The sequence below is a fragment of the Meriones unguiculatus genome, chromosome 19, assembly GCF_030254825.1.
Source record: "Meriones unguiculatus strain TT.TT164.6M chromosome 19, Bangor_MerUng_6.1, whole genome shotgun sequence".
Classification (NCBI taxonomy): Eukaryota; Metazoa; Chordata; class Mammalia; order Rodentia; family Muridae; genus Meriones; species Meriones unguiculatus.
In genome coordinates this window covers 40,214,717-40,266,964 of record NC_083366.1, presented here as the reverse complement: position 1 = coordinate 40,266,964, position 52,248 = coordinate 40,214,717, and the positions used below count along the sequence as shown (strand labels likewise).

General features: G+C 42.5%; 2 protein-coding genes, 3 non-coding genes and 1 pseudogene across 5 annotated transcripts; 1 reads left to right on the top strand and 5 right to left on the bottom strand.

The window, feature by feature from the left end:
* Nucleotides 1-5,000: 5,000 nt before the first annotated feature.
* On the bottom strand, nucleotides 5,001-5,073 carry Trnav-cac (transfer RNA valine (anticodon CAC)). The gene has a single exon. It is a non-coding gene; the product is annotated as a tRNA-Val (tRNA).
* Nucleotides 5,074-6,286: 1,213 nt separating this feature from the next.
* On the bottom strand, nucleotides 6,287-6,359 carry Trnav-aac (transfer RNA valine (anticodon AAC)). The gene has a single exon. It is a non-coding gene; the product is annotated as a tRNA-Val (tRNA).
* Nucleotides 6,360-12,555: 6,196 nt separating this feature from the next.
* Trnai-uau (transfer RNA isoleucine (anticodon UAU)) lies at nucleotides 12,556-12,651 on the top strand. Its single transcript has 2 exons — nucleotides 12,556-12,593; nucleotides 12,616-12,651. It is a non-coding gene; the product is annotated as a tRNA-Ile (tRNA).
* Nucleotides 12,652-21,622: 8,971 nt separating this feature from the next.
* Nucleotides 21,623-22,571, bottom strand: LOC110539693 (vomeronasal type-1 receptor 4-like; annotated as a pseudogene).
* A 12,694-nt stretch (nucleotides 22,572-35,265) lies between these two features.
* On the bottom strand, nucleotides 35,266-36,153 carry LOC110543597 (vomeronasal type-1 receptor 4-like). The gene has a single exon (XM_021629875.1). The coding sequence runs from the start codon at nucleotides 36,151-36,153 to the stop codon at nucleotides 35,266-35,268; it is 888 nt and encodes a 295-aa protein (XP_021485550.1).
* Nucleotides 36,154-48,410: 12,257 nt separating this feature from the next.
* Nucleotides 48,411-49,313, bottom strand: LOC110562765 (putative vomeronasal receptor-like protein 4). The gene has a single exon (XM_021659643.1). The coding sequence runs from the start codon at nucleotides 49,311-49,313 to the stop codon at nucleotides 48,411-48,413; it is 903 nt and encodes a 300-aa protein (XP_021515318.1).
* Nucleotides 49,314-52,248: the final 2,935 nt, after the last annotated feature.

Below are 52,248 nucleotides of genomic sequence, written 5' to 3'. Positions count from 1 at the left end.
CTTCGTGATGAAAGTCCTAGAGAGCTTAGGGATGCAAAGGACATATCTCAATATGATAATGGAAATTTGCAGCAAGTTCATAGCTAACATCAGCCTAAACTGAAGCTCTAAGCATTTACACTAATATCAAGAGCAAGGCAAGAATGTCTTCTTTTTTCAGTCTATTGAATATAGTATTTGGAGTCTTATAAGAACATTGAGAAGACTAAAGGGGCTACAAATAGAAAAGGAATAAATCAAAGTTCCTAAGTGATGTTATTCACAAAAGACCCTAAAGATTGTACCAGGAAACTTCTATAGCTGATAAACTCTTTCAGCAGAATATCAGGATACAAAATTAACACATAAAAGTCAGTAGTCCTCCTACATCTAATGACAAACAATGGAGAAAGAAATCAGGGAAACAGTACCTTTTACAATATCCTCAAAAAATATCTTCAAAAAATTTCACAATATCTAGTCAAAGAATTGAAACATGTGCAATAAAAACTTTAAGACATTGAAGAAAGAAAATGTAAAAGATAATAGAAGATGGAAAGATCCTCCATGCTCATGGTATGATAGAACAAATATTGTGAAAAAGGGGCATTTACAAATTTGTACAAATTACAATTTACAAATTCAATGCAATTCCCACCCAAATTCCAGCACAATTCTTCCTAGAAACTGAAAAAAAATCTTCAGAATTGTTAAAACTCAGGATAGTTAAGACAATCCTGAATGATAAAAGAACTGCTGAAGATATTACCATTCCAGATTTCATGATGTGTTATAGAGCCATGATGATATCCATATAAAATCAGACATGTTGAGCAATCAAACTGAAGACCCACCTGTAAGTTAACACACCTATGGACAATTGATTGTTGACGAATAAGCCTAGAATACAAACTGGAGAAAAGACAGCTTCTCCCACAAATGGTGCTGGTCTAACTGGACGGCTGAGTATTCAAGAATAAAAATAGATACACATCTATAATCCTGAATAAAACTCAACTCCAAGTAAATAAAGGACATTAACATAAGACCAAATACCCTGAATCTGATTGGAACCTCGTGGAGCTGAAAAACCTCTACACATCAAAAGACACCACCATTCGGACAAAATGGGAGACTATAGGATAGGGAAAATTCTTTGCAAATTATACATCTGATAGAGAGTTAATATCTAATATATATAAAGAACTAAAAAAAACCCCTCAAACATCAAAAGAATAACACATTTAAAAATAGGCTACATTACTATGCAGAGAATTCCCAAAAGATGAAATACAAATGACCAAGAAACAAAGAAATGCTTAACGTCCTTAACCACCAGGGAAACACAAATCAAAACTACTTTGGGATTTCATCTTACTTGAGTCAGAATGGCCAAGATCAATACAGCAAATGACAGCACATGCTTTTAAGGATGTGGAGAAAGAAGAACATGAATTCATTTCCAGTGGGAATCCAAACTTATGCAGCCACTATGAAAACTGGCATGGTGGTTCCAGTAAGCTGGAAATGGATCTACCTCAAAATCCAGCCAAAATTGGAGTTTCAGTCTTAGAACTTGGGAGGCATCGGCAGGCAGAGAGCTCTGTGTGTTCGAAGGCAGTCCTGTGGTCTACATGAGTTCCAGGATAGCCAGACTATACAGAGAAAGCCCTCTCAAACAAACAAACAAACAAACAAACAAACAAAGCTAATAAGATACAGCCATTCCACTTGGGGACATACACTCAGAGGAATCTACATCCTAAGACCAAGATACTAGCTCATTCACATCCTTTGCTGCTTTATTTATAATAACCAAAAATTAGAAACAGCCTAGATTTCCATTAACTGATGAATGATTAATGAAAATGTGGTGCATTTATACGATGGAATATTATTCAGCTGTTTAGAGAAATGATATTCTGAAATTTGCAGGTCAGTGGTGTGCTACAACCTGAATAACCACAGAGGGTTATGTAAAGAATACAGCAGAGGAGATCATCTCCGGAGGAAGGGAAAATAGAAGATAGTGTATGGAGGGACAAAAAGAAAACGAGAACAGACAGAGTAGAAGAACTCTGTTCAGTGGAAGGGATGGGTGAAGGAGGGAATATGGAGAGGGACAGCTAAGAGTAAAGGCCATTTGAACAACCATAGGGAAACCTACTGTAGAAGCTTCCTAAAAACGTTCATATGTGAAAGGAATCTAAACGGAGTTACCAATAATAATGAGACAGCGCCCTGAGTAGACCTCTAAGCACACCAAGTGAAACCAAGGGTCAGGAGTGGGTTGCTTCTTGTTGAAACATTGGCCTAAGAGACTCCATGGAAACCTTCAAACATCTCAGGCTATTGCCAAGGCTACTGGTTACTCCCCACAGTCTGATAACCCTTTTGTCATTAAACACGGAGAAGGTGAGGTAGTTTTGAGAAGGAGCTATGCTCCTCCTCCACACATCACGGCATCAGGGAAAGCCTCAGTTGATCAGCCCAGCTCTCAACATTCCTAAGTTTTGTTTACTTTTGAAACATTACAACAGCTGTTGCACAATGGAGAGGCAAGAGGAGTAAATGAGTGAATGACTGCACATCCCTCTTTGTGCTTTAACGGCAGCCAGGCCCCCTCAGAGCACCAAGCTAAGAAGGAATTTGCCTTGGTTCCTCCATAACACGATAGGGAGTAAGAGCAAATATATACTTTTGGTGTCCAGTGTGGCCCGAATCTCCTCTTTATCCATCTCATCAAAACATTGGAAACTGAGTTCAGTGTGATCAGTAACCATCAACAGTTGTAATTTTTTTCTTTCAGATGTGACTTGGAATTCTCCTTAGCTCTTCCTTGTTATATCCACTGTCAATCTGATACACAAACAACTAATAGATCCTGGGTAAGGAGTCCCTCCTTCCTTGCCCTCTTTGAGGTTGGGCAGACCTGCAGCTGCACTGAGATGGCCTCTCCCATCAGCAAATTCACGTTAGAAATGTTGTCCCTTTGTCTCCAAGCCTGCATCCACCTGCAGACCGTAGAGTATAAAGAGCATCGCTTGGAAATTGCACCATATCAGCTGGTGCTGCATCTGAAGCATTTCACATCCAGGATGATGGCATCCACTCCCCTCTGGGATTCATCTAAACAAGACCCTCCAAGCTGAGGGAGCAGGTTCACTTACAACTGTTCTTTGCCACTGTTTTTCCTCTTGTTTCACACTCTGGCACTCTTGCTCAGAAGCCTTTCTGAGAACGCAGGAGGTTGTCCATTCCTTGAGTGTGTGAACAAGCAAATACATAGTCCTCAAGCTCATTTTCTGTCTATACTGTTCTTTTGTATCTTCTGCTTCCGTCTGAGTCTACATGAGATGGTTCATCTTTGTCTTCAACTTCACTGTATCTGAAAACAAAACAAAAACCAAACAAGTCAAACAAACAAAAAACCCTCAAATAACGGGGCTAACCTGAGAGACATTTTTGTTTAGTTAGATCATTTGAAGAGGACCTCTAATCTGGCTCTTTGAGTTATGCAGATCTTCTGAGGTGGGAAGACTCACCTCTAACCTGGGCCCACCTTCTGCTTGTGGCCTATATAAAGAACACGAAAGAAGGAAGTTTTGCTCTTTGCCTGCCTGCTCTTGCTTTGAGAGCATGTCTATTCCTTCCCTGGCACCAGAGCCCACATATCAGGCATTCTGGCATTTACCAAAGACCCAGCTGAGACATCCATCCTTGTGGACTCAACTACTGGATTCTTTGACCTTCCATTCATAGGCAGCCATGGTTGGATTAGCTGGACCACAGCCTGTAAGTCATTCTAATAAATCCACTTTCTATTTATACAGATTCATTCTATAAGTTCTGTTACTCTAGGAAACCCTGACTGATAGACTAAAGAAGTGGAGACGGCCCCCCATAATCCACAAACTATCCTGTGTTTTTTAGTTTTATATGTCTTTAACTACTCTAAAAGATTTGTTGAGTTTATTCCACACAGTTCAGTTGGATTTGGGAGCCAAAGCACCTGTGCACATCTGCCCTTTCCGGATGCAACAAAGGCTCAGGTAAATTGAATATTTTCCACAGGGTTTCAGAGTTGGGAAGTGGCAAAGCCTGAACTGGAAAGCAGAGGTTGAATATCAAATAATGAGTTCTTCCTCTGCCCCAACTCACCTGTCACTGCCTGTTCTCCACAATAACTCACCCATTAACACTCCAAATATCTAATCTCCCAAGGTCCAACGCCTTGAATATAGACTGGGCTCCTGGTAATAGTCCCTTGCCCCAGAGCTGGGCTCTGTCACTCAGGGACAGAGTGCAGAGAAAATGTAACTGAGTATGTTCTTGCTTTCACAGCTTCTGGAGGCCAGAAAGCAAATTTTTCAGCTACAGACCCAACATCAGCAGGCCCTTCCGTGGAATGGAGCATGTGTGTTCCAGCACTTCACCAGAGTGAAAATGCTCTGTGTTCAGATCCTTTTTTTTTTTTTTTTCCCTTACTTCTGTAGGTTGGAAGACTCCTCACCCGAGAGACTAAGGTGTCAAGATAAATCTGCAGATTGAATCTCAACCAGAACCTGGGGCTTCTCCCTCGTTGGCTGGCGTCTATTCTTCTCACCCAGCTACAGGTCACTGTCCTTAGTAGGCTCTTCTAGGGCCTTGGACCTGGCTCTCAGCTCCTAGGCTCTGCTAACTAGGGCTAGGCTTCTACCGAAGAGCCAGGCAGGGTTGCCTGCTGTTTCAACGTTCCGGGAAGGCACAACTGGCCAATCTCAACGTTTAGGTTCTGAAGCAGAGGAAAACTATTCCGAGATTTGGGTGCTTCACAGGGAACGTCCCGGGTTAGGTAGTCCTAACGCAAGACAAATGGGTTCAAGAGGGTCCACTTAGGATGTTCCAGCCGCCTTCAATGGCCGGTGCTTAGACTAGCAATGTCAGGGGAGAGAGAGAGCACGACAGCCACATGTGGCAGGAGGCAGGCAGAAAGCAGGGCTACTGTACAGTCTTTGGAGAGTGCAGACAAAAAAAACCTATGTTTCCGCCCGGTTTCGAACCGAGGACCTCTCGCGTGTGAGGCGAGCGTGATAACCACTACACTACGGAAACACCCACCTGCTCTCCTACTTGTCATTTTACAATCCAATCCAAACACTGTCCTTGCTCTATGTAGTCGCAAAGTTACAGATTCACATCAGCAGAGAGAATGCTAAGGAATGCATGCTACCAGACCAGAGATGAAAACCGTAACGGAAAGGAGAGATCCTGGCACAGGGAAGGAATGAGAGATGGGGCTTCGGCGGCGCAGCGGAGGGGAGAGTTCAGAGGAGGAAGCTCAGGGGAACTCCCGTGTTGAGAAGTAGCGGTTCATCGCAGGGGAGTCCCGCGCGTGTAGAACTCACGCAGGAGGTTGGAAGAGCCTGATCACCCCGAGGGGCCGGAGGAGAACGTTGTAGACGCTGGAGAGCTTCTGAGAGAACCCGGGGCAGGAGGCTCAGATTCTCCCAGGAACGCAGTGAGGAAAGGGTCTCAGCTTCTCAGTGCCTAGAAGTGGAAAACTGAGAATAGCGCGGAGGGAACCACATCCCGGCCAGGCCAGGGGAGGCCGGTCCGGGCGATGCTGTCGGCGGCCGCGCAGGGCGGTGCGCAGCTCCCGCGAGGAGCAGAGCAACCCTGCTCTGCCGCGGTGGAGCGAGCAAAGAGAGGGACGAAGAAAAGACAGACCTCAGAGAGGGGACGGAGTGCCTCCAGCGCAGCACGATGTGGAGGTTTAGGGGAGCGGTCCTGTACCTGCTTGCAAGGAAGAGGGTCTGACCAGGTGTCTGGAGAATGAAGGAAAAAAGAAACGTAGAGGCCTAGATGTATTTGTCAAACGTGTGGGCGGGAGAAGCTACCTGTGTGCTCAAGCTCATGCTTATGGCGTTACCGTTAGGAAGCATAAAGCTAACGTAGTGAAATTAATTTTGATTTTTAGTGAGGTGGAGTTTGTCAGTTTGCAGAAGCGGCGGTTTGTCAGGCTGCGTCTGGAAGGCGACATAATAATTGGAGGATGTGGGCATCGATCCCACTACCTCTCGCTTAGCATCTACCATTTGAGCTAATCCCCCGGTGAGAGCGTGACCTTCTTGTACTTCCTTTGCTGGCTATTTTGTCCACTGGTAGTCACAGTTACGGGCTCTGGGTAGAGCACAAGGAAGGATGAGAGTCACAGGCAAAAGGGGTAACCGAGATTCCTATCTCCTAACTGGTGAAAAGCGTAGGGAGTGAGCGGAGAGCCTGAAAACACATGGGGAAGGGAAGAAAAACAAAAGAACCAAATAGCTGTTTCCGCCCGGTTTCGAACCGGGGACCTCTTGCGTGTTAGGCAAGCGTGATGACCACTACACTACGGAAACGCCGCACAGAAGGATTGCTTCCTAGTTTCCCCCCATAAAATTAAAACCTGCTTAGTAAACGGTTTGATGATGGCATTTTTTATATTTAGGTATCACGGAGTAGCTAAGTCAAAGTAACTGCGGAGGCTGTTCCCAGCCCTTGGTGACCTCCCTCTACTATACCCCTCCGGGGGGCAGACCTCCCTTACACTGGTGATCCTCTCAATCCTCTCAAGGTGTGGCTCCCCGCCTAAGGTCAGGTCCAGAGAGTCCCCCCAATGATGGGATCGCGGAAAGCAGGCTCGGCGCGTGGGCATAGGAGAATAGTGGTGGGAAAGCCAAAGAAAAGTACAGCTCATCCTGTCAGGAACTCACACGGGGAGGCCCCAGACCTCAGGGACTACTGCAGTTCTGGAGTAGTGTTCACGCCTGTCTGACCAGATGCACCCCGCTTCCCTGCTAAAGCCGCTCTCCGTTGGCTATGACGCCATGGCAGCTGGTTTCTATGTGGACTGCAACAGTCGTTTATTAAAGAAAACTGGTGAGCTGCCCTTTTCGTGTTCACTCTCAGGAGGTTTAAAAAAAAGTGGCGTGGTTGGTTGGTGTAGGAGACGATGCTGGTGGACCAGGGCCAGTTTCTTTTTTCCTTCGGAAACTTTCTGCACCTCCCCGCAGACCTTCCCAGTGTAACTCAAGTTATAGCTGAGTTAAAAAAATAAGCTTTTCAGAAAAAAAGCTTTCTAAAGCTTTTCTTGCTGTGGGTGGATTACAGTTAGATACTTTCTCATGATCAACTCTCTTAATGTCGTTGACGTCTACTGGCCTTCCTGACATTCCTTTATCCTCCCGCTTCGCAGGTTAGCAGACGTGGACAGCCTTTTGCTTTTAATTCTTTTACATATATTTATGAGGTGGTAGGGGAGGAGTGGGTGCCAGCACTCCCGTGTGGAAATCAGGATTCAGGCAGGAGTTGGCTCTCTCCTTCTAGCACGTGGGTTCCAGAGAACAAACAGGTCATCAGGCTTCTCCCCAAGACTCTTACCTGCTGAGTCCTCTCACTGGTCCATTTCTCTGACAGATTCAAATCCTTAACTTCGCTAGGAAGAACCTGGAACTAGCTTAGTGAAAGATTGTTCTGCGTCTGATTTCCAAACAGGAACCCAGGAGTCTGAAATTGATAGGAACAATGTGCCTCAGCGCTTGGAGGTGAGACTGAGCGTTCATCCTCTCTAGGCAGGCACATGCCAGCCAGGCCTACATACGGAGGCCCTACTTTTTTTTTTTAAGTCTTTCTTTTTATTAATTACACTTTATTCACTTTGTATCCCCCCTGTGGTTCCCTCCCTCTTCCTGTCCCAATCCCTCCCTTCCTCCCTCCTCTGCACGAATGCCCCTCCCCAAGTCCACTGATAGGGGAGGACTTCTTTTCCTTCCTTCTGATCCTAGTCAATTAGGTCTCCTCAGGAGTGGCTGCATTGTCTTCTTCTGTGGCCTGGTAATGCTGCTTCCCCCTCAGAGGGAGGTAATTAAAGAGCAGGCCAATCAGTTCATGTCAGAGACAGTCCCTGTTCCTATTACAATGGAACCCACTTGAACACTGAGCTGCCATGGGCTACATCTGTGCAGGGGTTCTAGGTTATCTTCATGCATGGTCCTTGGTTGGAGTATCAGTCTCAGGAAAGACCCCTGTGCTCAAATTTTTTTGATTCTGTTACTCTCCTTGTGGAGTTCCTGTCCTCTCCAGATCTTACTGTTTCCCACTTCTTTCATAAGATTCCCTGCACTCTGCTCAAAGGTTGCCCATAAGTCTCAGTATCTACATTGATAGTCTGCAGGGCAGAGCTTTTCAGAGGTCCTCTTGGCAGGCTTCTGACTTGTTCCCTCTTTTCTCCTTCTTCTGATATCCATCCTCTTTGAGGCCCTACTTTTCAGTAAGGAGATAAGCAACAGAAAAACGCCTCAGTCTGATCGAATTCATTTCCATTTGGTGTGGTTCTGTCCTCCCTGTCCTTCTAGGGAGGACAGCAAATGTCTCAACTGTGATTCTTGCTCAGCTGCCTGCCCTCCTCCTGGTCCATTCCTTGGAGCAGCACCGCCAGTGTCTATAGTAACTCACCTCAGACTGGCATCTGCTTGCATGAGGAAAGGGCTGAAGCAAAAATGTTAGCACCAGGAAAAAGGTTAACTCACAGTCTGGGTAGCTCCCAGGCCGATGATCTTGCGCTCTCCCAAGCCAGGTGTTTAAATGGAAGAAGAGAGGGCAACTACACACTACAGTAATGTTTTCATTCCTCAAATAAGGCTTTGCTTTTCTCTCTGGCTATCCTGCTGCTTGCCACAAAATTTCCATTTTGACTTTTTACCTTCAGGGTGTTCTTTTCCTTTTAAGCAGCCTTTTATCTCTGGGGGTAGAGCTGGTGCTGGGCAAGTGTCAATTAAGAATAAGGGCGTTGACAGTCAAACAGGTCTGGGCTGCAGTCAGTAGAGAAGAATGTCCGGAACAATAGTGTGTGTGGGGGGGGGTGCTGGGGTGTCTTACTGACTCCCAGCATACAGACAGCCTGTCACTGACTTGAACTTTTCATCAGGTAGTAGTTAGAGGAATTGGGACATAAGGTTCCAATGCTGGGTTATGAGAGCTAGCCTAGGATGCTTTCAGCAGCAAAGGGCTTAAACAAATTGTGGGTGGATTTACTATCACACCCACAACCCTGGAGACAGAAATGACAGAGGTTACTGCAGGGTCTCCTGATGTCATTGGGATCTATGCTGCTCCTGAGGATCTGCGTTCCCAACACTCACATACGCAATCATTCACAGCTGTCGGCACCCGGGGATGTATGCCCTCTGTGCACAGACATACACGAAAGCAATCACCCATACACATAAAATAATTTTTGAAAAAAAGATCAATTAAAAAAATAAGAGCACTATTCCTTATGTTTAACCCACATCAGACTGTAACTAATATCCAGGGACAACCATCATGGAGGCAAGCTAACCCACAGCCCATAGTGCCAGTGCCATTCAGCAAGTATGGGCACAATGGCCTCAGCTGCAGGGACTCCACACTGCCTTACAAGTCAGATCAACCAGCTTTGGCTGTCAGTAACTCCACACTGCAGATCCTACAGCCAGTAACAAAGTGACATGGCACTTTCTGAACCTGAAACGTCCCAGGGGACATGAAGATCACAGCAGAGTCCTTAAGCCAGATGAAGGAGCAGGCTCCACTGGCTGCCACAGGGCAGGAACCTTAAACACTGACATCTGGAAACTGGTAATTTGTCTACAAGACAGAAAATGCTCGTTACTTCTCAGTATCTCTAGTAACATCTGATTCTTTCTTTTTCTCTTTTGTTTTGGTTTTTGAGACAGGCTCTTTTTTCTTACCCCTGGCTGTCCTGGAACTTGTGTTGATTGCCATGAAGCACCTCTAAGGACAGGGTGAGAGCTGAAGGAAGAAGCAGAGGGAAAGAATGATGATATTGAAAATAAATACTTGAAACCTTCAATGATTATTGGTTCTGTCAATCTGGCACAACCTACAATTATCTTGGAAGGAGAGCATAAGTGAGGGATTATCCAGATAAGATGAGCCTGTGGACTTCTCTGTGTGGGATTATCTTCTTGTTTTGTTTGTTCGTTTGTTTGTTTGAGACAGGGTCTCACTATGTAGCTCTTGTTGTCCTGGAACTCACTATGTAGACCAGACTGGCCCAAACTCACAAAGATCCACTTGTCTCTGCCTTCCAAGTGTTGGGGTTAAAGGTGTGCTTCATTACCACTGGCTGGGTAAAATCTTCAATAGATAAGAGCAAACTGAATTAAAAAAATATATATATATATACACTGACCAGGTATGACTTAGCCCTAAGATTTACAACTCATTTAACATATTCAAATTGATGTGATATGTTAACAGAATGAAAGAGAGATTCTATGATCATCGATGCTGAAAAGAATCATTTAACAAAGTTCAGTATCCATTCATGACTAAAATACTCTTAACAAAATATGGAAAAATTATCTCAATGCATTAAAGTGCTTTTATGAAAAGGCACTGCCAACATTATAACTAATGGAAAATGTTAAAGGATTTTCCTTAAGACTTGGTACAAGGTGAATGTTCGTTCTTGCCAGTTCTTTTTAATCTAACACTAGAAGTACTAGTAAGCATAATTAGAAAGAAGAAGTGGAAGGTGTCCAGATTTGGGTGTGGGGAGAAAGAAAAACAAACCTGTTCCCTGATTACAGGTAGAAATCTGTGAAGGCTCCACTACAAAGATGTATGAAGAAACAACTTTAATAAACTTTCAGGATGCAAAAATAAATATCTTTGAGTTTTTATAGCAATGTGACTTATCAGAACAAGAAGACAATCCCATTTAAATGATAGAAGGAGGAGCAGAAAAGCCAGCTAGCTACCGGGGAGAATCAGAGTGAAACAGTGTCTTCTGGATGAAGAACTGCCGCAGCCATGTACTCACAGCTCCTGTACACGATTGATCAAGCCAACCAATATTCTATGTGGATAACACTGTATTCAATACTGGAAATCTGCAGACAGAGAGATTTCAGGTAAGAGGACTTAATTCCACGGGCGCCAGCCAGGCCAATCAGAGTCACATAGCCTTCACGGCTACTAGCCAATCCCAATGTAAAGTCACATGGCACAGTAAAAATTTCCCTTTCTGGCTTTAAAAGGAATCGGCGAGCTCTTTTCATGGCCACCACCATCTTGTGAAGGTGGTGACCCCAGCATGCTGGGATTCTCCGCAAAATAAACACTCTTCGTTTGTGCATACCACCCGAGTCTGGGATCTTTCTTCAGCGATTCACAAACCCTAACACAGGCACTTTCACTCTGTAGATAAAATTATAACCATGAGAGGAGGTGGAGATTTAATTAGCTTGACTCTAGGGATCACTGAATGGTGTCTACTGTGCATCAAATGGCATTTTAACTGCATATCAAGTTTAAAGATAGATCATGTATAATCTTTATACCCATAATACCGGCATGGGGAAGGCTGAGACAGGAAGACTGGGAGTTGAAACCTGGTATAGGCTGCAGAACGTTACTAAACCAAAGCAAACCAAAGCAAACAAGCCAAACCAAACCAAAGAAGTAACTGCTTGCTCTCTGGTTCTTGCACGTTGCCTCACATGGCTTAAGAAATGCACAGAGTGTATGTAGAAAATAGGGTTTAAGACAGAATCACTCCCAAGGGAGGGAATGGGTACTGACCAAGGGGCCATTACACAGACTGGGTATTAGACAAGACTGGCAATTATTGACAGATGTAGCTGGATCAAGTTGAACGGGAAGAGAATAGCATTAAATGCTCTAGTTTGGGGGTGCTGATCCTCAGGCCAGAGGTTGAACTCAGATTTCTCCTCTGACCAGGAGTAAGAAGCGGTCCTCTAACCAGCCTCAGGAAAGACCTGGAACGTCCGCCTTTTTCATACAGAACTTTAAAAGAGGCAACTGTGAGACTTCCCTTTCAAGGAGGTACCGGAGAAATGAGAGGTGGGGATCCAAAGCAGGTCGTGGGAGGTATGGGTCCATCCCAATAACCTATAAGCACGTGCGTGAATGCCAGCCGAGCTACCTAACAGATCACCCATCAAGGCCCCACACTGTGTGTAAGGGGTCTAGAAGTACCCTTCCTTCTGTCTGCCTACAGCAAAACACGCCTTACCATGAGATCTCTAGCGCAGATGTTTCTCAAACATCTAGGTTAATTTTGCACGGAAATATGCAGAATTTCAGACACAGTTCTGGAGCGTTTTCCCTCGTTTCTGCGTCCACACAGTTGCCTGAGGAACACCGAGGGCTTTTTTTCCCCCACTAGACCACTGTGTGGCGTCGGCCCAACACAAGGCAAGGCCCCACGAAACTCCTTCACCTCTCTGGAACCAACTCCTTTGGTTTCTCCAGCCTTCGTTAGACCAGATCGAGGCAGAAAGGAAAGCAAAACCTCGGGGAATCGCTTTGTCAGAGCTCCGCGTCTTTCCATCCTTTGGCTTGAGAGCAAAACCAAGTGGGGGTCGGAAAAACGGCGTTGGGACCGCGCTGACAGCAACCGCCGGGTTGGGGTGTCAGGTCGCGAGCCGGGCGTGCACCCGCGCCGTGGTCTAGCAGTCTGTTCCGCGCAGGCCGTTTAAAGAATGACCGGAAATATGTCGTAGGTGCCCAAAAGGCGACGCGGATGCTCCAGTGGCGCAATCGGTTAGCGCGCGGTACTTATACGACAGTGTGTGCGCGTGAGCGATGCCGAGGTTGTGAGTTCGAGCCTCACCTGGAGCATTGTTTTCAAATTCGGAATAGAAACCTCTGAAAATCCTTCCCTTCCTGAAGTTTTTTGTTTGTTTGTTTGTTTGTTTTCTTCTTCACAAAGTAGGACCTTACCTTCACAACGTGTATTTCACTTAAATCTTGGCTCATGTTTTGTTTTTTTCCTAAATTTTGGACTTTCTTCACTCAATACATTTCTTATATTTCCATCTAATTTATCCTACAGTATTTTTTTACTACTTGTTGCTAGCTACTGTTTATTTTTATTTATTATAGTTTATTCACTTTGTGTCCCAGCTGTAGACCCTCTTTCTCCCCTCCCAATCCACCCCACCCCGTCTCTTCTTCTCTCATGCCCCTTCCCCTGTAGGTTTTTTAACGTGTTTAGAATCTGCTTCATTACATGCATCATTTTTATTTTAACCTTTTTAGAATTGACTTGGTTTTGTATAATTTTTAGAATCCAGAACGTATTTATTTTTATCCAGCTAATGACTGCAACAGACCTCTGCCTTCCCTGTCTTGCTCATGTTCTGCTTGCGGAAAAATACAGTAGGATTATGGTAGCAGCTTTGGCTTCACTGTTTTTTCCAGTGCAAATGAAAAATCACTTGACAGCGGTGGTGGAATGGGAAGATGGAGAGGATCTGTTTTCAAACTTCCTGGATATCCTGAACTAGTTTTTGGATCAGCTAGTAACAGGCTTCTTTCCCTCTTCCGTAAATATATTCATACACTTTTTGTGATACATTAGAACCGAAGGAGAGAGTGCGCTGTAGTTGTGCCCACCTAGCATTTGAAATGCTGAGGCAGGAGGATTGCCACTTCTAGATCAGCGCCAGTACATAGCAAAATCCTGTTCATTTTATTTTATTTTTTTAAATCACTGGAGCCAAGCAATTCCTGGTGTACACACTTTCAGGTCAGGCAGAACGAGGGTAGAACACAATGCCTGCACTGGATGTTCACTCCATCAGTTATTGACGGGTCATCTCTGCAGACCGGGATAACGGGTGGAGAGCAGCTAGCCATCCTCAGAACTTCTTTATCGACCAGCTTCAGTGGAGTCGCATACCAACGAGGAGCCTGTGTACGAGAGAATGAAATCTACCCAATAAAAGAAAAGAAACAGATCATAAGAATGAGAACAGTCTGTGTTGCTCTGACTTCTGGACAGGAATTGTTCACAAAACTGGAGCTGTGAAAAGGTTAAAAACTCAAGTGACAGAACATGCTGGAGAGGTTGTGGAGAATTGGGAAGCCTCCTCCATTGCTGGTGGGAATGTAAACTTGTACAACCACTTTGGAAATCAATCTGGTGCTTTTGGAGACAATTAGGAATAATGCTTTCTCAAGATCCAAGCACTCCTAGGCATATATCCAAAAGATGCTCAAGTACACAACAAGGACGTTTGTTTAACCATGTTTGTAGCAGCTTTATTCGTAATAGCCAGAACCTGGAAACAACCCAGACCCTCAACTGAGGAATAGATACAGAAATTGTGGTACATTTACACAATGGAATACTACTCAGCAATAAGAAACAAGGAAATCATGAAATTTGCAGGCAAATGGTGGGATCTAGAAAAGATCATCCTGAGTGAGGTATCCCAGGAGCAGAAAGACACACATGGTATATACTCACTTACATAGACCTATAAGATAGGATAAACATACTAAAATATGTGCACCTAAAGAAGATAAACAAGAAGGAGGACTCAGAGTAAGATGATCAATCCTCACTTAGAAAGACAAATGGGATGGACAGGGGAAGTAGGAGAAAACAAGTAACAGGACAGAAGCCTACCACAGAGGGCCTCTGAAAGACTCTACCTAGCAATGTATCAAAGCAGATGCAGAAACTCATAACCAAACCTTTGGCAGAGTGCATAGAATCATATGATAAAAAGGAGAGTTAATATGACCGGGAGAGGACAGTAGCTCCACAAGGACAAAATATATCAGGGCACAGGAGCCCTCTATGAGACTGTTTCTCCAAGGACAAGGACCAAGGACCATGTATGGATATAACCTAGAACACCTGCTCAGATGTAGCCCATGGTAGCTCAGTAACCAAGTGGGTTTCCCTAGTAACGGGAACAGGAACTATTTCTGACATGAACTCAACAACTGGCTCCTTTACCTCCCCCCCAACCCCCTGAGGGAGGAACAGTCTTGCTAGGCCACAGAGGAGGACATGGCAGCCAGTCCTGAAGATACCTGATAAGCTAGGGCCAGATGGAAGAGGAGGAAGACCTCCCCTAGCAGTGGACTTGGAAAGGGGCAGGAGATGAGGGAGGGAAGGTGGGATTAGGAGGGAATGAGAGAGGGGGCTATGGCTAGGATACAAAGTCAATAACCTGTGATTAATATAAAAAAATAAAAATTAAAAAAAATAAAAAAACTGGAGCTGTGACGTTATCGGGAGCACTTGCAGTGTTTATAAACATGGAGAGCCCTAGAACGGCTCCACCCTATGAAACTCTGGAAGATGACATTTCAGAGTCATGAGAGAGAGAGAAAGCATCCGTTTGATGATGTGTCTGTATGACAGCATGTGACAACACCCACTGTACACTTCAACTCCACATCTCCTCGTGGTTTGTGGCAAAGCCAGTCGGCACTTCGCAGAGCATCAAAGATACAAAACAAAACAAAAACCATACTTGCCATACAGTCTGTGGTTTGATCTTTCTCTCTAGGGTGGTCATGGGACTGACGGTGGCAGCCTGGACCACACAGAGGAGAGAGGTGGTGTGGAGGGACAGGCCCCGGGACATGTTTCTCAGAGAAACCACAGCTTTGCAGTTGATGTCACTGGTGGTTTGAATAAGAATGGCTGCCATAGGCTCATATATTTGAAAGTTGATGTCGGGTTTCAGACCTGGGACAAGACGCTGAGGTGCCCATTTAGCACAGCCAACTGAACCTGGCCTCCGTGTTCTCCCAGCACCCCTCACTCCCAATCTATTTCAAGGTATGGCAGGCATACCTCACCCTCTACCTTGAACTTTCCAGCCCAGGGGCTGGGCGTCCCCTCTCCCAGAGACTCTTCCCTCTATAATCCAGACATTTTGTTCTCTGTCTCTGTCTGTCTCTTTCTGCATTTCTCTCTCCTTGAATGTGCATATTCTTTCTCTGCTCTCCACTGTCTCCCTGTCTGCATGGCAATTTCCCTGATCTTGTTCTCTGAGACCAGTGAACCTGCCCGAGAGCAGTTCAAATAAAGCTGCTTTTATACTTTTAATTTGGCTTGAATTGGCTTATTTGAAAACCTATTAGTTTACTAACCCAGGAAATGTACTATTTGAAAGGCTTATAAGAATTAGGAGGTGTGGCCTTCTTGGAGGAAGTGTGTCAGCTGCGGTGGACTCTGATGTTTCAAAAGCCCATGTCAGGGCCAGAATTCTCTCTCTCTCTCTCTCTCTCTCTCTCTCTCTCTCTCTCTCTCTCTCTCCCTCCCTTTCTCTCTGGGGATTAGGGTGCAGCTCTCAGTGACTTCTCCAGCACCATCCCTGCATGTTACCATGCTTCCTGCCATGATGATCATGGACTAAACCTCGGAAACCGTGAGAAAATTCCCAATTCAATGCTTTCTCTTGCGTTGGTGTGGTATCGCTTTATAGCAATAGGAGAGTGACTAAGATAATAAATTACTTAGGAGGTTTCCGACGTAAAAACATTGTGGCTATAGCTCTGATTACTGGGCATCAGATAACAATCGTGTCAGAAAAGGCCAAGAGGGTGAGGCTAAGGTACATGGGCATTATTAGGTTCCCCAAACCAAAGTATATATGTGTTTCACAAGTATTTGGATAGTCACCACAACTTCAGGTCTACTAAGAGAAAGAATTAGTGTTTGTGTAATGTTATTCCACATCATCTTCTGATCTTATGAATAGTACTAGAAACACTTATGTAAGATTTTCTGTTTATTCCAAATAAAAGAATGGTGTCTAACATAAATGCTCATGGTTCTCTCCTAGAAGGTACCCGATCTTATTCTTTGCACTTTTTCTTCTTCTTGTTTTATTTCCCACTGACACCTCAGACATGGAGCTAATGATGAACAAAGTTTACCCACACATTTCTGAAATCCATGAATGCTCTTTTTCTAGACAAATAGGAAGGAGATGTTCTCTTAGAGATGACCCTGAGCACCATCCCAATGATCAGTTTTAGATACCTCCTCCCCTTTTCACTACTTGTATCTGCAACTGACCACTTGCTCTTAGAGCCTTGATGATCCCCTATAGCCTCTTTACAATGCTATAACCACCCTCTCCTCAAATGACTGTTTCTCAAAAAAAAAAAAAAAAAAAAAAAAAAAAAAATCAGCAGGTCTATGTTTTGGTTGCGTCTTTACAAGACTAGCATCTGGAAGATCATACTGAAGGTGATTTCTTTCTTTCTTTCTTTCTTTCTTTCTTTCTTTCTTTCTTTCTTTCCTTCCTTCCTTCCTTCCATTTTTTTCTTTCTTTCCCACATGGCTTGTTCTTAGTCTGACCTTTCACAATTCTACTCACTTAGAACATTAAGAGCACAAAGCTAATCACCACATTAGTCCCACATGGAAGACGTCTAACTGGACATTGTCAACTTTTCCATCTCTCTAACCTCTGGGTCATTTTTAGCCAAAGTGCTAAGGAGAGAAGGATGGCATATAACTTCCCCTAGGAAGCCATTCTATTTGACCAAGTCTCTGAGTTTGAAGCCAGTCTAGTCTACAAAGTGAGTTCCAGGACAGCTAGGGCTACACAGAGAAACCTTGTCTCGAAAAAAAAAAAGTCCTTGTGTGGACCTTACGAAGGTATAAATAGGAGCCAGTAGACAGAGATTGCTTTGCATCACAATGCTTTGCATTGCTTTGTTTCACTCCTAGAGAGAAAAGCCTCAGAGAACTTTTTGTGCCCCTTCTGCCGAATCATGCCATTTCTGCTGCTGGTGTTGCTAGGCCTTATTGCTGCTTTTGCTATTGCTGGATTGCTGGCTTATTGTTTGACTGGACTGCTTGTAATCTGATGATGAAGAATGGAGTCTCTCCAAGGAACTACTTCTAAAAATGTCCACACCCTCAGTCCCTATTAACCTTTTTTCTCTCCTACCTAGTGTTGGGGTGTTGGAAGGGACTGGGGTGGAAAAGGGAGAAAGAGACTTAAGGAAGCCCAAATAAAGTAAGTTTAAAAAAGTCAAAGCCTACAAGGCATTTTCTCACTTCAGGTTCCCTTCTTTCAGATAACTCTAGCTTGTGTCAAGTTGACATAAAACGAGCCAGCACATGGCCATTGGCCACTATGAAGCAGTGTCCATATGTCCCACAGAATATCTTTGGCTACAGACACAGCAATGAAGTAAGTGGATCAGTAGATTGGTAGCTTGCCCTTTGGTACTGGTGATGAGACAGTTACAGTCTCCTTGGGGGGGGGAGGGCTCTTGTTTTTACATCTTTACCTGAAATTTAGTTTCCATTTTTTTTTCTGCCATACCTGTATATTACGTTAGAGAATAAATAGGATTCTGGCATGAACAGATGCTTTTAATGCCTTCCTATGAGAAATCAGGGAAATTTTGAAACTGAAGGCTGGGAAACTCTGAGTAGCCACAGCTTCATGTTTATGGATATATGGAGGAAGCAGCCAGAGGCAGAGTTCACAATCAGAGGTAGTTATAGCAGATGGGGACAAATAAAAAGACCCATAGCCAGACATATTGCAGGGAATGATGGCCTTGGAACAGTCATCCCTAAATGGGATTCTTCATCAAATCCCTTTCCTCAGAGCTCAGGAAGCTCTGAACAATAAAAAAAAAAATAATAATAATAATTTAAGAGCCTGAAGGACAGAGGATAAGAGCACAAGGTCCTCTAAACCCACAGGAGCAAATCCTGCATGAACTCACTGAAGCTGCATGCACAAGGCCTGCACGGTTCTGCACCAGGTTTTCTGCCTTTATATTGCAGCTTCCAGTTTAGTGTTCCCATGGGATCCCTGAGAGTGTGACAAGTGGGTCTCTAGCTTTTGTGCCTTCTCTTGAGCTTTCCTCTCTACTGGTTTGTCTTGTCCAACTTTGTTGTATTTTTTTTGTTTCATCTTATTATATTTTATTTTATTTGGTTTGAAAAGAGACGAATGAATGAATGAATGAATGAGGACCTATCCATGAGAGTGAGGGTTAACAGCCAAACTGTCGTTTGTATCTGCTGGGAGAGGGAGTTTTGGTTTTCTTCAATGGGATGACCCAAGGCATGTCAGCCATTGCAAGATGGCTCTCATGTTTAAGGATGGTTGACCAAGGGATGATGGATTTCACAGTCTTTGTGGGCTTTTATTTAGCTATAGTTTGTTTGTTTAATTATTTGGAATGTTGAGTTTTGGTTTCTGGGTTTTGGGGAATTAGTTGTTATAATGGATTTTTGTCTTGTTTTTTGAGGAAGAACTTAAAGTTGGGTGGGTAGGTGAGGAACGAGCACCACTCCTTTTTGTTCCTGGGAATTTTCCTATGGAAAATTGGCTCAGGGCTGGTCTCATGAATTCCACCTGGGGTGGAGACAGTCAGCAATTAGGCTGTAATGTACATATGGATAAATCTTGGTTTAATTTGGCCATGATTTGAGTCTTGGTCTTTCTCTTCCCATTTGTGAGATTAACACAGGAGGAGAGAATCAGGAGGAACTGGAGCGAGTGGAAGATATGATCAAAGTCTTTTTAATTTGAGATTTGTTTTACACAATAAATAATAAAATTAAAACAAAATAAAAAAATATATTCAGGTAGTTCTGAGGGCTGTAGGCTGCATACCACACACTGATAGCTGATTTCTTTTTCTATTTAGCTTCCACTTATTAGCAAAAGCATGTGGTATTTGTTTACACAGCTGACTTATTTCATTTAATATAATGTCTCATAGGTCCATCCCAGTGACAATGTCTAGCAAAAAGTAATGATAATGTTTGAGGTGATGTTTATACTAATCCAATTGTCAAGTCTCTTGTGCATTCCTAAAGGACATAACTGAATCCCATTTCCAGGTTGTCTTTACTTTACTGTACTTAGAATTTTCATCATGTATTAAAGATTTTAATTCATGTTTTAACCAAGACTTTGCTTTAGTTTTCTTCTAATATACTTTGACTTTCAAAGAGAAGTTGAATAGAGTAAATTTATGTGCTACTTAGACTCCATGCCATCCTTGGTCATGTGGCATCAACAATTATATGTCTCCTGTCTACACTTAAAAAAATAAAAAAATAATTTTAGTTTATTTTGTGCGTCTCTGTGTGTATTCATATGTGTGTTTGCATGTGGAGGTCAGAGGATGGCATGTGGGAGTCAGTTTCCTTTTTCAGAGATAGATCAGGTTGCCTGGGCGTGAGCAGGAGCTTTTGCTCACTGATGTCTCCGAGTGTTTGATTTGTGTGATCCTTTATGTGAGATACTACATAAAATGGCTGCGAGACTAAGAGAAGCAATGGATGTTACCTACAGCAAATCACATTTACACCAGAAACACAAAGAGCTGGAGGGATGGTGCTCTTGCAGAGGACTCTGGTGCCTTATCCACTGCCCACAATAGAACTCACGACAGCCTGTAGGTCTAGATTCCAGGGACCCAATGGCCTGCGCAGGCACCTGTAAAAATGCCACATAACGTACACATAAATAAAATTAAACCTTTATAGCAGAAAAATAAGGTGTTTAAGAAGCTATATCATACTACAATCAATACACATCACTAACTTCAAAGTTTTGTGTATAAAGTGCAACCACTCAAAAAAGGAAATACCTAGTCATCATTGTAAAGTCGATCCATGATGCACACAAATGTTTACAGGGGCTCTAGTCTGATATGACAGAGAAATTTAAAAAAAACTAAAGCATAAACCTATGTCTATCCATACTACTATGTCAGTGTTTTATGTTCAATGATTATATCGATAAGCAGTTTTCAGAATGTGTCCATCAGGTTCTTAGAACCTTGTCAATATCTTGTCATATGGACCCAGTTTAAGAAACTAAGCAGCTAGTCTTGCATTTAAACGAATGTAGAATCGGATACTTTCTAGCTCTGTGGTGATAAAGAGCTGAATGATGCTGTGGAGAGCACGTGGGAACAAAGGGCAGCTGCACAGGACCCTCTGCCTGCTTCAGTCACACCCAAGTGATTCATCATCAACAGGCAAATTCACTTTTTTTCAATTGACACACAACTATAGACAAACTTTTTATTCCTGCAGGGAACTGTCATGAATAGAACAACAATGAAATGTTTCAGTGCATTTAAGTTCAGTAGCTGGTGCATTGGGCTCCTATCCACTGGGTATCCTACCCTTCTTGGATACTTCTGTAAAATCTTTTCTACTGATAGATACCTACAGACACTTTGAAGTAGTCTAAAATAGCCTCACAGTACTAATATTTAGCAAGCATGGTGTCAGGCACACCACGGTAAGGGCATTTTTGGACTAATATGATTACATTGGTATGAATTTTGATAAAATTTATGAAATTTATCTGCATGCTAAAAACACTTTTAAAAATCTTAATTAAAGTTACTTTCTCAGTCCTGGAGAGATAAAGCAGTTAAGAGCAATGGCTCTTCTTCCAAAGGACCCAGGTCTAATTTCTAGCAATCATATTTAGCTTTAGAGCCAGTCAGTCACAGGATGTTTGATGATCTCTCCCAGCAGCTACAGGCTCCAGGCATAAATTTGCTACACAGACATACATGCATGCAACCAATTCATGCACAACAACTGAACACAAATATAAAAACGTTAAAAAAATAAAGTCCCATCAAATGGGAGGCAATATGGAGAATAAAATTTCTATATCATTGCTAATTGCTAAAATTTTTATATCATTAAATTCAGTGTAAAGCTTGAGTCACCAGGAAGATATTCTGAGAATAAGCACATGCTTTAATGTGCTTTGTGAGATTTTGTCTTACTCACAATATTGCAGAACTGAATGTTCTTTCACACTTATTAAACAGATAAATGAGAGAGACATTTTCTCAGTTTCTCTCATCGAGCATGCCAACAATCAGGGAGAAGTTTATCCCTGTGAATCAACAGAAGGGGGCTGAGGACTGCATAACCAATGGTCAGAAACTCTTGGATACTTATCATCAAAGAACTGTGTCCCAAAGAGAGACTTAAAAATAGAGAGAGAGCACGATCTGTCCAGTAGAAGAAAACAAAACAGCATGAGAAGGAGGACACTTTGAGCAGCTCTCAGCTCAGGGGGAGTTCTGTAGAGCAGCTTGGAGTTCTGAAGGTAGAGAACATGCTGGTGGTGCTTGTGGAGAAGAAATATCATGTAGCCACTGGCCCCTCCCATGGCACCCTGGAACACTGCATCTCTCAGGACCATAAGAGGAAGAACAATCCATTTTATTTTCTGATTTTCTGGCATAAAATAACAATAGCTGTAGCTATTCTTAAGCTGTGATATATTCAGACATATGCTTTTGATGGAATGGATTAGGTTCATACTTATTAAAGCATTGAGTATCCAAAAGACTGAGAAGAATGGAAGGATGTGCCATGGAGACTTTGGTCTGAGCCTCCTCCACCCAGATGCTCTGGGACTGATGATGATGGCCTGGACCACAGCAAGGAGATGGTGCAGATGGAGAGGCCTCGGGCCATCCTTTCCAGGTAAACAATGATCTTACAGCCCATGTCATCTAGGAAGTTTCTCAACCCAAAAGCTGTCATTGTCTTTGGCAATCCTCTTGCGAAAAGGAATATGATGTTTGTAAAAGACAAGTGGATCAGAATTAGTTGTATGGGTTTCTTCTCAGAGCCTTCCAATAAACTGAACATATAATTCACAGAAACAGAATTATTCCCCAGGATGCCAACCATAGTCATAAAGAGAATAATTATTTCTTTAATAGACTTCAAAATCATTTTACTTCCTAGGTAGAAAAACTTGTTTCCAGGATGCAAGGATGCAAACACTTTTTCATGAAGTTATTAGTAATGGCAGACATGTATCTGAAAAACACATTTTTCATAATATCATTTTCTGTTGTTCAAGAGGCAGTGGTGGACACATGTATTGTTGCAGACTAGGTCCCTGAAACTTTTCCTTTGACCTACGGACTGTGAGCTAATGTGTGTGCTCTGACAGGTAAATTTGGTAAGTGCTATTCAATTCTGAAGTTTTAAAGAATACATTTTTTTTAGTTCTATACTAGAGAAATTGAATTTTTCCAAATGTGTGTGTATGTCTGTCTGTTTGTATGCATTGTCCTTCTTAATTGTCATCATAGTTGAATTAAACTCCAAGATGCCCAACCAAATTTTTCCCTCTGTTTCTCATTTTATTTCCTGATATTTCCCCACCCAATCCGCACAGCCCGAGGCTCCTGCTTAACCTGTCTGCCTTTCCCACAACACACACAGACTCTGGGAAATCCTGCTGAGCCAACACTCATAAGATCTCTTAGATTTAGTAATATCTTCCATACCTCCTCTCCTGTTCAATATTCCTTTTGTACTTGGATCTTAATTAAATTTATGGTATCTAAATTTGTATTTACCTTCAAAACTTTATAACTGCAGCTTCTGTATTTTTTTTTAAAGAGATTCATTTATATATGTATATGAGTGCTCTGTCTTCCTGTATGTATCCACATGACAGGAAAGGGCGTCAGATTCCATTAAAGGTAGTTCTGAGACAATGTGTGGTTGTTGGGAATTGAACTCAGGATTTCTGGAAGAGCAACTAGTGCTCTTAGCCACTGAGCCACCTCTCCAGTCCCAATTTCTATCTCTTAATGTTTTAAAACTTTTCACATTGACCATTTTGTGATTTTACTCCATACAAATGTTTGCCAGCTATTTCTTTTAAGGCAGTCCTCAGTGTGATGTCAAACTGTTCAGCTTTTTCAGATAGGGCCCTACAGTTAAAGCTGAATCATCAAAAGATAGGTTGAATAGTTTATGTTGCTTTCAGGTTGCAGGCAGGGAGGGTGTCTAGAGGAAGCCTGGGATGCATTCTAGGGGAGAAGTTGGTAGAGAGCTGTGATCCCAGTGGTATTCAGGGTATCTGTGACCCCAGTGAGTGATCGCTGGGCATCTAATTGACCATGGAACAGCTCTGAACAAGATGTTACTGGTGAGGTGGATGGGGGAAGGAGACTAATGAGGTGTTAGGTGCAGCCATGAGATGAATGCAGTTTCTGAGTTACAGGTTCTCTGTATGGCTACATCTAGCACAGTAGTTTGGGATATAGCATTGTGAGGAGGGATTCCCCCATCTAAGAGGCGATGGTAGCATTTGCTTCTGTGCAACCTTGTGAGAGGCAATCCTGTCACTCTGCTCTGCAGCCTGCTTCTCCTCCTCCTCCCTGTTTATCAGGCAGGCTGCTTTGTTCTACATCAGTCTGAGCTGATTCCAGAATTTAGACCTCCACAGGTAGTATTCATTTTCTCAGGCATTTACAGCAAGCTTTGTACATCTTTTCTGAAAGAAGGGAAATCTGGGTATTACAGTGGCTCTATGGGATTGTGTGTATTCTGAATACTTAGAATGCTTCTGTTGCCTTTGCTCCCTCCTGTAAAACTCATGGGATTTCTTTTGATCTTTGACCTGATGATCTCATGTATTACTCTCATGAACCTAGCTATATATGGATGCTATATATGGATCCAGTGAGTTCATGGGTTTAGACATGTCAGGTATTTCCTTTCAACTGCTCTTCTGACAAAGCAGTAATAAATTACTTGCATCAGCTCATCCTAGAATCACAATACCATCCTAAATGTCTGCACATGATGAAATATGCTCCAGACATTAATAACAAGCATATCAGCATTCATTAACATATTTAGTATAAACATTAAGTGTTTAGAGATAGGAATCTGTCAAAATCCTTATAATAGTTTACCCATCTCCTGATAGAAAATATCAACATTTTTCTGCTGGTTTAATATTTGCTTTTCTGGGATTTCCCCTTTTCTAGTCCTCTCTTCCATTTTCAAAACTTCAAGTCACATTTGAGAGCAGATTCTGACCTTTTAATCTGTGATTCCTCTCTACTGAAGTGGGTGCCAGAGGACAGAAAGGCAACTTAACCCCCACATTATCTTGGGAAATGCTATAGGAAATTAATTTAGAAAACAGGATGGCTCTTTGACTGCCTCCCCCAGATGGAGGAGCAGCCTTGCCAGGCCACAGAGGTGGACAATGCAGCCAGTTCTGATGAGACTGGATAAGCTAGGGTCAGATGGAAGGGGAGGAGGACCTCCCCTATCAGTGGACTTGAAGAGGGGCATGGGAGGAGATGAGGGAGGGAGGGAGGGTAGAATTGGGAGGGGAGGAGGAGAGAAGGTGCTACAGCTGGGATGCAAAGTTAATATAAAATTAATATAAAAATAAAATTTAATTCAAAAAGCAGGATGGACTTGTGTTTAGATAGATGAATGATGCCATGTTTTGGTCTAACCCTGAAGAGTCTTAAGCAGGCTGCATCCATTCATCCAGAGTTTCTAAAAAGCAAGCAAGCTGACAAGCAAACAAAAGACAAACAAAACCAAAATGAGATTATTCTTCTTTGCTGGGATAAAGTTACAGTGAGCTGTTTGGGGATGTGTTAGTTCACAGGCTGAAGGTTTTTAGCAGGATTTCCAAGGTGTTAACAGCAACTGTGACACTCAGTGTTTTATACTTCTTTCTCTCCACCAGGAATACAATGACGACAGTTGAGATAAACATGTATAATATTGTGTAATAGGATTGAGAGACTACAAGGATGGATATAAAAGGAAAACCTTCAAACTGAGAGTTATAATGCTATTGTAAAAGAGAACATGTGCCAATAGTTGAAAAGCAGAAATGCATCAAAAGCAAAAAAGGACAAACTTTACAAACACCATTGACACAGTTGAAGTCACAAAGCTGGTAAACATGGAGGCTGAAACAAGAGTTTTTGTTTGTTTTCTTTTGTTTTGTTATTTTTGAGAAAGAGATTTCTAATGAAAACCAGGGTAGCCTTGAACAACAATGATTTTTTTCTCAGTCTTTCTAATGCTGATGTCACAGGAGTTTATCATGGTTGTCTCCAGTGTTTGATCAACATCAGTCAATCTCCTATATCTTATTTATTCCTTTAAGAAAGGAAGGAGTAACCTTAGGCAAAGACACACCCAGAGCTCTTTCATGATACCCCAGCCTGAGATGGAGAGCAATGCCTCAACATATGTGTCCCATTTCTGTGTCTCTCAAAACTCACTTCCTTCTATGTTTTTGGACCCAGGACCTTGTCAGGGTCAGAATGAAAGTGGAGAACTCAAGGCTTATGTCCTCTCAACCACTCCCTGTCTTAGTCAGAAAGAGACTCCAGCTTTGATGAAACACTCCATGGCACAGCTGAGAACGATCTTACCTCCATGGACTCACCTGGACCTCTGTGGTGCAGACAGGCTCTGGAGCAGCTCTGGGAAGGTGACACTTGCCAGGTCATATTTGTACTGTCTTGATTTGTGAGGCTCTTGGCTGTCATCAGGTATTGTGGACATTAAGTTTCAATTTGTCACAGTGTCAGTGGGATGGAAGGCCTCTGCAGGGCCTCAGTCCCTGAAGTACAGCTTCCCTCTCTCCTCACAATTACTACATCTATTTTGCTCAGAAGTTATTTCAAGCTTAATTAGGGTTCAATTATTTGAGAGGAAGAATGTGAGGAGAGAAAATGAACATTAACCAAGTGTCTGAGCTTCCCCCATTTCCTGACTTGTTTTCACTTTCCTAAGTGCCAGCCTGTGGCCAAGGAGAATGGAAGTCTCTTCCTTCAATTTCATAAATCCTTTGTTAGGTAGGAGTAGAGGAAGTGATGCTGAGCACAGAGACTCTGCCTTTGAGCAAGTTCCAAACACAGACCAGGATAATTCTAGTGTTCCTTGTCTACGTGTGCCCATGGGTAGTCAAGGTCTTTGCTGTAACTGATTGCTTCATTCCTGCATATTAAACATCATATGAGACTTGGAATATGAATGTCTCCCCAACCTCAGCCTTATTCCAAAGGCAATCCTTACTTATTAGAAAACTTTTAAGGACACGTCCAGAACTTATATGTGCCCAAGAATGGTTCTTCCAGATACTCTTCATTTTAGTGCCTAAAGGCCATTCCTATCCCAGATGCAAACTGATGTAAATAAATAGGTGCGCAGGGCTGAGGTTAGAACTGATGGCATCATTGCTTTTTCTTATAGAGAAAGCCCAACAGGGTTTCCTTGGTAGATGAGTCAGTTACTGGTCTCCCTCTGTGTTCTGTGTGATGGTGTCTACACACATATGTGTCTAGCTAACACATGAAAGAATCTGAAAACGCTTCTTCTGTAAATGAAATTATAGCTTTTGAGGAAACCAGGATTTCCACACTCTCTCTTGAATGGGGAAATCTGAGTGCAGAGAAGCTAAGTTTTACATTACACAAGTCAAGTATTTAATTACCAATAAAGAAGGCATAGAAATTTAAACGGTAAAATAATTTTCTCTGGTCCTACAAGGATTATTTCCCCTGATTTTTCTTTTCTTTTCTTTCTTTCTTTCTTTCTTTCTTTCTTTCTTTCTTTCTTTCTTTCTTTCTTTCTTCTCTTTTTTTTCTTTCTTTTTCTTTTTTTTAAGCCGGGTTTTCTTTGGGAAGCCCTTGATGTGTCAGAATTCACTGTATATATCAGGCTGGCCTCAAACTCAAAAATCTGTTTGCTTCTTTTTCCTGAGTGGGATTAGCCCTGCCCAGGTCTCTAAGTCCTTGATGTTTTATGAGAAAACTTCTAAGTTCTTTTCTGTCCTTGAAATATAAAGAAAAAAGTAGGTTAAAGCTTGTAGTGCTCTGACTAGTTTATTCAATCAAAGATAAAGTATCAGAAAGAGAATCCTTCCCTTCATGCACCTTCCTTCTTGGAGGAATTCTGTAGAGAGAATTAGTCACCGCAAATAGAAGAGAAGCTGGAATCCCAGATGAACACCATTTTGTCTGCAAGCTGAGCTCCTCCAAAGGATATTCCCTGTAACCAGGTGGCACTTAGAGGAATAGACCCTGGCTGGGAAGATGGCTCGGTGGTTACAGTGCTCTGCTTCCAAGTGTGAGTGCCACCTCACTTCAGTGCCTGGAGGGGTGGCTGCTGGCCTGTAATTCCAGCCTCAGCAGCCTCTCCTTAGAGGAACTGGGAAGTGGGATGAGCCATTTGCTGTGCTCTGTGTATGGCGGACAGACACAGGCTGATGACCAAAGTCAGCCTCAGACTTACTCATGCAGATGAACACAGATGTGCATGTGTGTCAAATGTGCATTGTGCAACACACACACATGCACACACAGCCTGTGCTAGCCCACTGGAAGAGATGTGCACATTCAAAATACACACAGGGAAAATGGAAATCGCCAAGAGTTCATAGGGCACAGTTTTTTTTAAGGAAATAAACTAATTAAGCCAATGGATTTATTTGTTGTTTGGCAGAATCAGGGAGTGAAAGAATCATCTCTTCTCCCTGCTTCTCTCTAGCACTGTTCCTGAAGGTACCCATGTATGGCAGGCAGTTCCCCTCTGGATCCCAATTGGGCACAGACTTCACCCAAACACCAATGTTTAAGCCCACAGCAAACTCAAAGAGATCCTTTACAAAGGAGGGTGAAAGACAAAATGGCTGAATCTGAATGGGGCAGAAACAGCAGCAAATAGCTTTGCAAGTGTTAATTTTAAGAGGGAAAAGAGAGAGAGTTATATGTTAGAATGAGCTAGGATGTGTGGGTAAGGTTTGATTGTAGTTTTATTTTATTTTATTTTATTTTTCATTAGGATAGTCAAAATAATGAATATTGATGGCTGGACCTTGGTGTTTTGATAGTTGGGATCTCAGGAATGAGTCAGGTATAACAAACATTATTCCCAAAGAAGGGACTAAAACTTGGTGGCTCGCTTCAGGAGTGTAACCTAATGCTTTAGCAAGGGAGAGGGGAATGGAAAGGTCAAAACCTGCACTCTTTCTTAAACTCTACTTTATTTGGGGTGTTGAGGCCTCAACCTCCCTTCCAACCTCCCAAGCCTATGTAGGAGAGAGGTTAGTGAGGAGAGAGGGCCCCTTTACTTCCCCCGACTGTTTAGGACTGTTTGGGTTCTTTTTTTTATTTTATTATTTTATTTTTTTTTTGTTTGGGTTCTTTTAGCGATATACACCAATCTCTGTCAACTGCAGACACAGGCATTTTCCTCCAGGCCACTGCCCCCTGAAGCATTTCTCTTGTCTGTCTGTTCCAAAACACCACATCGTCCATCTCTTGGGTCTCTGTTAGACTGTTAGACGCCTCACAGCAACACCGCATACCACACTGCACACTCGCTCACTCCTTCTTGGCACTCATATTTATACTGTCAGAGTCCTAGACCACACCCCTCTTTGTTGGGCAAGAGCCACGCTCCACATGAGACAATTAACAGCTGTGGATCAACTATAGCACAACTAAAATCCCACATTTGGGATTAAAACAAAAACATATTTACAGAACATAACTGAGTTTAAAAGAAATGAAAACTTTCATTACACCTACAAGTGCCACGTTTGCCCTACTTGAGCCTGTGTTTGCAATGCTCAGGCCTGCTAGCGCCCTTCAGTCACACTTTTATGAGAGCAAGAAAATCCAGGAAAGGCGCAAGTGTCACCACATCTGTGTGAAACTTTGGTGGTTCCCTGGCTTCAGGCTTTCTCCTCCCCAAGACTGGGAATGACTCCTGAGCAAATGTTAATGCACTGGATTTATTGGATAAATACTCTGATAGTGAAATGGAGGGGACACATGTCTCTCTTTAGACTGTCTGCTCTCTTGTCAGGACAGCTACATCAGGACACCATTGTTCCTTTTGGTCTTATGTTCATGGTTCCTGGGATATTTCTTGTCAAAAAGGAAGTTCTGGGAACTTCCTTGACCTGATAACCATGGAATCTCATTGAGAAGATGTAGATACAAACACTCATTAGTTGTTCTTTCTTGATTTGTAGCTCTGTCTTCCTGACATTGGCATTATCTCTATTGTGTTTTTCCCAAGAGATGAAAAGCCACATGATGAGTACAATGGAGAGGGAGGTGGGTAAGAATCTATCTGCCAAGGACCGGCCCAGTCGGGCTCCCTGTGTCAATGGGAGAAGTCTTTGGACTGGAGGACATGGTTTCGGCGATGTATTAACAGAGACCAGTGAGGCTTTGGAATCTGCTGCTATTTTACTGAAGTCAAGCTGATAATTTTATAGTGATTTCACAAAAAGGCACCTTAAAGTTGGCATATTTCCCAGAACCTTTAGATTTTTACCAAGAATACAAAGTTTACATTTTAACATAGGGGAGTGCCCATAAGAAATCTTGGCCTGTAAACTTGTCTGCTTGATCAAAGCAGACAAAGGGAAAGAAACCTCAAATGCAGTTTCATTATTGCTAACCAATGAAGAGGAAAGTCAGGAGCTAAGTCAGATGCCTGCCAAAATCTTTCACTGTATCAAAATCTAATTACACCTTTGTTAACCATCCTCCCATATGTCTGTAAAAGATTTACGATCTTCCCTAGGAACAAGGCACCGAAGGGAGGGGAAACTCCCACTAGCTATACTTCTCATGCTAATTTTTCTTAAGAAGGAGCCTATTATTTTTTCACCCTTCTGATAATGCTCTTAATACTAAATCTAATTCATTCCTTCTTTTAAAACTGCTTTTCTTCTGCCCTATTCTTGTTAAAGCTTTTGATAATCCATCAAGAATATATTTTCTTGAATAGTTAATTGTGCTGTTTCAGGAATCATAAAGAAAGATCAAAAAACTCATTAATCCAGCCCCACAACCACAACCGAAAAAGCGTAGAAATCTCAGAACATGTCTCTTTGTGAGGCGGGGGTGGGGTGGGGGGAGGAGTCTGCCAGGGACCCCCAGAGAGCATAATCCCGAAGGACACATATCTCTTAGTCTGAGTAGTGCTATCTATTGATATGCTACACCAGATACTGGAGTGGGTGTGGCACTATCCTTCTGTGTATGAATGTACATATAATTTTTGTTCATGGAGGAATGGATGTAAATAGTAATTGATGCATTTGTCAGTGTACCTGTCACCACTTCGCAATACCAACATTCCCTTCATCAGGACAAAGGGGCAGAGAACAGCAGAGACAAGTTTTTGAAATATCTCATCATTTAGTGTTGAAGAAACCTGTATTGAGGTACTGAAATGTTTCAAGTGTAGGCTTAAAGGGAGACACTGAGGTGGATTTTCTTTTGAGGGTAAGGAGTTTATTAGAAGCGTTATTATCACTGGGCACAGACAGCAGCACACAGGGTTTCTGAAGAGAGATTAGGCCCACAGGGCACAGTGCTCTTTCTTCTTAGATTCTTCACAGGAAGATGGGTGGGAAGAAGCTTTTCTTTCTTTCTTTTTTTTTTTCTTCTGGTTCCAATTTTCTATTGTTAGGGTTAATCAGGGTTAGTGTTTACTTGAAGTCTGAAGACAAGGACACAAGAAAATAAAAAATAATTTGCTTTCTTTCTGGAACTTCACTGATGGGAATTGCCACAGTTTGACTAAAATGGAAGAGCTTTCCAAAATGGCCAATAGATAGAACCCATATGAAAGGATAAAATAAAACATACTTGATAAAAAAAAATAAGGAACCAGGTCATGAGAATGCGAACATTGTACCGCCCTGATTTTTGAACTGGAACTCTTTGCTAATCTACAGCTGTGAAGGTAGAGGACACACCTGTGATGTCTATACAGGTACCATTGACCTTTGTATGTACCATTATACAGTTTATAAGGTACCATTGATCCAATCCCGTGAGACCAGGAAGATTATGTCATAAAGAGGAGAGGAAGGAAGAAGAGGGTGAGAGAGGACAAAGGTTGAGGGGAAGGGGAAAGGGTGGAAAAGGAGAAAAAGGAGAGATAGAGGGAGACAGAGAGAGAGACATAGAGAGACAGAGAGAGAGAGAAGAAGAAACCCCTCAACTCGCTATCTGTGAGGACAGCACATAAGGCTGGGAGTTAGGTCCCTTACAGAGAGATGAAGGAACAAAATAAATAATAGAGAGAATACATCCAGGTCCAGAGTGAAAAGCCTAAGGCCTGGCAAGTTTGTTTCTCCTGTTAGGAGGGCCCCTTACCTGTGGAATGACCTCACAAGTTCAAGGCTGGATCAGAACATGTTAACACCACACTTTGCTAGCCTATCAGTCTCTTTTTCTTTGTTCAAACTGAACAAGCTTAAAGGAAGGGAAGAGGACCCCTCAAAGACCCTTAGCATACCCCATCCTCAAGCAAAAACTGGGCTTTGGCTTCCCAAGTCCCCCATTTTCTTTGCAGAGGGCCCTTCTCTGTGTGTGCCTTATTGTGTGAGTGTCCTCATCCCTAATAAAAGTCATTTTGATTTGTGTGCTGATTTTTAAATGGCCTCTAAATTTTTTTTTTTAACTGGCACAGAATATAAACTCGGTCAAGACTCTAGACAGTGATGTAATGACTAAAGAAACTACATTTTATGCTGAGTGTCCATCATGGTAACTTTTAGTATTTTTTCCTTTATTTTTCTGGCTTTAGTCCCTGGAAGATAAGTTCCCAGTTACCCTGACTCAGGGATTCCCCTTCTTCCCCAGCCAGAAGTGCACAGCTGTGACCATCTACTTGTTATGAAATGACTAACTGGCTTTTGGCTTCTGTAACCTGCTGATGCTATAGACATCCATGGACAGTTTGGAGGTCTCCTTGACTACCTAATCTTGGCAGAGCAGAACAGCTCTTGGCTTGCTTGTGCTGATGCTTATCTGTGAGATTACAGATTCCTATCAAAACTATATCTGTTGAAGGTTAATTATATTTTGTTTTTATTTTTTTATAATCCAAGAGAAATTACAGAAAATAAAATGGCTTTTGATAGAATTGTCAGGTGAGCTACTGACCTCTCCCTGGCACCCCATTGCCCTCTCCTTAACAAGGATAGAGGATATGGCATGTAAAGACACAAGAGGTCATTTGAGAGAGAGCCATCCTCCTCAGCCATACTCAAAATACTCAGGAAACGGTGGCTGTTTTTGGCAGGGTTCTCTAGAGGAACAGAACCAAGAGGATAAAAATACAGTATATAAATATATACTATATGTACATTGATATGATATAATATATTATGTGATTTATATGTGCACATATAACTGTAGAGTTTATTAAGTCAGCTTCACATTAGTAACAAGAGTTAAATCATACGGAAGATGGTGAGACCCAGTACCTTCCTCAGTCCTTGTCCGGTACCTCAGCAGTTCGAGTAGTCTCGCCATAGCTGTCTCTCACAGGGGCCACAACTGGCAGTTAGTCCAAACACAGGCACCTCAGTTGTCCCAATGTGGCTCCAGAAGCCTGGAGGTTTGCTAGTGAGCCCCTGGCTCTGCTCTCAGCAAGGGAATCAGCCCAGGCAGCAGAAACAGAGCACGTGTACTCAGATGCATGAAGGAAGGCCAAGCACTCATAAAAGAATGATTTTTCCTGACACACTCTTTTAACCTGAGCTCTTACCATTAGGAGTCACCAACAGTCAGGGTGCATCTTCCTGCATGAACCAGGTCAGAAGAACTCTTCAGGTGAGGCTCCTCATCAGGAGATTCAAATTTGTGACAAGATGAAATAGAAACTAACCACAATAGTGGACTTTAATATATTATAAAACATTAAGAATCTGATTTAACTCATCAAAGAGCAGTGTTACAGAGACCCACAGAGTGGTCAATGTCTTGCTTTCCTCTTTAGAGTCTCAGCTCTAGGACCAGGGAAGGAGCACAGGCAGCCTTGGCTCCCCTCCAGGCACAGTTCTCAGCTGCAGAGAGGGCAGTTCAACCAACTCCCTGCAAGAACTGTTGGGGTTTTTCTGCTTTTTCTGGGCATGAACTGCAGAGAGCTGATGAAGATCTTTCGTGAGCAGCCCTTCATGGTCCTTTGTCCCTTCAGGAGTGGCATTCACACAGGTCAGAGCAGGCAGGAGACAACTTCAGTGCATAGTGTCTTGAGGATGCTGGTTTTGATGCAATTTCTGGACTCTCTGGGTCCTCCTGCTCTGGAGGCTGTTGGGGTTCTAGTCAGCACCAATGTCCTGCTTCTTGGTAAGGCTGTGCCATTACATCTCCAGTGTTCTCTCAGCACTGTGATTCCCTTATCGGTGGGTCAACAGGTTGTACCTTCTTAGCATCAGGGAAGATGGAGTCTGGGGTTCAGGAGGCAAGGGGACCTAGCAAACACCATGATGTTCAGTACCGGTCATAGTGAGTGACCAGGAACCAGAGCTGGAAGCTTCAGTGTCAGTGTGGTATTTACATAGCTCTATGCCAGTGAGGCCTGACAGGAGCATGGTCTCCAGACTCATCATGGCATCATTTGAGAGAGTCTGTTTCCAGTGTCGTATCATGTTACTTTAAGGTCTAACTAGGCTATAATTGTCCCGCATCAAAATTAGTTTTCTTAGTCATTTAGGAACCGAGCTTTGTCCTTTAATTGTTGATCACATTTTCCTTGCTGTGGTGAGTTCCCTTGTCTCACTGTCATCTTCAGTCAGCTGTACAAGCTCAGCTCAGGTAAGGGTCACTCCCCACCTCCCCCTACCCTCTCTTGCTCCCATGTTTTAGCTTTGGGGGAAAAAATGAAATACTGGTTGGTGACAGTAGTGTTACCTACAGTGTCTTCCCCAGTGCTCCTGAGAACCTAAAAGTCACATGACCCGGACGATGGAATGGCAAAATGGGAAGAATCTGTAATCTACATTTCTAGAAACCGTGAACTTAAGATTCTGTGGTACCAGACTTCTTAAGACTTAGCTTAATATTGTGCTACACTAGAACATTAAGGCAAGTGGCAGTCTGTTGGAGCCACAGAGGAGGACAATGCAGCCAGTCCTGAAGGTACCTGATAAGCTAGGGTCAGATGGAAGGGGAGGAGGACCTCCCCTATCAGTGGACTGGAAAAGGGTAGGGAGTAGATGAGGGAGGGAGGAATGGACTGTAGGAAAAGAGGGAGCGTGTTACAGCTGGGATACAAAGTTAATAAACTAAGTAATTTTAAAAAAAGAAAAATAAAAAAATTTATATATTGAAAAAAAATCTTAATTAAAGCTACTTTCTCAGTGCTGGAGAGATATTTCAGCAGTTAAGAGCATGGATATTCTTCCAAAGGACCCAGGTTGAATTTCCAGCAGTAATATATTAATTTAGAGCCAGTCAGTCACAGGACATCCCAGCAGCTGCAGGCTCCAGGCATAAATTTTCTACATACACATGCATATAAGCAAACAAGTCATGCAGAACAACTGAACCTAAATAGAGGAAGGTAAAAAAAAAATAATGTCCCTTCAAATGGGCCACAATATTAAAAATAAAATTTCTATATCATTGCTAATTGCTAAAATTTTTATATCATTACATTTTGGCAAGGCTTGAGTCACCAGGAAGATTGTTCAGACAATCTTCTGAACAATCAATTGTTCAGAATAAGCACATGCTTTAATGTGCTTTGTGGAATTTTGTCTTACTCACAATATTGCAGAACTGAGTGTTCTTTCACACTTATTAAACAGATAAATGAGAGAGACGTTTTCTCAGTTTCTCTCATCGAGCATGCCAACAATCAGGGAGAAGTTTATCCCTGTGAATCAACAGAAGGGGGCTGAGGACTGCATAACCAATGGTCAGGAAATCTTGAATACTTATCATCAAAGAATTGTTTCCCAAAGAGAGACTTAAAAATAGAGAGAGAGCACAATCTGTCCAGTAGAAGAAAACAAAACAGAGCATGAGAAGGAGGACACTTTGAGCAGCTCTCAGCTCAGGGGGAGTTCTGTAGAGCAGCTTGGAGTTCTGAAGGTACAGGACATGCTGGTGGTGCTTGTGGAGACGAAATATCATGTAGCCACTGGCCCCTCCCATGGCACCCTGGAACACTGCATCTCTCAGGACCATGAGAGGAAGAACAATCCATTTTATTTTCTGACTTTCTGGCATAAAATAACAGTAGTTGTAGTCATCCTTAAGCTGTGATATATTCAGACATATGCTTTTGATGGAATGGATTAGGTTCATGCTTATTAACGCATTGAGTATCCAAAAGACTGAGAAGAATGGAAGGATGTGCCATGGAGACTTTGGTCTGAGCCTCCTCCACGCAGATGCTCTGGGACTGATGATGATGGCCTGGACCACAGTGAGGAGACTGCTGGTGCAGATGGAGAGGCCACGGGCCACCCTCTCCAGGTAAACAATGATCTTACAGCCCATGTCATCTAGAAAGTTTCTCAACCCAAAAGCTCTTATTGTCTTTGGCAATCCTCTTGCAAAAAGGAATATGATGTTTGTAAAAGTCAGGTGGATCAGAATAAGGTGTATGGGTTTCTTCTCAGAGCCTTCCAATAAACTGAACATATAATTCACAGAAACAGAATTATTCCCCAGGATGCCAACCATAGTCATAAAGAGAAAAATTATTTCTTTAATCAACATCAAAACTGTTTAACTTCCTAGGTAGAAAAACTTGTTTCCAGGATGCAAGGATGCAAACACTTTTTCATGAAGTCATTAGTAATGGCAGACATGTATCTGGAAAACACATTTTTCATAATATCATTTTCTGTTGTTCAAGAGCCAGAGGTAAACTCATAATATTGTAGATTAGGTACCTGAAACTCCCCCTTTTATTTGGACCCTGAGATAATGTGTGTGCTCTGAGAGGTGAGTTTGGTAAATGTTATTCAAATCTAATTTTTAAAGAATACACTAAACTCTACACTAGAAAAATTGAATTTTCTAAATCTCTCTCTCTCACTCTCTCTCTCACTCTCTATCTGTGTGTATGCATTGTACTTCTTAACTGTCATTATAGTTGAATTAAACTCCAAGATGCCCAACCAAAATTTCCCCCTCTGTTTATCATTTTATTTCCTGACATTTCCCCACCTAATCCCCAAAGCCTGAGGCTGCTGCTTAACCTGTCTGCCTTTCCCACAACACACACAGACTCTGGGAAATCCTGCTGAGCCAACACTCATAAGATCTCTTAAATTTAGTAATATCTTCCATAACTCCTCTCCTTCAATATTCCTTTCGTACTTGGATCTTAATTAAAATTATGGTATCTAAATTTGCATTTGCCTTCAAAACTTTATAACTGCAGCTTCTATATATTTGTAAAGCGATTTATTTATTTATGTATATGAGTGCTCTGCCTTCCTGTATGTATCTACAGGACTGAAAAGGGCATCAGATTTGATTTGATTAAAGGTAGTTATGAGACAATGTGTGGTTGTTGGGAATTGAACTCAGGACTTCTGGAAGAGCGAACAGTGCTCTTAATCACTGAGCCTTAACCGCCTCTCCAGTCCCAATTTCTATCTCTTAATGTTTTAAAACTTTTCACATTGACCATTTTGTGATTTTACTCCATACAAATGTTTGCCAGCTATTTCTTTTAAGGCAGTCCTCAATGTGATGTCAAACTATTCAGCTTTTCCAGATAGGGCCCTACAGTTAAAGCTGAACCATCAAAAGCTTTGTTGAATAGTTTATGTTGCTTTCAGGTTGCAGGCAGGGAGGGTGTCTAGAGGAAGTCTGGGATGCATTCTAGGGGAGAAGTTGGCAGAGAGCTGTGATCCCAGTGGTATTCAGGGTATCTGTGACCCCAGTGAGTGATCTCTGGGCATCTAATTGACCATGGAACAGCTCTGAACAAGATGCTACTGGTGAGGTGGATGGGGGAAGGGGACTAATGAGGTGTTAGGTGCAGCCATGAGATGAATGCAGTTTCTGAGTTACAGGTTCTCTGTATGGCTACATCTAGCACAGTAGTTTGGGGTACAGCATTGTGAGGAGGGATTCCCCCATCTAAGAGGCGATGGTAGCATTTGCTTCTGTGCGACCTTGTGAGAGGCAATCCTGTCAGTCTGCTCTGCAGCTTGCCTCTCCTTCTCTTATCCGTTTATCAGGCAGGCTGTTTCGTTCTACATCAGTTTGAGCTGATTCCAGAATTTAGACCTCTGCAGGTGGTATTCATTTTTTCAGGGATTACAGCAAGCTTTGAACATCTTTTCTAAAATAAGGGAAATCTGGGTATTACAGTGGCTCTATGGGATTGTGTGTATTCTGAATACTTAGAATGCTTCTGTTGCCTTTGCTCCCTCCTGTAAAACTCATGGGATTTCTTTTGATCTTTGACCTGATGATCTCATGTATTACTCTCATGAACCTAGGTATATATGGATGCTATATATGGATCCAGTGAGTTCATGGGTTTAGACATGTCAGGTATTTCCTTTCAACTGCTCTTCTGACAAAGCAGTAATAAATTACTTGCATCAGCTCATCCTAGAATCACAATACCATCCTAAATGTCTGCACATGATGAAATATGCTCCAGACATTAATAACAAGCATATCAGCATTCATTAACATATTTAGTATAAACATTAAGTGTTTAGAGATAGGAATCTGTCAAAATCCTTATAATAGTTTACCCATCTCCTGATAGAAAATATCAACATTTTTCTGCTGGTTTAATATTTGCTTTTCTGGGATTTCCCCTTTTCTAGTCCTCTCTTCCATTTTCAAAACTTCAAGTCACATTTGAGAGCAGATTCTGACCTTTTAATCTGTGATTCCTCTCTACTGAAGTGGGTGCCAGAGGACAGAAAGGCAACTTAACCCCCACATTATCTTGGGAAATGCTATAGGAAATTAATTTAGAAAACAGGATGGCTCTTTGACTGCCTCCCCCAGATGGAGGAGCAGCCTTGCCAGGCCACAGAGGTGGACAATGCAGCCAGTTCTGATGAGACTGGATAAGCTAGGGTCAGATGGAAGGGGAGGAGGACCTCCCCTATCAGTGGACTTGAAGAGGGGCATGGGAGGAGATGAGGGAGGGAGGGAGGGTAGAATTGGGAGGGGAGGAGGAGAGAAGGTGCTACAGCTGGGATGCAAAGTTAATATAAAATTAATATAAAAATAAAATTTAATTCAAAAAGCAGGATGGACTTGTGTTCAGATAGATGAATGATGCCATGTTTTGGTCTAACCCTGAAGAGTCTTAAGCAGGCTGCATCTATTCATCCAGAGTTTCTAAAAAGCAAGCAAGCTGACAAGCAAACAAAAGACAAACAAAACCAAAATGAGATTATTCTTCTTTGCTGGGATAAAGTTACAGTGAGCTCTTTGGGGATGTGTTAATTCGTAGGCTGAAGGTTTTTAGCAGGATTTCCAAGGTGTTAACAGCAACTGTGACACTCAGTGTTTTATACTTCTTTCTCTCCACCAGGAATACAATGACGACAGTTGAGATAAACATGTATAATATTGTGTAATAGGATTGAGAGACTACAAGGATGGATATAAAAGGAAAACCTTCAAACTGAGAGTTATAATGCTATTGTAAAAGAGAACATGTGCCAATAGTTGAAAAGCAGAAATGCATCAAAAGCAAAAAAGGACAAACTTTACAAACACCATTGACACAGTTGAAGTCACAAAGCTGGTAAACATGGAGGCTGAAACAAGAGTTTTTGTTTGTTTTCTTTTGTTTTGTTATTTTTGAGAAAGAGATTTCTAATGAAAACCAGGGTAGCCTTGAACAACAATGATTTTTTTCTCAGTCTTTCTAATGCTGATGTCACAGGAGTTTATCATGGTTGTCTCCAGTGTTTGATCAACATCAGTCAATCTCCTATATCTTATTTATTCCTTTAAGAAAGGAAGGAGTAACCTTAGGCAAAGACACACCCAGAGCTCTTTCATGATACCCCAGCCTGGGATGGAGAGCCATGCCTCAACATATGTGTCCCATTTCTGTGTCTCTCAAAACTCACTTCCTTCTATGTTTTTGGACCCAGGACCTTGTCAGGGTCAGAATGAAAGTGGAGAACTCAAGGCTTATGTCCTCTCAACCACTCCCTGTCTTAGTCAGAAAGAGACTCCAGCTTTGATGAAACACTCCATGGCACAGCTGAGAACGATCTTACCTCCATGGACTCACCTGGACCTCTGTGGTGCAGACAGGCTCTGGAGCAGCTCTGGGAAGGTGACACTTGCCAGGTCATATTTGTACTGTCTCGATTTGTGAGGCTCTTGGCTGTCATCAGGTATTGTGGACATTAAGTTTCAATTTGTCACAGTGTCAGTGGGATGGAAGGCCTCTGCAGGGCCTCAGTCCCTGAAGTACAGCTTCCCTCTCTCCTCACAATTACTACATCTATTTTGCTCAGAAGTTATTTCAAGCTTAATTAGGGTTCAATTATTTGAGAGGAAGAATGTGAGGAGAGAAAATGAACATTAACCAAGTGTCTGAGCTTCCCCCATTTCCTGACTTGTTTTCACTTTCCTAAGTGCCAGCCTGTGGCCAAGGAGAATGGAAGTCTCTTCCTTCAATTTCATAAATCCTTTGTTAGGTAGGAGTAGAGGAAGTGATGCTGAGCACAGAGACTCTGCCTTTGAGCAAGTTCCAAACACAGACCAGGATAATTCTAGTGTTCCTTGTCTACGTGTGCCCATGGGTAGTCAAGGTCTTTGCTGTAACTGATTGCTTCATTCCTGCATATTAAACATCATATGAGACTTGGAATATGAATGTCTCCCCAACCTCAGCCTTATTCCAAAGGCAATCCTTACTTATTAGAAAACTTTTAAGGACACGTCCAGAACTTATATGTGCCCAAGAATGGTTCTTCCAGATACTCTTCATTCTAATGCCTAAAGGCCATTCCTATCCCAGATGCAAACTGATGTAAATAAATAGGTGCGCAGGGCTGAGGTTAGAACTGATGGCATCATTGCTTTTTCTTATAGAGAAAGCCCAACAGGGTTTCCTTGGTAGATGAGTCAGTTACTGGTCTCCCTCTGTGTTCTGTGTGATGGTGTCTACACACATATGTGTCTAGCTAACACATGAAAGAATCTGAAAACGCTTCTTCTGTAAATGAAATTATAGCTTTTGAGGAAACCAGGATTTCCACACTCTCTCTTGAATGGGGAAATCTGAGTGCAGAGAAGCTAAGTTTTACATTACACAAGTCAAGTATTTAATTACCAATAAAGAAGTCATAGAAATTTAAACGGTAAAATAATTTTCTCTGGTCCTACAAGGATTATTTCCCCTGATTTTTCTTTTCTTTCTCTCTTTCTCTCTTTCTCTCTTTCTCTCTTTCTCTCTTTCTCTCTTTCTCTCTTTCTCTCTTTCTCTCTTTCTCTCTTTCTTTCTTTCTTTCTTTCTTTCTTTCTTTCTTTCTTTCTTTCTTTCTTCTCTTTTTTTCTTTCTTTTTCTTTTTTTTAAGCCGGGTTTTCTTTGGGAAGCCCTTGATGTGTCAGAATTCACTGTATATATCAGGCTGGCCTCAAACTCAAAAATCTGTTTGCTTCTTTTTCCTGAGTGGGATTAAAGGCCGAATTAGCCCTGCCCAGGTCTCTAAGTCTTTGATGTTTTATGAGAAAACTCCTAAGTTCTTTTCTGTCCTTGAAATATAAAGAAAAAAGTAGGTTAAAGCTTGTAGTGCTCTGACTAGTTTATTCAATCAAAGATAAAGTATCAGAAAGAGAATCCTTCCCTTCATGCACCTTCCTTCTTGGAGGAATTCTGTAGAGAGAATTAGTCACCGCAAATAGAAGAGAAGCTGGAGTCGCAGATGAACACCATTTTGTCTGCAAGCTGAGCTCCTCCAAAGGATATTCCCTGTAACCAGGTGGCACTTAGAGGAATAGACCCTGGCTGGGAAGATGGCTCGGTGGTTACAGTGCTCTGCTTCCAAGTGTGAGTGCCACCTCACTTCAGTGCCTGGAGGGGTGGCTGCTGGCCTGTAATTCCAGCCTCAGCAGCCTCTCCTTAGAGGAACTGGGAAGTGGGATGAGCCATTTGCTGTGCTCTGTGTATGGCGGACAGACACAGGCTGATGACCAAAGTCAGCCTCAGACTTACTCATGCAGATGAACACAGATGTGCATGTGTGTCAAATGTGCATTGTGCAACACACACACATGCACACACAGCCTGCGCCAGCCCACTGGAAGAGATGTGCACGTTCAAAATACACAGAGGGAAAATGGAAATCGCCAAGAGTTCATAGGGCACAGTTTTTTTAAGGAAATAAACTAATTAAGCCAATGGATTTATTTGTTGTTTGGCAGAATCAGGGAGTGAAAGAATCATCTCTTCTCCCTGCTTCTCTCTAGCACTGTTCCTGAAGGGACCCGTGTACTGTAGGCAGTTCCCCTCTGGATCCCAATTGGGCACAGACTTTACCCAAACACCAATGTTTAAGCCCACAGCAAACTCAAAGAGATCCTTTACAAAGGAGGGTGAAAGACAAAATGGCTGAATCTGAATGGGGCAGAAACAGCAGCAAATAGCTTTGCAAGTGTTAATTTTAAGAGGGAAAAGAGAGAGAGTTATATGTTAGAATGAGCTAGGATGTGTGGGTAAGGTTTGATTGTAGTTTTATTTTATTTTATTTTATTTTTTCATTAGGATAGTCAAAATAATGAATATTGATGGCTGGACCTTGGTGTTTTGATAGTTGGGATCTCAGGAATGAGTCAGGTATAACAAACATTATTCCCAAAGAAGGGACTAAAACTTGGTGGCTCGCTTCAGGAGTGTAACCTAATGCTTTAGCAAGGGAGAGGGGAATGGAAAGGTTAAAACCTGCACTCTTTCTTAAACTCTACTTTATTTGGGGTGTTGAGGCCTCAACCTCCCTTCCAACCTCCCAAGCCTATGTAGGAGAGAGGTTAGTGGGGAGAGAGGGTCCCTTTACTTCCCCCGACTGTATAGGACTGTTTGGGTTCTTTTAGGGCTCTACACCAATCTCTGTCAACTGCAGACACAGGCATTTTCTTCCAGGCCACTGCCCCCTGAACCATTTCTCTTGTCTGTCTGTTCCAAAACACCACATCGTCCATCTCTTGGGTCTCTGTTAGACTGTTAGACGCCTCACAGCAACACCGCATACCACACTGCACACTCGCTCACTCCTTCTTGGCACTCATATTTATACTGTCAGAGTCCTAGACCACACCCCTCTTTGTTGGGCAAGAGCCACGCTCCACATGAGACAATTAACAGCTGTGGATCAACTATAGCACAACTAAAATCCCACATTTGGGATTAAAACAAAACCATATTTACAGAACATAACTGAGTTCAAAAGAAACAAAAACTGTCATTACACACCCAAGTGCCATGTTCGCCACACTTGAGCCTGTGTTTGCAATGCTCAGGCCTGCTAGAGTCCTTCAGTCACAATTTTATGAGAGCAAGAAAATCCAGGAAAGGCCCAGGTGTCACCATATCTGTGTGAAACTTTCTCCTCTGGTGGTTCCCTGGCTTCAGGCTTTCTCCTCCCCAAGACTGGGAATGACTCCTGAGCAAATGTTAATGCACTGGATTTATTGGATAAATACTCTGATAGTGAAATGGAGGGGACACATGTCTCTCTTTAGCCTGTCTGCTCTCCTGTCAGGACAGCTACATCAGGACACCATTGTTCCTCTTGGTCTCATGCTCATGGCTCCTGGGATATTTCTTGTCAAAAAGGAAGTTCTGGGAACTTCCTTGACCTGATAACCATGGAAGCCCATTGAGAGGATGTAGACACAAACAATCATCAGTTCTTTCTTGATTTGTAGCTCTCCCTTCCTGACATTGCCATCATCTCCACTGTGTTTTTCCCAAGAGATGAAAAGCCACATGATGAGTACAGTGGAGAGGGAGGTGGGTAAGAATTTATCTGCCAAGGACCGGCCCAGTCGGTCTCCCTGCGCCCAAGGGAGAAGAAGTCTTTGGACTGGAAGACACGGTTTCGGCAATGAATTGACAGACATTGACCAGTGAGGCTTTGGAATCTGCTGCAATTTTACTGAAGTCAAGCTGATAATTTTATAGTGATTTCACAAAAAGGCACCTTAAAGTTGGCATATTTCCCAGAACCTTTAGATTTTTACCAAGAATACAAAGTTTACATTTTAACATAGGGGAGTGCCCAAAAGAAATCTTGGCCTGTAAACTTTTGATCAAAGCAGACAAAGGGAAAGAAACCTCAAATGCAGTTTCATTATTGCCAACCAATGAAGAGGAAAGTCAGGAGCTAAGTCAGATGCCTGCCAAAATCTTTCTCTGTATCAAAATCTAATTACACCTTTGTTAACCATCCTCCCATAAAGATTTACGATCTTCCCTAGAAACAAGGCACTGAAGGGAGGGGAAACTCCCACTAGCTATACTTCTCATGCTATTTTTTCTTAAGAAGGAGCCTATTATTTTTTCACCATTCTTATAATGCTCTTAATACTAAATCTAATTCATTCCTTCTTTTAAAACTACTTTTCTTCCGCCCTATTATTGTTAAAGCTTTTGATAATCCATCAAGAATATATTTCCTTGAATAGTTAATTGTGCTGTTTCAGGAACCATAAAGAAAGATCAAAAAACTCATTAATCCAGCCCCAAAACCGCAACCGAAAAAGCATAGAAATCTCAGAATGTGTCTCTTTGCCAGGCGGGGGGGGGGGGAGTGGGGGGTGCCAGGGACCCCCAGAGAGCATAATCCCGAAGGACACATATCTCTTAGTCTGAGTAGTTCTATCTATTGATATGCTACACCAGATACTGGAGTGGGTGTGGCACTATCCTTCTGTGTATGAATATACATATACTTTTTGTTCATGGAGGAATGGATGTAAATAGTAATTGATGCATTTGTCAGTGTACCTGTCACCACTTTGAAATACCAACATTCCCTTCATCAGGACAAAGGGGCAGAGAACAGCAGAGCTAAGTTTTTGAAATATCTTATCATTTAGTGTTGAAGAAGCCTGTATTGAGGTACTGAAATGTTTCAAGTGTAGGTTAAAGGGAGACACTGAGGTGGATTTTCTTTTGAGGGTAAGGAGTTTATTAGAAGCGTTATTATCACTGGGCACAGACAGCAGCACACAGGGTTTCTGAAGAGAGATTAGGCCCACAGGGCACAGTGCTCTTTCTTCTTAGATTCTTCACAGGAAGATGGGTGGGAAGAAGCTTTTCTTTTCTTTTTTCTTCTGGTTCCAATTTTCTATTGTTAGGGTTAATCAGGTTTAGTGTTTACTTGAGGTCTGAAGACAAGGACACAAGAAAATAAAAAATAATTTGCTTTATTTCTGGAGCTGCACTTATGGGAATTGCCACAGTTTGACTAAAATGGAAGAGCTTTCCAAAATGGCCAATAGATAGAACCCATATGAAAGGATAAAATAAAACATACTTGAAAATATGAAAAAAAAAAAAAAAAAAAGGAACCAGGTCATGAGAATGAGAACACTGTCCAGCCCTGATTTTTGAACTGGAACTCTCTGCTCATCTACAGCTGTGAAGGTAGAGGACACACCTGTGATGTCTATACACGTACCATTGACCTTTATAAGTACCATTGTACAGTTTATAAGGTACCATTGACCCAATCACATTAGACCAGGAAGATTATGTCATAAAGAGGAGAGGAAGGAAGAAGAGGGTGAGAGAGGACAAAGGTTGAGGGGAAGGGGAAAGGGTGGAAAAGGAGAAAAGGGAGAGATAGAGGGAGACAGAGAGAGAGACACACAGAGAGACAGAGAGAGAGAAGAAGAAACCCCTCAACTCGCTATCTGTGAGGACAGCACATAAGGCTGGGAGTTAGGTCCCTTACAGAGAGATGAAGGAACAAAATAAATAATAGAGAGAATACATCCAGGTCCAGAGTGAAAAGCCTAAGGCCTGGCAAGTTTGTTTCTCCTGTTAGGAGGGCCCCTTACCTGTGGAATGACCTCACAAGTTCAAGGCTGGATCAGAACATGTTTACACCACACTTTGCTAGCCTATCAGTCTCTTTTTCTTTGTTCAAACTGAACAAGCTTAAAGGAAGGGAAGAGGACCCCTCAAAGACCCTTAGCATACCCCATCCTCAAGCAAAAACTGGGCTTTGGCTTCCCAAGTCCCCCATTTTCTTTGCAGAGGGCCCTTCTCTGTGTTTGACTTAGTGTGTGAGTGTCCTCATCCCTAATAAAAGTCTTTTTTGTTTTGTTGGCTGATTTTTAAATTGCCTCTACATTTTTTTTTTTAACTGGCAGAGAATATAAACTTGGTCAAGACCCTAGACAGTGCTGTAATGACTAAAGAAACTCCATTTTATGCTGAGTGTCCATCATGGTAACTTTTAGTATTTTTTCCTCTTTTTTTCTGGCTTTAGTCCCTGGAAGATAAGTTCCCAGTTACCCTGACTCAGGGATCCTCCTTCTTCCTCAGCTGGAAGTGCACAGCTGTGACCATCTACTTGCTATGAAATAACAATAACTGGCTTTGGTATTCTGTAACCTGCTGATGGTATAGACAACCATGGACAGTTTGGAGGTCACCTTGACTACCTAATCTTGACAGAGCAGAACAGCTCTTGGCTTGCTTGTGCTGATGATTACCTGTGAGATTACAGATTCCTATCAAAAGTATATCTTTTGTTTTTATCTTTTTATAGTACAAGAGAAATTACAGAAAATAAAATAGCTTTTGATAGAATTGTCAGGTGAGCTACTGACCTCTCCTTGGCACCCCATTGCCCTCTCCTTAACAAGGATAGAGGATATGGCATGTAAAGACACAAGAGGTCATTTGAGAGAGAGCCATCCTCCTCAGCCATACTCAAAATACTCTGGAAACGGTGGCTGTTCTTGTCAGGGTTCTCTAGAGTAATAGAACCAAGAGGATAAAAATACAGTATATCAATATATACTATATGCAATATGATATGATGTATTATGTGATATATATGTGTATATAAATATATACATATATAATGCTAGAGTTTATTAAGTCAGCTTCACATTAGTAACAAAAGCTAAATCATACAGGAGATGGTGAGACCCAGTATCTTCCTCAGTCCTTGTGTTCAGTACCTCAGCAGTTGGAGTAGACTTGCCATAGCTGTCACTCACAGGGGCCACAACTGGCAGTTAGTCCAAACACAGGCACCTCAGTAGTCCCAATGTGGCTCAAGAAGCCTGGAAGTTTGCTGTTGAGCTCCTGTCTCTGCTCTCAGCAAGGGAATCAGCCCCAGCAGCAGAAACAGAGCACGTGTACTCAGATGCATGAGAGAAGGCCAAGCACTCATAAAAGAATGATTTTTTTGACACACTCTTTCAACCTGGGCTCTTACCATTAGGGGTCACCCACAGTCAGGGTGCATCTTCCTGCATGAACCAGGTCAGAAGAACTCTTCAGGTGAGGCTCCTCATCAGGAGATTCAAATTTGTGACAAGATGAAATAGAAACTAACCACAATAGTGGACTTTAATATATTACAAAACATCAAAAACTTGGTTTAACTCAACAAAGAACAGTGTTACAGAGACCCACAGAGTGGTCAATGTCTTGCTTTCCTCTTTAGAGTCTCAGCTCTAGGACCAGGGAAGGAACAAAGGCAGCCTTGGGTCCCCTCCAGGCACAGTTCTCAGCTGCAGAGTGGGCAGTTCAACCAACTCCCTGCAAGAACTGTTGGGGTTTTTCTCCTTATCCTGGGCAGGAACTGCAGAGAGCTGATGGAGATCTTTCGTGAGCAGCCCTTCATGGTCCTGTGTCCCTTCAGGAGTGGCATTCACACAGGTCAGAGCAGGCAGGAGCCTCCCTGAGGCAACTTCAGTGCATAGTGTCTTGAGGATGCTGGTTTTGATGCAATTTCTGGACTCTCTGGATCCTCTTGCTCTGGAGGCTGTTGGGGTTCTAGTCAGCACCAATGTCCTGCTTCTTGGTAAGGCTGTGCCATTACATCTCCAGTGTTCTCTCAGCACTGTGATTCCCTTGTCTGGGGGTCAACAAGTTGTACCTGCTTAGCATCAGGGAAGATGGAGTCTGGGGTTCAGGAGGCAAGGGGACCTAGCAAACACCATGATGTTCAGTACCAGTCATAGTGAGTGATCGGGAACCAGAGGTGGAAGCTTTAGTGTCAGTGGGGTATTTACATAGCTTTATGCCAGTGAGGCCTGACAGGAGCATGGTCTCCAGACTCATCATGGCATCATTTGAGAGAGTCTGTTTCCAGTGTCCTATCATGTTACTTTAAGGTCTAACTAGGCTATAATTGTCCTGCATCAAAACTAGTTTTCTTAGCCATTCAGGAACTGAATGGCTTTTGTCCTTTAATTGTTGATCAAATTTTCCTTGCTGTGGTGAGTTCGTTTGTCTCACTGTCATCTTCAGTCAGCAGTACAAGCTCAGCTCAGATAAGGGTCACCTCCTCACCCCCCCTTACCCTCTCTTGCTCCCATGTTTTAGCTTTGGGGAAAAAATTGAAAAACTGGTTGGTGACAGTAATGTTACCTACAGTGTCTTCCCCAGTGCCCCTGAGAACCTAAAAGTCACATGACCGGGATGATGGAATGGGAAATGTGAAGATTCTGCTCTCTACATTCCTAGTAACTGTGAACTTAAGATTCTGTGGTGCCAGACTTCTTAAGAAAATGGAATGTACTTTTATAACGTTTAACTTAAAATTGTGCTACACTAGAACATTAAGGCAAATGGCAGTCTCGTGGGGGAATGCCTGTAATTCCAGCATTTAGGGATCCGAGGCAGCTTAAGATCAGCCTGTGCTAATAATGAGTGCCAGGTCAGTCTATGCTACATGTCAAAAATTTTGTCCCCACACTTCAAAAATTCGTCATAACAAAGCAGTACATACCTTTAGCTCATAGAGAATAGCTGTGGCATGTAATTTCTATGCTTCTTAGTGAGCGTGCAAGACATTAGGAACACGTATATCTCTGCTGATTAGAATATAGGGACTGAAACTGGCATAACCAAGTTCTAAAAATGTCTTAATATTTAGTAAAATAGAATCATGTGTCACTGTGAAACCAGTGTAGAAGGAGAGAATAAAATCTAGCCAATAGAAGAAAAGGAAACAGATCATGAGAACGAGAACACTCCATGTAGCTCTGATTTCTGGAGGAGAGTTGTTTGCAAGCCTGGAGCTGTAGAGGTAGAGGACACGCTTGTGATGCTGATACAGATGGAGAGCCATGGAGCCACTGCTCCAGCCCATCAGACTCTGAAAGATGACATCACGAAGAGTCATGAGAGAGAGGAAAAGCCACTTGATGAAATGTCTTGATTGTAGCATATAGCAGTGGCCAGTGAACATTCCAGCTACAGACCTGTTCAATTCGCCAACTGATTTGATGTAGCAGAGCAAGTTGGAGCTTATGAGTAAATTAACAATCCAAAAGAGGAGGAGAAATGGAACAACTTGCCATGCTGTCTGTGGTTTGATTTTTGTCCAAATGGTGGTCCTGGGCCTGATCGTGAGTGCCTGGACCACGCTGAGGAGACAGGTGGTGCAGATGGAAAGGCCCCGAGCCATCCTTGCCAGATAAACCATAACTTTGCAACCAATATCTCCTAGGAAGTTTCTGAAATAAAACACTGTGGCTATATCTGTTATCCCTGTGCTACAAATAATGATCATATTAGAAAATGCCAAGTGGATGAGAATAAGATCCACAGGCTTTTTCTCAGTCCCCAAGGCAGACGTGTACACATATCTCACAAACACTAGAATATTTCCTACAATTCCAGGTCCAGCTAGAGAAAGGAAGACCATTGCCTGCGTAATGTTATTCCACTTCATCTTCTTACCGTATACACAGCACTAGGAAAAATCATCTGAGAAACACATGTAATGCTCTCTCTGCTTATTTTGATGAAAAGAATGTTCTCAACCGTGTGAAAACATATGGCTCTTTATAGTGCCTGATAATTGTGGTTCATGGTCTTTTTTTTTTTTTTCAGTTTGTCTTTTTACATTCCCATGGAGACAATGATAGGTAGAATCAATGCATACATTTGATAGTTTCCTGCCTTTCACAATGAGCCTTCGTCCTTCAATTTTATATAACCATTCTCTTTCCAGACAAAAGGTACATGCATGGCATCACGTTGGCAGTTTTCAAGCCAACACCTGAGTATTCACTTGACAGGCTCCTTCCTTTTCCCTGGTCTCACACAGTGTGACTGCAGGCTACTGCCCTGTGCTGTTGCTTCCTCCTGATCCTCTTCACTTCCCCATTAGTAACCATCACCCAAATGGTTGTGAAACTAATGAAAAGCTTGCAGCTTCTCAGAAAGTTGTGCTTGGTCAAGTGGATCAGTTTCTCAGGGGAGATGATTTGGTATTCTCCTCTTCCCAAGCCCTTTGACCGTAAATTATGCAGAGGTTAGTGACCTACTCAGGGTATGAACGTCTAGATCACTGGCCCCAATGCAGGACTAAGTGTAGTAAAAATTGTGTTCCCAATCTTATGGGTAGAATTATAATGAAAGTGGTTTTCTTTTGAATCCTATTTGCTATGTTTTCAGTCCTTTTTCTGGGAACACTTACCCCAACAAGACACCAGAAAGCTGTTCTTACGGAGTCTTTACAAAGGCAAGTCTTACTGATTGTTTAAGTTTGGTCCAGTCTAGTGATATTCTCAGTTAGAAATCCTTCAGCGTTCAAGCCCTCCCCCCATATCTCACACTGTGATTGACATCATTTATGAACAGTATTTTTTCCTTTCTCTATTGAGGTCAAAATGAGCTGTTGAAACAGAAACTTATTCCACTTGCTTCACCCCTCGAAAAACACAGAGTTTCACAAGATGAACTTAATTTTAATTTAATTTCCTCTACAATTTGGTGTCTTCTCCTCATCAAAATTGTTTCTGAATTATTTTGACCCCCCCGCCCTCTTACAAATGCAACATTGGAGCTTACCTTTCTGCAGGAATATGTGTGCTACCCGAGGCTGATGATCTTTGCCCAACTGCTGTGCCTTATAGCACCCTACTTAGAGTTTATCTCTTATTTCCCTGTCCTCAGACGGCTCTCTCATCTGAGGATGTGTTACTTTTATGGACTTGGCAGTGAACAGGCCTCAGAGACACTGGTTTGTATGTTTTATGTAAGTATTAGCATAATGCCTGTTCAAAAAGTTTTGGGGTTGCTCAAGGAAATTGTTGGTTTTAAAACTTCACGTTAATGACAGAGATGAACTACCGAACCAATTTTGAGAAATGTTTGAGGCGGGTTCTTTCCTAAAGACCAATAAAGCTCGTTATCCTGCAGCAGTCACTCCCTTCAGGTGGTGCATTTGGCGAGGATTTAACACTTCTTCACTTGTGTAATGGTGTGAGCTTCCACAATTCAACAAGTTTACTGAAGGGCATGGGCTGTCCTTCAAGAAATCCATCAGCAACTCTTTATTTTCTCTCAAAGTCCCTCTGTTTGATCTCCTTACAACTTTATCATATTTCAGTTATATCTCTGTGATCACTGAGATGCCAATAGCAAAACTTATAGCAATGAAATTGTCTGGTTTTCTAAACAGTGTGGTGTCTGAGTGCCACACGCACACACACACACACACACACACACACACACACACACACACACACACACAAGTCTATTCCAGGGTGACTGGGAAGAGATATTTATTTGTATACATACTCAAAATAAGCTTTCTCAACACTCACTCTTCTAATCTGAGGAATTACGAAGATCAGTCTGTGTGAAAGTAGTCAAGTTTGGGTGTTCTTTCTGAAATGGATCATAGATAGACTGTAGGGGCGGAGTGCCACATCCGGATGCAGGGGAGACAGAATCATTAACCTAGAGGTAGCTACGTTGTAAAATCAACAAGCTCAAGCTTTGCAACCTGCTATCCTATCTGTCTAACAACCGCCTTTTCTAACAACTCTGCCCCTGGCTTTGAACATTTCACTTGGTGTGCCTTTAAGACTCACTAATGGAAGGATAGTGTTTTGTACCATTTAGGTGTGTTGTGAGGATTCAATGGAGCAGAAACGCATAGTTCTTAGGACAGTGTCTGCTCTAGTAGCAATTGCTCTATGATTTATGACGTCAATTTCCCCCACAATTTTCTGTAATTGCACATCATGTTATGTTTTGAGTCTAGAGAGGAAAACTTGAAGAACAATACAACTATAACAAAGAAGGTCAATTTGCCCCATTCTGAGAAGGCTAAAGGCCACCACATATAAAATACTGTTAGTGTAGAACCTTTCACTCCTGTGAGGACAAACACACAAACTGGAGAAACTGCACAGAAGAAAAGCTTCCCACACTCAAGCTGAAATTTCAGCCCATGTCTCCTGTACCTGCCTGGGCTGTAATGAGCGTCTCTGGCCCAGTGCACCACACACAGCAGCATTCGGCTTCCTCATGGACATGGAACAAGTCTGGATGGCAGGTGGGAAATGAGAGACTGCTTTCTTGTCACCTTCCACTTACACAGTGATAGAGTAACCCACAGCCTTCTTTTCAATAACCTCTCCTAACGCTTTCTGCCTCACAGCATCTCTGCCCTGACAGAGATGCTGTGACATGAAGGAACACTCACCTGCGGGGTCCATGCAGGGCTCAGGTGGGCGTCCTCACAGCACAGCAGACACTCTTTATCATCCCTGAGCTCTGTACCCACAGCAACTGTCACTGCTGACAGGATGTCACCATCAGCAATTTGGCTTCTCCAGGGAAAAGGGCTCCTTCTGCACATCTCCATCCTG

Excerpts from the sequence above, each read along its gene's own strand:
- LOC110562765 (XM_021659643.1), bottom strand. The coding sequence starts at position 49,313 with ATGAAGTGGAATAACATTACGCAGGCAATGGTCTTCCTTTCTCTAGCT.
- LOC110543597 (XM_021629875.1), bottom strand. The coding sequence starts at position 36,153 with ATGTTGATTAAAGAAATAATTTTTCTCTTTATGACTATGGTTGGCATC.